The sequence below is a fragment of the Rhipicephalus sanguineus genome, chromosome 10 (assembly GCF_013339695.2).
Source record: "Rhipicephalus sanguineus isolate Rsan-2018 chromosome 10, BIME_Rsan_1.4, whole genome shotgun sequence".
Taxonomy (NCBI): domain Eukaryota; kingdom Metazoa; phylum Arthropoda; class Arachnida; order Ixodida; family Ixodidae; genus Rhipicephalus; species Rhipicephalus sanguineus.
In genome coordinates this window covers 82230449-82302537 of record NC_051185.1, presented here as the reverse complement: position 1 = coordinate 82302537, position 72089 = coordinate 82230449, and the positions used below count along the sequence as shown (strand labels likewise).

Below are 72089 nucleotides of genomic sequence, written 5' to 3'. Positions count from 1 at the left end.
GGATAGTGGTAGATTACCATTCATGATTTGATAATGCTTGCCGAGTGAGCCCCAACCCATCCTTATTCTTCTAGTTATTTCACTCTCATGGTTCGGCTCAGCGGTTACTACCTGTCCTAAGTGGACGTACTACTTTACAACTTCCAGTGTCTCGCCACCTATCGCAAAGCGCTGTTCTCTGCCAAGATTGTTCCACATTACGTTAGTTATATGTATATTACTTTCAGACCTACTCTTCAGACCTGTGGTTATAGTGTTCTATAACAACGTGACGAGCATTTCATAAGTGCTCCTGTGACACAGTAAGATATAGTCAATTGCTGCTCGAACACTCCGACAGCTGCTGCTTAACAACACGAAGATCATCGTACCGTAACGTGCACTTCATGGAGACGAAAGTGACGTCAGAGATGCAGTGTGAGTGAGAATGTAACGTTGGGCCATGAGGTACCCTTTGCGTGCCAGCGTATTCCGCGTGCCTAGTAATCCCACGATTCGCGCACAACTACTCGCTTTACACAACGACGTTTATCAACTTCGTAACGCTTCACAGAAAGCAAAAAAAATGTGACATAGGCTGGTACTCGTAGACTGCTTCGCATGCAATCGATTTCCATAAAGCGGGGGATTTGCCTAATATTTTAGCAGAGCTGTTAAATGTCGAGTTTCGCCGTGTGTTGGAGATAGAAAATAATCATCATCATAAACCGGCACGCACAATCTTCGTCCTCTTCTTGTTAGCCATCCTCTTCCTTTCTGCTTCGATACCAGAAAACGTGCACTGATTTGTCCGGCGAGGGATGCAATAACTTGATGGGCGAGAGAACGAGTAGAGAGAGGGAGGCAGAAACGGAGGAAAAGACAGAGAAAAGGATGAACTGGAAAGAGAGAAATTCTTTGCGAAAAACAATTTTGGCCAGGCGAGATTCGAACTTGGCGTTCCATCGATGCGAATGCGAGCGTCGTAACCACTCGGCTACAGAGCACCCTGGTAGAGCAGAGCATAACGTTGTATAGTATAGTACAGTATGGTGGTGGGAAAGGAAAGTGAGGTTGAGGAGGAGAGATGTGAAGGTTAGAAGGAAGAAATTAGGATGGGAGAGGGAGTACATATAGATAGATAGATAGATAGATAGATAGATAGATAGATAGATAGATAGATAGATAGATAGATAGATAGATAGATAGATAGATAGATAGATAGGGAAGAAACAGAAAAAATTATAGAAGGTTAGAGACCGACTATAGAGAGAGTGAAGGAGTGAAACAACTTTATTCGGTCCACAATAGATGCGAGTAAACTCCGCGTCACCTGGCTCGGCCCACTCGGGGACCGTCAGGTTAAATCTGACGGGCCTCGCGCGGGCCCTCTGGACGGCCAAGCTGCTATCAAGGCCTCTCAGATGGGCATGGTGGCTCCCCAGGTCCTACAGATCACTCAAAAAGTCAAAGACCTCAAACATCACTCATTTGTCTGGTTTCCTGCGCACCTTGGAACCATTGAGGGTGCCTCTCGCAATGCCAACGAGGAGGCGCACTCGGCTGCACGAGGTATGACTGACCGTGTGCCGGGTAACGCGCCATCTCCGGGGGGACCCGAGTCTCTCTGGCCGTACAAAGAGATATGCAAGCACCACTATCTCTCAAGAAGGCTGCTGTCTCTACCACACTCCTCACTATGCAGGGCTCGAGCTGTTACTCTCACACTGCTACAAACAAGCACTTACATGAGCCTGCACACTGCACCCAATGCACCCTGAAGGGTTCCCAAGCCCGGACTGCCCCCTGTGTGGTGGTTATGCGAACTTAGAGCATGTCCTATGGGGCTGCGCCTCTACCGGTCCCTCTTTCACCCAAGAGGAAAAGACGAGACTCATTAACGCGTAAAACCAGACTATGTAGAGAGTGATAAATAAGAATGGGTTGAAAGAAAGAAAAAGAAAGAAGACGAGAGACCGACTACACATAGAGGGACATAGAGAAACACAGGCATAAAAGGCAAGAAATAGAAAAAGAGAGATCGAAAGGGAAGAAAGAAAAAGTAAAGTCAGAAATACAGAGAAAGAAAATATGGAGAGAGAAAGAGATACAAAGCAACATAAACAAAAAAAAAAATGCCAGGCCTGCGCGGAAAGCGCAGCACAGTCACAGCGAAAGCTGGAAGAGCGGCATTTCTACAGCCCGTTGTAAACTCTCTTGGGGCTACTAATACAAGTACACTAGCAAGGTACCCACTACGCCATAAATCACAATATTTGTGAAATTGGGAAGCACCTACAACGCCATTATTCGTCATTGTGCGCAGAAGCGAGGTTCCAGCTACACATATGTAAGGCATTATGTGCACTTTGTTTACGTGACGACTGATGACGATGAAGAATTGTGGCTCAGACTTTTGTAATGGGCTGGAAGCTTTAAACGGCTCACCAGTTACGTAATTTTCATTGTGTGACGCCCGGTCGCTATTTAACTCTCCCACCATGCAATATAACATACATTGACGTGAGAAAGAGAGACAGAGAGAGGGGGGAAGAACTTTATTGAGACCCTGAGAAAATGGATGGTGGGCTCATGGGCTTCCTTGGCAACCAATGCAAGTGCACTTGTGAGGAACCCACTACGCTATAAATCAATTTCTGTGAAGTAGGGAAGCAGCGACTATGCTATTTTTCGTCATTCAACGGAGAGCCGTGGTACCCGCTAAAAACATGTAAGGCACTATGCGCACTTTGTTGGTGTTGTGCCTGATGACGATGAAGAATTATTGCAGAGCCCCTTGTAGTGGGTTGGAAGCATCCAAGAGCCCACTCGTTGCGCAATTCGCATTGTGTGACACCTGGTTACAGAATTCGCGTTGTGTGGTGCGTGGTTGTTATTTCACTCTTCTACCACACTAAATTACATACGTTATGTATGTAATTGGCTCCCACGCAGAGGGCCCAGGTTCGAACCCCGTTCCATCCTCGGCATTTTTTCTTATTTCGTTTTTTTTTATTTCGAGCGATAGCGGTTACGGACACCGGCGGCGGCGGCGGCGGCGGACAACTACGCCACCAAAAACGGCCGTTGAAATGATCTCATAACAGCTTTCGCTGTAAAAGAAGATAGAAAAAAGCGAACAAGCATAGCCATGTACCGTGTACCAAGTATAGTTTGCCGTGTGGCGTAGAAAAACTATCACCGTCGTGAACCGGCCCGCGCTCTCTTCTTTATCTGCATCTTCGTCCACTTCTTCCTCCTCTGCTTCTAGTCCATCAGCTCTGTTGTGGCCCAGCTTTGGATAACATTTTGCAACCTGCGCTAGTTTTTTTCCTATTTTTCACAGCGTAGCTGTTTTAAGCTGTCGGTGAACTGTGCTGGGCCGTATAAACTATCATCACCATGAAGCGGCACACGCTCTCTTCATTCTGTTTACAGTGAAGGCGTTTAAAATATCGGTAACTTGTGCTCCGTTGTGCAAAAGTCCACAGGTGGGTATGTGCCAGAAGAAGGGGGCAAACCCCGCTACCATGTATAGCAGGTATGACGAGGCCGACAGAAATAACGAGGAAGAGGAAAGTAGAAATAAATACAGATAAATAAAGAAACTAAAGACATGAAAATATAAAAGGACAGAGAAACAGAGTGAGAAGGATTGCTGATCGGGCTACTTGGCCATCCATGAGCGTAGCGTGTATTAGCGCGGTACATGAAGGGACGCGATACAGTCGCAGAGGTAGGTAGGCGCTAAATAGCGCCTACCTCTCTCTACGTCTGTGTCGTGTACCTTGCTTTTATGTACCGCACTAATACACGCTACGTTTATAGAGAGAGAAACAACGAAAGGGAGGCAATGAAACAGAGTGAGTTGAGTCGCCGCGGCCTCGAAAGGCCGCGGCGACTCAACTCTCTCTGTCTCTCTCTGACTCTCTCGACTCAACTCTCTCTATCTGGCGACTCAACGGCGACGGTTCGAAAGGAAAGCACGTTAACGCGGGTTGCGAAGGCAGGCAAAGAATGACGTTTATTATCTGCAGTAGGGCGTTAATATAAGGTCGTGGTGAGGGGAAAGGGAGAAGGTAACAGAGCAAAGAAACTTCACGCGTGCGCAGTGGACAGCTAGTCTGTGACACAACAGCCGATACAACAGAGAGAGTAGCAGATAGAAAGAAAGAGCAAACGATAAATAGAGAGCGATAAAAAAAGAGAAAGAATAGGAACATCGGGAAACAGAATGAAAGTTAGAAAGAAAGAAATAGAGAAGCAGCGATACAAAAAAGAAATACAATGAACAGAGAAAAAGAAACAAATGGAAGAAAATAAATAGAAAGAAAGACGACCGCCCACCTTCCGCTCTTCCTTCAGGGCTCGCACCATTAGCATAGAGAAAGAAAAAAAGTTAAGAGTGGACACTCCCATAGACCCCAGCGGCCCAATCGACCCTAGCGCACCTGGTGGATGGTGAGAGCAAGTGGCCTGCGCTTCCTGTTTCGGTTTCACTGGCGCGAATTTTGAATTACTGTGCGTAACCAACGTTTGGCTATGGCGAAAGTTACTTATTTCTTCGCCCAAATGGCAAAGCTATTGTTTGTCGTTTTCAATTAGCGATTCCCTATTTTGTATAGTTCAATGGTTCGTGCGAATTGATGTCGTGACGTAATTTTTATTTCATTTAAGTTATAATAGAAAAAGATGCAGGAAGTCACAATTCACTACGGCTTCATTTATCGCGCTTGTGTTTTTCTTTTGAAACAAGCGGTCAATCTATATATCAATCAAAGACACAGCGTATCCGCAATGTTTTTATTAGAAGGCACGGTAGAGGCTGAGCATATGAAAAGCACAAAATGAGAACAACACCGCACAGAAATGCAAGGTAGACAACAAATGCATCTCGGCTTACAAATAAATTGTAACAAATACAGAGAGAACACAGACAACGCACACATCGCTAGAGTTGGCAGAAGCTGGTGAAGTATGACACACTAGGCCGTAAGGATCTCTGGCAAAAACCCAGCGTACAAAGTTGAAGAAGGAAGAAGTGAAATACACATAACAATCAAATCGCGAGTCACGACTGCGTTTCACCGAAATATAGCACTGAAAAAAAAAGAGCGTACAGAAACCACAGGACACAATATACCAGAAAATCCAGGATTTATTCGTGGTCAGAGGCTTCGGGAAACGCGCTGTGAAGCATGCGAGGACCAGCGAACGCTCCTCAATGTTTCGCACCGAGCTCAGCGCAGAGACGCTCGCATCGGTGGCAGACGCAACACGCGTCGCCTTGGCTTGACGCATACGTTGCACAATGTTCACGTCTAGCTACCGCATAGAGCCGCAAACAGTTTTTTTAGCGAACCTCGCCATCCTTACAATCTTCAGAAAAAGGTTATAACTGCGCGAATAAGACACCAGGTCAGAAACACGCACACACACGAAGAGCAACGTGTGTGTGTGTGGGGGCTCCTATGTTACTTACATGGTGTCTTATTCGCGCAGTTGTAACCTCTTTCTGAATGAATGACCCAACTAGCCCAACAACATCTCATTCTACAAGCTTCTTTTGCAAACGTGCCTCACCTGTTGCCTCACACACGAAAACACCGACGCTGCCGACGTGGACGAAACCTTCCTGCTGTCATGCATGGGTTTGTCGCTTTGAGATGGTGTTTATGACAGTACGGCTGAATGAAAATAACCAAGTAAGGTGTGTTGAGTAAATTGCTTTTATGTATAAAGAACGTGCCAACTTTGGGCGTGTAATTATTATTTTGTAAAAACAATTCTCTTGGATTGATGACAACTTATTCTTTTTTCGCGCTTGCGTCCTCTGGCGTTTGGTGAGAGCACTAGTTCGTTACGTAGTCGTTACATACTTCCTGAGGCCAGATTTCGTGGAGTGTCCTCTCTTAACTTTTTCTTTCTCTATGCCATTAGTGCGAAGCATGCCATAATGTCTCTTTCTTCCTGTTTTTATTTCTCTGTTTTCTTCTATCTTATTTTCTCGTTTTTTCTTTCGATTTATTTCTCTATTTCCTTCTCTCTCGCTGCTTATATCCCTTTTTCTTGTCTTTCTTCGCTTTCTCTCTTCCGTTATAGGATATGCTTTACTCTCTCCCCTCCTTCATTTCCTCTGCCTCACCCTTACTACTTTTCTTCTCACCCTGATTTCCTTTTCCTAGCCCTTTGACAGTTTTCGTTGAAAGATTACAGACTGACCCTTTGCTTTAGCAGCTCCGCTCTTAAGTCCACGAGTCGAGCCGGAATCGAACCCAGTCATTCTGCATGGCAGGTTTGCATTCTACCATGTAGGCACTCCAGTGCTTTGAACTGTTCGGGAAATCGAGCCTATACAGGCGTGATGTCACTTCAGCCCAAATGCGCCTCGGTCACGATGACACGGCGCATGCGCACTTCCTCTTTTGGAAAAGTCGCGAAACGCCTTTTGATCTCGCAGCCTTTCGTTCTGGCGATACCGGTTGTACCGGCCCCTGCCAAAACCCTACGAAAACGACATAGGGCAGCACAGGAAAATTTAAAAGGTGGATTGTGGTTGCCGTGTCGGCTATCTGGGAGCACGAAACTTCAATAAACATTAAATTCGATCTATGATCAAGCGCACCTCAAATACGCCGCCGACCGCCTATGAGTACATCGTCCCACAGTAGCGTTTACTTCGTTGCGATAAAACTGACGTGGCTTTATCGTGAGTGCTGACGTTACGTAAGACCGCAGTGTTACTTTACATGCCAGTGTAGTCGACGTGCCTAGCAAGCACACCGATATGCGCACAACTACTAAATTACCCAAAGACGTCGATCCACGTTGTAACGCTTGACCCAAGGCTAAAAATCCGGTATAGACTTCGACTCGCCGACTGCTTTGTATGAAATAGATTCCCACAGTGCTTGTGATTTGTTGGCATTTTTACTGAGTGATAGCAATAACTGATTACGTCATTGTTTTTTTTCTGAAGCGGTTGTCGGGGATTTGCTTAAGCAATTTATTTCTTGAGCAATAGCCTCAACACCATCCTAGCACCATCATCTTCACACTTTCAGAGCGTATTTCAAAAACTGTATACCGCAATTGTGGTGGTTTGGGCGTGTTGGTACATGCATCTAAGAGCACATAGAGACGAGTGTGCCACGTGCTCTCTGTCCTCGTTTGTATGTGCGCTTAGAACTTATTGGTCATGCATGTCGCAATGCCACATGGTCCTGGAAGTGCTGTTTGGCTTCTGTCTCTTATATTCAGTTTCTTCGCCGACGTCAACACGAAAACCAATCCGTCGCGGTGACCCAGAGGGTATGGCGCTTGACTGTTGACTCGACAGTCGTGGAAGCGAATCCTGGCCGCGGCAGCCACTTTTTAGATGGAGGTGAAATGATAGACACCCGTGTACTTAGGCTGTGGTGCCCGTTAAAGAACCCCAGGTGATCGAAATTTCCGTAGCCCTGATCTATGGCGTCCTTCATAATCATATCGGTCTTTCGGGCCGTGAAAACCCATAAAATATAGAGGAAACGAACAGCAACCAGTCTCGTTTCGAACTGGCAAACCTGGGTGGCGTCCCTCTACAATCCTAAACGCCAGTCAGTTTAGGTGCTTCTGTTCATTCTACGCCCGAATAGTAACATGGTGCAAGCCGTACACACACGAGACACCTGTAACCACGAATTGACAGACACGTTTGCCTCGGAGCAGCTAGCATGTTATGTTTTATTTTTACTCTGTGCTTAGCCCATCTCGTACTCAACAAACAAATCTTCGGGAAGACTGACTGTGACTTCGTCTGCCGTGAATTTCATTCAGCCATGCTCACAAGTGTTCACACTTTAAAACAACAAAGACTCAACAATAAGCTTTGGCAGCCTTCTCGCTTAGAAAATATAGCACATTTATGAGTTCTCGAGCAGAGAACGCATCAGTTATTGATATTTATTGAAGGAAACTAATATATCGAAGATGCACAGGTCGTACACATCCAAAAGAAAATTGCACCGCTGGTAATCACAAACTGGTCATCATGCCTCTGCCCTGGCGTGACTAGCAAGAAAGTTTTTCACGCGAACTTCCTGGTGATGTACGTGGTTTGCTAAGATGCGCCATAAATAAATCACTGAATATAAATAAACGATTTTCAATGCTCTCTTGCAATTTATGTTATGCCAGACGTTGTGGGCATTGAGCTGTAAGAGCCACATTTTTTTTTGTTCTGAGCCAAGCACTACGAGAATGGGGTACATATTTACGTAAAATGCCTGGTGGATGCATGGCGCAGACTTCAATGCACTTCCGAAAGTGGGATGCCTATAGTGCAGCCCGACCAATAGTCGTGGCTCAGGTTCGAACCCTGATGTATGTGTCATTCAGAAGTGCGCGTTTCTGTGCGCTGTCGTGCGCATCGTAAGCGGAGTCCATTTGCGACGAACTGGACCAAAGCCACATAATAGAAGTGGCGGTTTCATAGCTGCGAATATTATGAAGCGATATGTGAGGGTGTAAACACCACCGGAATGTCCCCATTATTAGGCGACAGTAGCCCTACAGTAACAAATCCGGCTGTATCACGCGTTGTGGGAATCAATATTGTTACGGTGAGATGCGTTTAATGCGAGAGTCCAGGGATCGAGCAGATCACAGTTCGTGCCCTGCGTCGTTGTCCTCTTCTTCCATGCGTTCTCCCAGTATCGTAGCAATTCCCCCTTTGCAGACGATGCCCACCGGGCGAGTCAGGTTTCGTTGCGACGATGAAAGCGTTTGAGGCGGGCAACATGCAGGACGTTGGTCTTTCTTGAGCGGCGGCCAGTAGACAAGAGCCGCGATATCACGTACGTGACATCGCTGAGACGTTCCATGACAACAAAGGGGCCAGTGTAGTTGGCTAGGAACTTTTGGCATAGGCCGCGCTTGCGAAGCGGCGTCCAAAGCCACACCAAATCGCCTTTCTCGTACAATACGTGTCGGTGACGTCCGTCGTAACGGTTCTTAGAGCGTTTCTGGGAAGCGAGAGTACGAAGGCGGGCGATACGCCGGGCCTCTTCTGCACGGCAAAGCGTTTCGGCGAGAGTAGGTTGGTCGGTTTCAGAAAGCGGAAAAATAGTGTCAGGGGCTGTTCGGGGTTGGCGTACGTAGAGCAGATAAAATGGACTGTATCTGGTCGTCTCGTGCTGTGCAGTATTGTAGGCAAAGGTTATGAAGGGCAAGACGGCGTCCCACGTTTTGTGTCCGGAATCAACATACATGGAAATCATGTTGACGAGAGTTCTGTTGGTTCTTTCGGTTAAACCGTTCGTCTGCGGGTGATACGGAGTGGTGTGACGAAAATGAGACTTAGCGAGACGAAGCAGGTCTTCAACTACATCGGCAATAAATTGCCGCCCGCGATCACTCATGATAACACGTGGGGATCCATGGCGTAATATAATGTGCGACAGCACAAACTGCGAAACTTGAGTGGCCGTTGCTGTAGGAATTGCCGCAGTTTCGGCATAGCGTGTCAAGTGGTCGACGCCCACTATAATCCATCGGTTGCCGTTCGTTGATCGCGGAAAAGGGCCGAGCAGGTCAACACCAACGACCTCAAATGGAGAACCAGGGGGTGCTATGGGATGAAGTAGTCCTGCTGGCTCGGTTGTCGGACGCTTGTAGCGTTGACATTGCTCACAGCTCGCAACGTATGCAGTCACACTTTGACGCATTTTCGGCCAGAAGAAGCGTTCTTGTGTGCGCTGATATGTCCTGGAAAAACCCATATGTCCAGACGTAGGGTCGTCGTGCATAGCTCGGAGGACGCGTTGTCGCAGACTTGTTGGCACAACTAGAAGTAAACGGGCGCCTATGCCGGAATAATTCTTCTTGTAAAGAACGTCGTCCTTTACGACGAAACTGCGTTGACCGTTCGTTCCGGAGATAAAGAAAGGGTCGAGACTGTTGTCACTGCGTTGCTCTGCGCGAAAAGTGGTCAGGTCAGGAAATGGGGCATCGACAACTGCTAAATATTCATCGAAGTTGTCTGCGTCACACTCGGTTGTCGGAAGGGGAAGCCGCGAGAGGCAATCGGCGTCGGCATGACGACGACCGCTCTTGTAACGAACTTCAAAGTCATGTTCTTGGAGTCGTAACGCCCAACGAGCAAGACGGCCGGATGGGTCACGTAGTCCAGTGAGCCAACATAAAGAATGATGGTCTGTGATAATGGAAAATCGGCCTCCGTAGATATACGGGCGAAACTTGTGGATGGCGAATACGACCGCGAGGCATTCCTGCTCTGTGACAGTGTAGTTGCGCTCCGGTTTACTTAAACAACGACTGGCATAGGCAACGACGTGTTCAGTAGCTCCATGGCGTTGGACCAAGACGGCGCCGAGACCTACACCACTGGCGTCGGTATGTACTTCTGTGGCAGCAGATGGGTCACAGTGGCGAAGCACGGGCCCTGAGGTAAGAACAAACTTGAGTTGCAAAAACGATGACTCGCATTCTGCTGACCACCGAAAAGGCACATCCTTATTGAGTAGGCACGTCAAAGGGAAAGCGAGGTCGGCGAACTTAGGCACGAAGCGACGGAAGTACGAGCATAAGCCCAAAAAGCTTCGCAATTCTCGTACAGACTGAGGTGGTTTGAAGCTGCTAACTGCAGCGACCTTCTGAGGGTCGGGTCGAACTCCATGCTTGTCAACAAGGTGACCGAGAACCAGAGTCTCACGGTTGCCAAAGTGACACTTCTTAGAATTCAGGATGAGCTTAGCTTTCTCAAGGCAGGTTAGAACAATGTCTAGACGACGGTTGTGCTCATCGAATGTACGGCCAAAAATTATAATGTCGTCAAGGTAGCATAGACAAACTTCCCACTTTAGTCCACGCAAAATAGTGCCCATGAAGCGCTCAAACCTGGCTGGAGCGTTACAGAGGCCAAAAGGCATTACATTAAATTCAAAGAGACCATCTGGGGTTATGAATGCCGTTTTCTCTTTGTCACTCGGATGCATGGGAATTTGCCAATATCCAGACCTGAGATCCACGGATGAGAAGTACGACGCAGAATGCAAACAATCAATGACGTCATCAATCCTGGGAAGCGGGCACACATCCTTCTTAGTAACGGATTTGAGGCGTCTGTAGTCCACGCAGAATCGCCATGTACTGTCTTTCTTCCGGACAAGAATCACAGGGGCAGCCCAAGGGCTACATGATTCTTGGATGACCTTTTTTTTTTAACATCTCTTCTACCTGTTCAGCAATGATCTTGCGCTCTGCAGATGACACACGGTACGGTTTCTGCCGGATAGGGTGAGCGGATCCTGTGTCGATCACGTGGCGAGTCCGCGAATCGGGTACACTTGTTTGCTCTTCATTCTGTGCAAAGTCGAAAACAATGGCATGCTTGGCAAGGACTTTGACCAAGGCTTGGCGTTTTTCTGACGACAGCGACTTGTTTATCATGCTTAGAAAGTTGGTTTCTGTATAGTGAGTTGCCCGAACAAGGTCTACACTCTGGTCGCTTAAAGACGCAATCAAACTGTTCACATTTTGTTCGAAGAGGGCGAGCCGCATTCCACTGGGCAGCATGACAGGTTCAGTAGAATAATTTAACACCCACAAAGCCGATCGCCCATTGCTGATGGAAAGAACGCAACGCGGCACGAGCACATTTTTCTTGGCGCAATTAAGAGGAACCGGCTCCACAAGAACATCAAACGTGCCGGCGTCTGAGGCAGAGGTGTCAACGGGTACGTTCTTCATCGATTTGGGTGGCAAGAGGACGTCCTCAATGACGGTGATGGACCCTTGGCAGCGCTTGGAATCGTCAGTAAATGCCGACAGCAAAATTTCACCGGCGCCACAATCTACGGTGGCACCACAGTCTCGTAGAAAATCGCTCCCCAAGATAATGTCATGTGTGGAGCTAGCCAGGACAGCAAATTCTACCTTGAACACCTTGTCGCCCAAAGTAACACTCACAACACACACGCCGATAGGGCTTAGCGTCTCCCCACTCACTGCACGAAATGTTGCACTGCTGTTCCAGCGAAACATCACTTTATGTCCTAGCCGCAGTTTAAAGTTAAAACTCATGACCGAAACAGCTGCTCCAGTGCCTATTAAAGCCATCGTAGGTAGTCCATCAACGAGAACGGGGACCTTATTTTGCGTCATAGAAACGGGTGGAGGCATAGGTGGATGTAGTGACAAATGTTCGGCGACCTCACCTCCATCGGCCGCACCACCTAGTTTCCCGGCGGTGGAGAAGTCACGCGGCGACCAGGAGACGGGGAACGGCGCCGGCGCGCAGTAGGGGGCGTCAAGCTTCGTACAGAGGAGGGCGAGTCGCTGCGGAAGTTTTGGTGGAAATTGCGTCCGACGTGCGTGTCACTGCGGGCATTTTGCTGGAAGCCGTGGCCGACGTACGTGTCCCGCATTGAGCGCATACCACCGCGCCAGCAGTTTTGTCGAGGAGAAGGCGGTGGTCCCTCGTAGTGGCGCTGTGGTGCCACTACGAGGGACCACCGCAATATAATGCGAAGCAGTCAGCGAGTGCCTGCCATTGTTGTTTTTTGCTTTCCGCCAGCGTTACTAGAAATATCGAGGTGTCTGCAAATGGAGAAGTGTGCGTGTCGTGGCCTTGCCAGGCACGCCGACTACACTGGGGCTTAAAGCGTAACTTAGGGTCCGACGTAAGGTCAGCGCTCACATTGGAACATAGAGGCCAGTTCTATGAAAAATTAATGCAGGTGTAGTGGAGCAGACGCCGACCGAGTATGCGCCTGTGAAGGAGGACGAGAAACGACCCGCGTTCTGATTGCGCGAGAGCCTGTGCCGCCGTTTGCCAGCCTTGCACTGTGTCAGCGTACGATCCCTTTTCGTCGCGACTTCATTACACCAATAAACCTCATCACATTTGGTGGAGGTTGCTGAGATTCCCAACCAGACCTGGAGCTCCGCTCTCGTAAGTTGGCCGAGCGACCACCGGACAACATGACTGACGCAGTCACTGCCCAGCCAGCACCACCGGCTGTCCCGACCCCATGCCCCGGCTCTACCCGTCAACGAGACCCGCCCATCTTCAGCGGAAGTGGTGAGCACGACGTCGAAGACTGGCTCTCCTTATACGAACGCGTGATCGCTAGCAACAAGTGGGATGACGACTCTAAGCTCGGCTACGTTATCTTTTACTTGGCTGACGTCGCTAAACTTTGGTTCACCAACCGCGAATCCGCCATCACCGACTGGTCAGCCTTCAAGACTCTCGTCACCGAAGCATTCGGCCGACCAGAGGTGCGCAAGCTTCGCGCTGACCAGCGTCTCCGCCACCGAGCACAGCAGCCTGGCGAGACATTTCCCAGTTACATTGAGGATGTGCTGGACCTCTGCAGGCGGGTTAACCCATCTATGCCGAAAGACGAGAAGATCAGACACATCCTCAAGGGCATCGAAGATGGTGCATTCCAGATGTTGCTGGCGAAAAGCCCAACCACTGTGGCAGTGCTCGTAAGCCTGTGCCAGAGCTTTGACGAATAGCGCCGTCAGCGGTCCATCGCCCGGTAAAGTCTCCCACCACCAGATTCGATCTCGGCCTTCGCAGTAGCAAACGCCAACGTTTGCCAAGGCACCCTTACAGACCAGATCAAGGACTTTATCAGAGAGGAAGTGGCCCGACAGCTCTCCCTGCTGCCTCATAGCGACGCGCCCGCCGCACGCCTGCCCCCGACACTGCAGCAGGCCATACGCACCGAAATTTGTGGGGCCCTCCCTGCAGTTCCGGGGTCTTACCCGTGCACGTCTATGCCGTCCCCCCTCTCGAGTGCCGGCTACGCACCGCCTGCTCCATCTCCACCTCTCAGCTACGCAGCTGTGGTCGCGCGGCCCCCACCGCATCCAAGCTCCTTATCGGCACCACCCCATCGCGCCTCGCCTCCAGTTTACAGGCCCCCACCACACTTCTTCCGACAATCAGACGCGTGGCGCACTCATGACAACCACCCTATCTGCTTCGCGTGTGGCGTCGCTGGCCATATTGCGCGCGTCTGCCGCCGCCGTCCCACACCTGCGTACACATCCTTCGGAAATCCTACCTACGCGCCGCAACATGTCACCACATCAGCGTCTGAACAGAGGCACTCCAACTCGGATCGCCGCTCAGAAAGTGCTCGTTTCCCTTCTCCTCGTCGCCGGTCGCCATCGCCTATGCGTCGTCGACCACCTTCTGGTGAGGGAAACTAATCAGTGCAGTTCCGGAGGCAAGAACTGCAACTTGTGCGCAATTCTCAAGTCCTCCATTTTCGCCGCACAACGTTATTGATGTCGTTGTTGAGGGAGTCGCCGCACTAGCGCTTGTAGATACCAGGGCCGCCGTTTCTGTGATGAACGCGAACTTTTGTAGGAGACTCAAGAAAGTGACAACGTCTCTCTCTGGCATGGTGCTGTCCACGGCTAACGCATTCACCCCTCAGCTGTGTGTACGGCGCGCGTCGTCATCCGAGACATTATGTACATCGTCGATCTTTTTGTTCTGCCATCTTGCTCTCATGACCTCATCCTGGGTTGGGATTTCCTTTCACGTCATGAAGCTATCATCGATTGTTTCCGTGCGGAAGTGTCCCTTGTGCCAATATGTGATTTGTCATCGCCCGACCGTCCTCGTCCCTGCAAACTCATCATTGATACCGACACCACCTTGCCTCCGGAAGCTTCAGTCCCTATTACCCTTTCGTGTACTTCTGAACCTGACGCCACGGTAGTGTTTACGCCATCTCGTTTACGAAAACCTCTCCCCCTCTCATCGCCGTCAACTTGTTGCTCTCCTTGACAAGTTTATCTCTACTTTCGACTTTCAACAACCTTTGTTAGGCCGCACCACGACTATCAGTCATACTATCGACACCGGCTCCCACTCGCCCCTGCGACAGCGCCCTTACCGCGTTTCCGCCGAAGAGCGCCGCGTCATTACGGAGCAAGCGGATGACATGCTTCAACGTGGAGTCATACAGCCTTCTCAATGTCCTTGGTCATCACCTGTGGTATTGGTCAAGAAAAAAGATGGCACCATTCGATTTTGCGTCGACTATCGCCGCTTAAACAAGATTACAAAAAAGGACGTCTACCCGCTACCGCGAATAGACGATGCTCTTGACTGTTTGCAAGGCGCCGAGTACTTTACATCCTTGGATCTGCGTTCTGGGTATTGGCAGGTGCCAATGGCTGAGTGTGATCGCCCTAAAACAGCCTTTGTAACGCCCGATGGCCTATATGAGTTCAACGTCATGCCATTTGGGCTCTGCAACGCGCCTGCAACATTTGAGCGCATGATCGATACCATCCTTCGCGGCCACAAGTGGAAGACTTGCTTGTGTTACCTGGACGACATAGTAGTCTTCTCAGCAGATTTCCCGACACACCTTGCTCGTCTGCACGAAATTCTCACGTGCCTAACTTCTGCGGGCCTACAACTTAACACCAAGAAGTGCCACTTCGCAGCACGGAAGCTAACCATCTTGGGACATGTCATCTCCAAAGACGGCGTTCTTCCGGATCCCGATAAGCTTCGAGCTGTCGCCGAATTCCCAAAGCCCACATCGATGAAAGCCCTCAGAAGTTTTGTCGGCCTCTGCTCCTATTTTCGCCGCTTCGTGCGTAACTTCGCGTCCATCATCGCACCTTTGACGAGTCTGCTTGCCACCAGCAAAGGTATATCTGCATGGTCACCTGCATGTGATGACGCATTTCGCCAGTTGCGCCGCCTGTTGACCTCACCACCTATCCTTCGTCACTACGACCCCACTGCTCCCACAGAAATTCACACCGATGCAAGTGGCGTCGGTCTTGGCGCTGTTTTGGCACAACGCAAAGGCACCCAAGGTGAATACGTTGTCGCTTATGCAAGTCGTGCTCTAAAGAAGGCTGAATTAAACTATTCCGTGACAGAGAAGGAGTGCTTGGCGATCATCTGGGCATTGACGAAGTTTCGCCCGTATCTTTACGGCCGTCCTTTCGACGTGGTTACAGACCACCACGCCCTATGTTGGCTTTCCACCTTGAAAGACCCGTCGGGACGCCTGGGCCGTTGGGCACTTCGGTTGCAGGAATACGATATTCGTGTCGTATATCGTTCCGGCCGCAAGCATGCGGATGCTGATGCACTCTCCCGCTCGCCAATAACACCAGATGTGGCTTCTCTGTCACCCCACGTTACAACCTTGTCACCACTCAGCACCAATGACATGCTTTCGGAGCAGCGTAAAGACCCACACCTTGCCTTGTTGCTCGACTACCTTACCGATCCGTCTGCTGTCCCTTCGACGAGAGCGCTACGCCGTCAAGCAGTCCACTTTTCCGTGCGAGACAACATTCTGTACCGCCGCAACTACATGCCAGATGGTCGGAAGTGGCTCCTTGCTGTCCCTAGCCATATGCGCTCTGACATCTGCTTGTATTTCCACGCGGATCCCCAAACTGCTCACAACGGCGCCTTGAAAACCTACGAAAGGCTGCGCCAGCGATATTACTGGCGAGGAATGTATCGCTTTGTGCAGAAATACGTTCAGTCTTGCCCTACATGCCAACAAAGCAAGACACCTCCGCGACACCTTACTGGCACGTTGCAGCCGCTCCCGTGCCCGGCTCGCCCATTTGACCGCGTGGGTATCGACCTCTACGGCCCCCTCCCGTATAGTGGCTCTGGAAACCGGTGGATTATTGTCGGCGTCGATCATCTGACGCACTACGCTGAGACTGCAGCTCTCCCGACAGCGACCGCCCGCGAAGTTGCACTCTTCATTCTTCGCAGCTTCATTCTACGCCACGGTGCTCCGCGGGAACTACTCAGTGATAGGGGTCGCGTGTTCCTGTCGGAGGTCATCCAAGCCCTCCTCGCTGAATGCAACATCATTCACCGGAAATCCACCGCCTATTTAAAGGAGATAAGGAGATGGTTCATACCCATGTATGTTGTGTGTGCTCATCGCAAATCTTGCGCTGAAGCCATATACAGCATTACGGACGCTTCGCTTCCTGCTACGACCGCATTTCCTTGCATCAACCTTTCGTTTAGTTGCACTAGGTCTCATGCTAAAGAAGTGAGCTGCTAGCCTTCATTCGTATATTACTCTGTCATGTTGCTATGGCGTTTCATGCTTCGCCCTTCAGTGAAACTGGCTTTGTCTTTCGTTGTCACAGTATGCGGGAGCAGTAATAATAACTTCGTAATGATTTTTGAACGCTGCTATGTAACAAGAAACGCAAGGTGCATCTAAACCACTAGGTAAACATTTTTTATCAGTGTTGTTTGCAGAAAGTAGTTTGCTTAATTTTAGGGCAATGAATAATAAAGGCGGTCCAAATTATTTCCGATATATGCAATAATAAGTAAATCACGCTTTCGGCACGTACCTGTAAGCAATTCACGACCTTGACAAAAATTAGGAGACGAAATGCCGCATCAGACACAGAAACCGTTTGCTAACTTTAGCAATGAATGGTTGTAGCTAATTATATAGTATATGGCCGTAAAGGACTGATTGAATCAGGAGTCTACTTTATTAATGTAGATGGCATTCCTTGTGTCTTTATTCCAGTCTTCAAAAACATTCTGTAAGAGCTGCGGTAACTGACGTATATCAACAGGATCACGATGCCAATTTGTCCTTGGTTTACCATGTCCAATTGATTATCTTCACCGTTTTCTCTTTCACTGGTCGTTCTTTGCTTCTTTAGAGAATATGCGCCTATGTTAGCACGACGTGCATCTGACTTTGCCAGGTCTTTGATTTCCTCCGCTAGGTTTTCAAAGGTTGTTTCTATCAAGTGGAAGCAGCAACAGTCAAGGGCGCAACTGAAGCAGGAGTTTGCAAGGCCTCTGTTTTCCAGCTTGCAGTGGACGGACTTAAACAGAAGAAGCAGTTTAATTGCACGAGGCTTACCGCCGCGCACGCTGTTTCTTATTCGGCCTTTACAAACATCTTAAGACGGCGTCATAACCTGCAATGCGTCTGCGAAATTCAGCATAGAACGCGGCTGGTTCGACTTACTGAAAATACAATTCACAGAAGGCTGGTGTCCTATGGGGCTTGTCTTGTCGCTGCAACCGGGATATGCCCCAGTGAGCTCCCCAGGGAGCTTTCGAGTCATGTAATTGAGTTCACTTGATTCGAAAGGGATCGCTGTATGTTACGATTTGGCATTGTGCTGCAAAATTGGGAGGACAGAGCATGGTATTCTCTGTTCGACCAACCCACTTTTTTTGTTCAAACACAATGATGCGTTTTCTAGGGAAATTATGGAAGTGTTCTACATAAGAAAGAACCAAGACGAGCTCATATGCCGACCGTTCGTTCTCCTCAGTGATAGCGAGTAGTGTCCCTAGACTCAGTCAATTCGCGAAAGGATTGCCTTAACCTTGGCCTTCGTTATAAAAACGCGTTTCCGGAATGAAATCTTCACTTGATAGACATCGCTGTCTCCCGTCGTTTATGCGCCTTCGCTATTTCGTCCTCTTTGTCACGCTGCATAAAAATGAAACAGTATAAACTAGCGCAGTTCACTGTGTTCCTAAAAGGGTTACATGCATTTGCAGCAAGCTGCACCGAGGAAATTCTACTCAGGTGAAGCAAATGTCAGAGTCTTTCCGGCGTTGCGCATAGCTGCTACTGTCAACACCCATAGATTCTGTCGACGAAGTCACGGAATGTCCGATCGGGCAGCTCGTTTAACAGAAGCGGCAGACGAGACCCTTCCAAATGGTCCTTTACTCACTGCAAAGGGAACACTCTGTGAATGTTGTCAGGCGCCTATGTTCTCGTACAACCTGAAATGTGCCGATAGGTCATTCCCTTGATGGCAAAGACGCCGAGGTAAGCGTTAGATGCAGGAACTGACCCCCATGAGCAAGTAAAGTGAAGCTTGCGGCTAGTTGGTTCTTCATATCGAAAAAGGGAAGCAGCGCGATTTTTATGCCTGTATTAACACCTGTGGTGCGTACAAAACACTATCATCATCGTGAACGGGTATGCGCCAGAGAAATTGGGCAAATCGTACAACTCACCGCTGGTCCACAAACATAGAGAAGGCAAAAGACGGGCGGCAAACACCAATTAAAGTTTTTAGACAGACAGAGCCAGTTTTAGAGGAAAGCTTTAATAAACCGTCGGGATTAACCCAGCGATAAACACCGTGGCCACACATTTCAGCTTCGTTGAAGCATCTGTATGGAGTGCTTGAGTGGTGCGTAAAACGAGAGAAAACTAGGGAACTGGAAAGTCAAGGGCAGCTGCGAGAAGACGCCGAAGCGATGGAAGCCCTACGCGAACGACGACGTGCCCGTATATCTATGGGAATTTCCAATGCTCGGTTTCAGCGCGAGTTTCTCTCTCAGGAGTTTGGACATCCGTGTCGTGTGTGTGACTCTCTGTGGTTTAACTCGAACCTCTTTGCGCTGAGAAGCAACCTAGAAACAACCTGACATCACCTAGCTAAAGCCTAGCAGCAATGTAGAAGCAACTAAATCATACTTCGGAATCGTTCAGCTTCGCTGGGCCAAGCATTGTGCGACTTAGTGCTAGCTTCGCCATGTTTTTCCTTTGAGACGGAGACAATGACAAAGGTAACGGCATGGTACGTGTTATTTTCTTTACGATTGTCCTCGTCTGAAATAAGCGCGAGTTTTTCTTTTCCAAGAGCTGGGCTCTAAAAATGAATCCTGCGTACTTGTTCATTGACAACAGCTGGAGACCCATATAAACGTGTTGCCTGGCCTAGTGGCTTGTAATGTGAACTGAATGCGACAACTAAGAATAAGAAGACATCAAGCAATAGTACACTCGAAATAACAACATTACCTAGCATAAAAGCCCAGTATAAAAAAGTGTTTAATAAACGGTTAGTATCACAATGTCTGCATATTGAGTGGACATACGGAGTATCTGAGAATCAGTAACGGTAAATTTAAATTAACTTGTTTTTTTTTCTTTCTAGGGGACGTCTTCCGTTACGATATCCGAGTCAGAAATTCTTCTATTTCATCAGGCACCTCGTAAAAGCTGTAGAAGTTATTATTATACGGTCATAAAATATGAACCATCATACAGAATTTATAGTCCCGGATATCAGCGGGTACTTAAGTCAGGCAGATAAGTACATAATAGATTTGTATAAATATTAAAATCTCTTACTAACGTCAAACCTAACTACGCGACTAGTCTTCCTGATTTTAAGGGCAATTACCAATAAATCAGACAGAGCTATGTTCTTTCTTCACCGGTGTTGTGTTTTCTTTTAAGGAAGCAATACATGCCTACTCTGTCAATTTTCTCGCAGACCACCGCAAACTGGAACATTAATGGGTGCATGCAAGACTAGGCACCATGCATATTTTCTCTCCAGGCGCATTTATTCTACCATGCCAACTACATCATGCGCACTCCACCATACTCTACTCCACCATGCCCATTTATTGATCACTTATTTAACTTCACTTCCTTCGTCTGTTAAAGAAAGTCCAGAATAATAATCGCTCGAGTTTTCTATCCCTAAGCCATGATATTGTTATGAGGGACGCTGTAGTGGAGGGCTCCGGAAATTTTGCGCATCTGGTGTTGCTTAACATGCGCCTCAGTTAATAGGAAGGGAAGTTAGGACATGATAATTGCTAATACGATCTCGATGACTTCGCGCGCCGTCACTCCCAGAAATACGCTGATAATGAGGCCGTAAGCAAAACACAGCACTACTTTGCTGCCACTGCCTCTGGAGGCAAACCCGAATGTTCTAGCAACTCGTCATTGTCAACAATCAATTTTGTAAACATTCTCCTGTGAGTAGAAGGAAGATTCTAAACGGTAACAGGAGAATTATTTATTTTTGAATATTTCCATAATTAAGCAGCAAAATTACAGAACCGCGGGTAGAAGGTATATATGAAATTAAGAAACCCTCCATAAACACGGCGAGTAAGAGCTGCGTTCGTTCTGTATGATGTGCGTGAGAATATTGCGAGCACAATTTCTCAATAACCAAATGTTCTGGTCGCATGCCATTCTGAGTGTCACATCAATGTCGAAGATGCACTATCGAATAAGCAATGTTGTGCGATTCTAATCATATGTATTGCAGCAACAGGGTGTCCGTATTAAAAAAAAATCTATTGAGGAACAGGGCAGAAGGGCAGCCTCACCTACACAGAAAGGCTACAAAGACGAGCACTATTTGTCCTCCTCTCCCTTCGTCCTACCTGCCGCTTTAGCGTAGCCCACTGGAGAAAGTCCATTGGGCGAGTAATCGTTTCCTGCATTCAGCGTCACGGAGTTTTCAACGCTTGACGCTTTCAACGCTGTGACGTCGGTCTCTGAAGTTTTGCTTCAGAAGCTGAAAGGCAAGCGCCAGAAGTGTAGAAACGACACATAGAAGAAGGCAGTTGTAGTGCCGTATTGCCATAAAGTGGCTCACAATCTTAAGAATGCGGCCACTAGGTACCAAATCCCGGTTGTATTTTCTGCCCCCCGGAAACTGTCTATGCTGTGCAGGCGTGTTTTAAAGAAAACAAAAAGCCGCAATGTGAAAAGATACACCAGAAGTTTGTCGAGTGCAGCGTAGGGGTGGTCTACAAGATTCCAATCTCTTGTGGAAAAGTGTATGGAGGTCAGTCAGGCCGCTGTGTGAATGAGCGCCTCAAAGAACATGAGCGATCCCTGCCGACTGGGACAGGCTCACATTTAGCTCAACACTGCAAAAAATGCAATTGTCAAGCCTTGTTTAGACTAACTACTATCTTAAAAAAGAGTCGTGACACCACCGCCCGAGAATTATCAGAAGCTTCTTTCATTGAATAATTGGGGATGCAGCGCATTAGTGTGCCTTCCATTACCTTGTTTTCTTCTGAATTTTGCTTTTTGGATGCGCTTTCATGATTGCGCTCAGGTGTCCAAGGTGTGGTGGTTGCGCGCATAAGGTGCACGGCGCATGTCCTACCGGTATCTGGTTGCTATAAAGAGTGGAGTGACGCAATAAACCATGTCAGTTGAGAGTAGCTCTGTGTTCCGTCTTCTTTCTTGTGGTGTCGTTTTTTGAGCTAAAAAAGCAATATGGATTCTCACCAACTAGCCCGCCAACGCATTCTGTTGAACTATACATCTTGGATAACGAAGCTATTGTTACCTATCGGCTCAGCCGCTAAAATGCGGTCTTTGCACTGTTCTTCTCGTAAAGTGGCTAGGCAGAGAATAGTAATAATAATAGTAATAATAATAATAATATTAATAATAACAACAACAATAATAATAATAATAATAATAATAATAATAATAATAATAATAATAATAATAATAATAATAATAATATCTGGGGTTTAACGTCCCAAAACCACGATATGATTATGAGGGACACCGTAGTGGAGGGCTCCGCAAATTTCGACCAGCTGGGGTTCTTTAACGTGCACCTAAATCTAAGTACACCGGCCCCCATCATTCTCGCCTCCATTGAAAATGCAGCCGCCGCTGTCGGGATAGGTCGAGGAGAAGACTGTAGTCAGGATCGTCTGGGAACTCAATAAAATGGTCGGCGTATCACGCAGTTTTCGGTAGAGAGAAGCTCCAGAGGCAGTTGGCGTCTGCGTGATGACTGCAACTCATGTAACTGACTGCAATGTCAAATGCCACGAATGGTATCGCTCATCAAACATGGCGGCAAGTCAGCTCGCGGAGGCCAACCAAGCAACACAGCGAATGTTGATCGGCAACAATCTATGCAGTTAAAGTTGATCAAGCAGAAACATGGGCGGCACATATGGGCAGTAAAGCCACAGCGAGACACTTGCTCACTGACGCTTATTTTTCTTCGGCCATGATCAATATACAGTCTCAACGGAAAAATATTAGCACAAGTGACCGGTGGCCGGAGCCCCAAAATCACGACACGCGGCGCTTTTGCTCTCGAACAGTCGATAGCGAGATTGCCAAGCACACTCCATTTTCCAAGGCAGGAGTGGCCGGTGGACCGGCGGAAAGCAGCCCATCTTGCTGTTGGCCCATCCGAAAGCCCATATCCCAAGGAAACGCTAGTTCATTGCTTATCGGCGGATGTGGCTATGCACGTTTCTTTTAGTCCTTTCTTGCTTTTTTTCGGTGGAGTTGCGAGAAACCATATCTTTATCACAGTTGCCCCAAAAAAGCTGTTTGCTGGAGTGCTTTCCGCCGGCCACCCATGATTTGGTAAATGTAAAGTACTTGGCACTCTCGGTGTCGGCATGCTGGCGGGAAAAACAGCGCCGTGCGTCGCAACCTTGTCACTCCGGCAACCGGTCACTTGCGCCAATTTTTTTCTTGAGACTGTACATGTAGCACAGTTAATAATGACATGCTCTGCGTCACCAAAACATTCGGTGAGGACGGCGCCGAGGTTGACTCTACTTGCGTCGGTGTGCACTTGTATTGCTGCAGAGGGGACAAAATGGGTGAGGGACGAGTCCGGGAGAAAGCAGCGCCTTCATTTGACAAAACTTGAAAGCGCAATCCGCTCAACAGATGAAGGCATATCATTGGGTAGCTAGGAACAGCAAAACATCACAGGACCCTTACGCATTTAAATAAGACGACTCGAAGGCGAAAGCCACCCTTTTCTTCTAAGTCGATGTATTTATCCTACTCACCCACCGAAAGCTTTCCGTAACTAACCTGTTTTTGCAGTGCCTCCAGGATCAGAGACGTGAAAAGCTTTCTGCACATCTGGTTTTGCACTGCCTCTGTCATCGGCTCACCTTCGACAATGCGATGATGTCATGTGACGGCGTCATCATGTCACGTCATGTGGTGCGAGGTGATAGTGATGTCATCATGACGTAACAAATCTAGGTTCTCTGTGACGTCATCTTGTCATGACGATTTTCTTCACTCGTGTTCGCACCGACGCCCCGACGCGGGTCCCCGGTCAATTTTCGCGTTTAATGAGGCATCTAAGGTTTTCGCTTTCAAGTTTGTGAACGAAATGTCGAAGTACGAGCAAAACGCCAAGAAACTTATGAGTTCGCATTGTGACTGCGGCTACATAAATTTGCTGTCTGCAGTAAGCTCGGTCTCGCTGAATACCGTGCTTGTCAAGTAGACGTCCATGTACTAGCGCCTCTTGTAGGCCAAACTAAAACTTCTTTGAGCGGGCGTAAGGACACCTTGTTCAAGGCACGTGAAAGTAACTTCAAGTCCATCATTCAGTTATGTAAAAGTGTGCTCATGAATGACGACGTTGTCAGGTAAGAACAAATATGCCATTTGACAGGGCTTAGTGCCCTGGCCATAATTTTTTTAAATGTTGCATACGCTGCTTTGGCAGCCACTGAAATTTAAAGCACAAGGCTAACTGGCGGCTGTCACGCGCTTCAGACACTGCCGCGCTTTGCGTGCGTTACCGTCGTAAAGTTCGTAAATAGGATGCGCCTTCATAATAGCAGTTCGCGCTTTTGGACGGAGCGCGAAATTATAAGCACCTACGCAGGCTGTGCTGATAGAAGTCGCAATAAAGTCCCAAGGAGGAAAACTCTTTCGAACCCTAAGCGTCGGGACTGAAGCCGCCTCACGTGGTTCCGTTTGCGCACACCTTGTCGAACTAGCATGGCACGTCGGGTGGGGCTGGTTCCCCGTCAACACTGGCAAGATTAGTTACGTTCACCAGGTGGCCGCAGGTCGGTGTAATACGCCCATCTTTGAAGGCGTCAAATGTGCGGCAGCGAAGAACGACGTCACTTACAGACCCAAAATTGTCATTTAAAATAAAGAACTTCACACATCCTGGGTTATGTCTATGAATGATTACCAACCTTGTCCTCTGTTGTCCAAGGATTCAAGGCCTTGCAGAGGAACATTTCTTCAATGTGCATTGCTCGGTGACAAGCGCGATGCTCGGAGCGCGTGGCTGCTGGCGGCGAGTGTGACGATGAAGACTAGAGCGTTCGTGAGTCATGGTGACTGCATCCGGCAAGCAGTCGTTAGGTACATGGTTCTACGTGGCGCCGGCGGAGCGCTGCTTGCCATGGCTCTATAGTACGTCTTTGTCAGCGAAGTGCTCCGACGTTGTCAAGCTTTCCTCGTGGTTCATGAAAGACGCAGACGCGGTTCTTCAAAGAAAGAGGCCAACGCTGTTAAGCTGGGCGATGACACTCCACCCATGCAAACTAATTATCCATCGGTAGAAGCTGAGCCACGCATCCACGTCTTCATCTGCTTTTATTTAATTAATTGCTGGGTTTAACGCTGCAAAGCCACGATATCATGAGAGACTCCGTAGTGGAGGGGTCCTAAAATTTCGACAACCTGATGCCGCTATAACTTAGTACACAGGCCTCAAGCACTTTCGCCTCCATCAAAAATGCGGCCGCTGCGGCCGGGATTCGATCCCGCGACCTTCGGGTCAGCAGCCAAGCACTATGACCATTAGATCACTGCGGCGGGTTTCCTCTGATTTTGCGGAGAAGGTTCGTGGCCCGATGTAGGGCTGCCATGAGAAACGGGAAACAGGCAGCTGGGTGTCGTTGTCACCGTCAGAAGCCGTCGCTTGTGCCAAATAGGCAATTCGTAGTTTTCGGCGGCGTTCCAGGTGTTGCACCTCTTTGGTCGTTGCGTCCTCGTTCGACGGGTGCGCTGTTTAGTACACCCCAACTCCACCAAAACTTACGATAAGTTGTGTTTATTTAAAAGTTGATTGATGAACAACGGAGAAGAGTGGCCGCGCAGACCCTGAGCCGCTTCAAAGATTAGCGCTACTCGTCGGCCTCCTTTTTCGTCCTCCTTGACATTTCAGCGTATCATGCATGTTTACACATATATTATAGAGTTATAGATAATGTAAAGGAAAGTAGCATGTTGCTTTCAGCAATTATTCTACAACATTCTTGAAGTGATAACTGGTGAAAGAAATGTTCAAGTAAGACTGAGACGCATTGTGACTGACGAAACCACAACATGATAAGGATATTGAACACGCACTTATACGATTCAATGCGCCATGGAACATTGTTATTACACACAAATAATAACCGACCTCCTTTATTTCCAAAGGAGCCGCATTATCACCCAGGTTGTTGAGCCGTGAGATAAAGGTCGAATGCGGCTACGAGTAGCAATGCATGCATGCTGCTGCAGACTACTGTTAGTAATACTACTGCACGCCGAATGCGACGACTACATAAACCTGCCGTGCGCTGAGTACAATATATGGGCACGCTCCCCGCCACGGTCGTCTAGTGGTTATGGCGCTCGACTGCTGACCCGGACGTCGCGGGATCGTATCCCGGCTGCGGCGGCTGCATTTTCGATGGAGGTGAAAATCTTTGAGGCCCGTGTACTTAGATTTAGGTGCACGTTAAAGAACCCCAGGTAGTCGAAATTTCCGGAGCCCTCCAGTACGGCGTCTCTGAAGATCATATCGTGGTTTGGGACGTTAAACCCCAGATAATATTATAAATATATGGCCAAGCGGCTATTGTGTCCATTCTCGACAAACGCGATGAAGGTGCATCGCATGTGCTTGGGGAACATTTGGTTTGCCAACATGCGTTTCGAATGCTGTTTTCACTGAAAATGGCTGCGCAACAGAATGACCGACATGTGCGCATACGCATCTTCAATGACGTCGACATTTGGGTTTTGGCAAGTCCTCGCGTCACTTTGTTACCCAGAATCTTCTCGATATTAAAAAAAAAGACAATGCTTTGGCGATGTTCAGTGTAATAAACGCGTGCCAAGAAACTCATGTTATTGCTTCATGAAACGTTTCGACGCAAAAATAGTTTCCTGTGCTGCAAATAAAAAATGCAGAGCACTTCAACATAGATACTGTTATGAAAAGTAAACTTGACAACCACCTAGTTGTAGCGCAAGGCGGCAAGAAAATCCGCATGCATTTAGCAGAAACGAAATCTTTAAAACTGAAGAAAAATTGTTCCGGTCCGTGGATCCAACCCCAAACAAGTGCCTCCCGGGGCAGTAACTCTGTCTTTCTCGTTTCTGAGAAATTTGTATGTATTTATCGTACCTTTGTGCAACGAATAAGTGGTTGTCAAAGTTTCCTGCCATAAGTTCTCCGTAGAACCACATTTCCAAGAACATGACGTAGAAAAGTCGGTGACGAGCGAGGATTCTCTAGTTCAGCCATTCATATTCAATATATGGCACGAAATGCATCACAGCCAACGAAAAGAACAATGTCACCCAAACAATGCCATACACCGACGTCCAATTGTTTCGTGACAGAATAAGAGCTAGCGTGGCCGTGTTTACTCAACGCACTGCTGGGCAGGTTGAGCTTTAAATTCAGTGTGTGGCTGTATAGCTATCAGCGCACTGGAGCATCATGGAAAGAGAGTTTCTCTTAGCCATGTTAGTCCTTGTTGCCACCGACATTACGATTGCGATGTCTCCGGATACGAGAGGTCATAGGCCTTTGAATATCAAGGACGTAAGTTATTATTACTGCGTATTTAGAATACCATATGAATCAATGAAGCCGGAATGTGCATGTTTTATATCTTAAGCGCCTTCTGCAGTATTGATGTTTCCTCCTGTTTGACGAGCCTTAGTTGCGTTTGATTCGTTCACTTAAAGACTCGTGAAAATTATGACCTGATGGCCACGGCAGAGAAGTTTAAACCTTCAGTTGTTGGACTTCCATTTTACGTTATTTATAGTTACGCATATGACGAGCAAACAAGTTAAACGGACGTTTTAGGAAAATCGGCATTTATGGCGTCAAATTGTTTCTTATGAAATGTACCTGATAGCATTAGTGATACTGTCGCGCGAATGCAAAGAAAGAAATGCTGAAAGCAACTGGTTTGTTCTACTCTATATTAGCTCGGTCTTTTACTTTGTACCAATACTAATGGAAGAGCGATCCGGTACAGCTACTTCACGTGTTCCAACCTGTCACATCCTCATAAATCGAAGCTTTTCTTAGCGAACCAAATGCACGGTAACCGTTCATATCTATCTATCTATCTATCTATCTATCTATCTATCTATCTATCTATCTATCTATCTATCTATCTATCTATCTATCTATCTATCTATCTATCTATCTATCTATCTATCTATCTATCTATCTATCTATCTATCTATCCGTCTGTCTATCCGTCTGTCTATCCGTCTGTCTGTCTGTCTGTCTGTCTGTCTGTCTGTCTATCTATCTATCTATCTATCTATCTATCTATCTATCTATCTATCTATCTATCTATCTATCTATCTATCTATCTATCTATCTATCTATCTATCTATCTATCTATCTATCTATCTATCTATCTATCTATCTATCTATCTATCTATCTTGTCCGTAAAGTTCACAGAATGAGTCCATCAACAAATGCGTTTAACATTGACATCATACGTGCAGTACCCCTTCCAAATATTCTCCCTTGCAGCCCGTACACAGCTTTCAACGCTTCTTGAGCTATGGACACAGTTGGAAAAATCTTCTTTTGACAGGGCTGTCAGCTCCTGTGTCGTGGCATCTTGATTGACCTCGACGTTCCCCATCCAGCGACCTTCTATGGCTCTCTTAACCCGTGGAAACAGGAAGAAATAGCAGGAAGTGAGGTCAGGCGAGAAGAGCGGATGGGAATGTACGGTAATGCTGTGCTTGGGGAGAAATTTTGTCACGCTGAGAGCAGTGTGCGGCGTTGCGTTATCGTGGAGAAGGCTCCATTGTCCAGATGTCCATAAGTTAGGGCGACGCATGTTTCGGAGCGCGCGGATGTAAAACTCCTGGTTCACCGTCGGTCCTTGTGGTTCACACTGGTGGTGCATGACACCTCTGCCTTCGAAAAAAAAACTATCAGCATCGTCTTTCTTTTTGTCGACTGTCGCCGCACCTTTCTCGACGCCGGAGAGCTTGTGCACCGCCATTCGGTGCTCTGCCTCTCTGTTTCAGGATCGTATTGATAACACCATGTTTCCTCTTCAGGTATGAGGCTGTCGACGAATGCAGCGTCCTTCTCTGCCTCGGAGAGCAAATCAGCGCTCACTGATGCCCGCGTGTCCTTCTGGTCTTGTGTGAGAGAGTGCGGCACAAGTCGGGCGTTCAGCGTTCGTTTCCCGAAGCTGTCATGGAAAAATTCGTTGCATATTGTCCCCATAATGTCGAGAGCATCCGATATCATGCGCGCTGTAATCGTGCGGTCTTACTGCACAATCTCCCTAATCCGAGACACGTCGTTTTCATTCCGTGAAGTTGCACGGCTCCCCTGCCCTGTGGTGTCGTCTTCCGCCAATATATTGCAGTTTCAAGCAACATATTGCCATATTCGATATCTTATTTCCTGCACTTTTGTAGCGCTCGCTATATGTTGGATTGCCTGGACACGACGTGCTTGTGCGTTTGAAAACAAATGCCTATTTCACCAATATCCAAGACATTCTTCTACAAAGTGCATACACAGACGCTGCCTGTGAAGACCTGGTTAAGCAGCAATGGCATCTTGTATCTTCAGTTAATTGTCGCCTCTGTGAAGTTCAGGAAACTATAGAACATTACTTCATCACTTGTGAAGGCGCTATACACTTTTGGGACATTCCAGAAAGGGCTTTTAAAGAACAACTCGATTTAAAGTCTTGTAGCACACGTCATCTAGTGACACCGAAAATCCATTCTATGCCTGTTGATATGCTCTTACTTGTGGGTATGCACAATTTATGGAAAACTCGCATGTTAGACAGGCATGCGGAACCCATGGTATCATCGTGGATGCATTTCCTTCAAATGGCTCTTCAGCTAAAATACTTTTTTGAACAATTGCAGTTTCAACCGGACTGGTATTCACTCTGTGGTAATCGCGCGCATCGCCACCCGATAACGCAGGTGCTGCGCAAATGTACTGTTTTAAAACCTTTTTCAGACACAGAGTTATTTTATACTTCTTTCTGTGTAACGCTTGTTGTACGCTTGTAGAGGCCGCCTTGAGTATTTTGTTCGCTATGTGCGTTAATTACGCAAATTTGTAATAAATACCATGAAAGAGGAAAAAAGGTGGCGGGGCGATGTGGTAGAAAACGTACTTGCCACACGGATGACCTGGGTTCGATTGTCATTCGAACCGAAGATTTGCTATTTAATTTTTGCATCTTTCTCGATTGATCAGTCACGAACAAGATGATGATTTCAGGGTAGGGTAATCAAATCAGGGTTGCTTGCACTGCAGGCGCCATGCTAAGAGACCGCGGAGCTGATGGGCACCTATACCGGGCTGTTGCTGTTTTGTAAATTTTCTCTTTCTTCCTGCCTGTGTTTATTTATTGTCCTCTCGTCTCTCTCTTTTTTCTTGTGCATGGATTTTATGTCTCTGTCCATTTTTGTTTCTTTATTTTTCTCTCTGTCTGTTTCTTTCTTGGTCTACTTATCTTTGCCACTGTTTTCCGTTCCTTCTCCGACTCCCGGTATTTCTCGCTTCCGCCTTCTTTGTATGTCTTTCTCTCGCTTTTTATTCGCCTTACCTCTTTCTTTGATTCTCTCACTTTCAATGGTTCTTTTTCTTTGGGTATTTAGTTCTCTCTGTTTCTTTTTCTGTGCTATGATTTACTCTCTGTCCTCCTTTCCATCCACCTCACCCTCACTTTCCTTTCCCACCCACATGCTATAGTATACTATGCAAGGTTGTGCTATACTCTGCTAGCAGGCCTCGATAGCCTCGTGTAATGGTTAAGACGCTTGCTTTCAGATCGTGGGTACGCGGGTTCCAATGTCGCCTTGCAAAATTTTTCCCTAGGAATTGTCTCTTTATCTATCATTATATCTATTTTATTCTTTTTTCTTACTCTCTCTCTCTCTGCACTTGTTGTCACGCCCATCAGAGTTATCGAATGCCACGCCGGAGAATTAAGCGCACGTTTTCTAGGGAGCGAACGAGAAGATGAAGACGACAACGGTGATGTAGAAGAGTAAATTGTAACGGTACTTGCTTGGGCCATTTGGTACCTATTCATTGTTACGTTATTGCACACCGCTTTGAATACAAAGACTGCACCGCACGAACACAAGCGCAAACTTTGAGCTCAATTTATTGGACGGACAAATGATGCTAATATACAAGCGCGTATCGTAGTTACATATAAACAAACCTAAAACGTTTAAAAATATTGATGTAAAATAATTATAAATGGTACAGTACCGATAGCCACTCATGCCGAAGAAACACGCACCTATCGCATACTCCTGCATTACGAATTCAGATACGTTATTAGATGCGAAGTATCTCTTGCTCGGGGGTATGTAACGCGGCGTGGTCATCCGCACGTAGCGTTGTAGTCCGCCTCACACTGCGCATGCACGACTCTCCTCCTTCCTTCTCTCCAACAGCTGCGCGTTATTCTCTCCACTTCTCTACCAGCACCTACTGCACCTACTTGCGCTTCTCCTGCGTTCTCGCTTCTGCTCTCGCGGCGCATACGCCACTCTCCTCCTCTAGTCTCCTCTCCTTGAAATGGCGGAGCGCTGCGGGCGTCCAGCGCTTGCCTCGGTTGGCTCCTCTGAAATTGATTGGTGATTGAAGGAAGAATGACACGCCTAATTTCTCGACATGCCGAAATTCTCTCCTGCGCAGCGCCGCGATGAGGGCCAGCGCATGCGCGCCCCCTCCCCCTCTCTCGCCTCTCCTACGCTGCCTCTCTCTCGCACGCCTGTCGACGTTCCCCGCACGACCTGTGATTATTAACGGCCAGGCTAGAGGAAAGACACGACGCGCGTAGTGTTCCTCTTCGCGTTCCATGACGTGAGGTCGGTAGCATGCCCAGCGAACGCCAACGGAACGCGATCGTACATGTGCTGCGGCTTCGCATCGCCTCATGGTCCCCTTTAGCGGAAGATTGTGTATTTTTTTTACAGCGAAAGCTGTTATGAGATCATTTCACCGGCCGTTCTTGGCGCCGTAGTTGTCCGCCGCCGCCGCCGTTGTCCGTAACCAGTATCGCTCGAAATAAGAAAAAAAAAACGAAATAAGAAAAAAATTCCAGGGTGGAACGAGGTTCGAACCTGGGCTCTCTGCGTGGGAGCCCAGTATTCAACCTCTGAGCCATGCCGGTCCTATACAGGTCCTATACAGGCTTCGTGTCGGGAAGGAACCACATTACCATATGCAATATAGCAATATAGCGTGGTAGAAGAGTAAAATAAGCACCAAGCGTCGCACAACGCGAATACTGTAACCAGGCGTCACACAATGCGAATTGCCCAACGAGTAGGCTGTTGAATGCTTCCAACCCATTACCAAGTGCTCTGCCATAATTCTTCACCGTCATCAGGCACAGCATCAAAAAAGTGCGCATAATACCTTACATGCGTTTAGCAGGTACCAATGCTCTCCGTAGAATGACGAAAACTGGCACAGTGCCTGCTGCCCTACTTCTAGAAAATTACATTCATTTATAGCGTAGTGGGTTCCTCGCAATTGCACTTGTATTGGTTGCCAAGGAAGCCCATAAGCGCATGGTCCATTTCCTCGGGGTCTCAGTAATGTTCTTCGCACCCCCCCCCCCCCGCCGTCTCTCTCCGACGTCAACGTATGTTATTTATACAGCATGACGGGAGAGGGAAATAGCGACCGGGCGTCACCAAATGCAAATTACATAACTGGTGGGCCGTTTAAAGCTTACAACCCATTACAAAGGGCTGAGCCATAATTCTTCATCGTCATCAGTCGTCGCGTCAACGAAGTGCACATAATGCCTTACAGACGTGTAGCTGGTGCCTCGCTTCACCGCAGAATGACGAATAATGGTTTAGTAGGTGCTTCCCAACTTCACAAAAATTGTGATTTATGGCGTAGTGGGTACCTTTCTAATGTACTTGTATTGTAGCCCCAAGAGAGCTTACAACGGGCTCTAGAAACGCCGCTCTTCCAGCTTTCGCTGTGACTGTGCTGCGGTTTCAGCGCAGGCCTGGCGTTTTTTCCTTCTGCGTTAGTCCCAAAGATGCCAGACTGACGTAGTCATCCCCCAGGCGAATAATCTCGGGCGCCTCAATCATTGCGCGCGTCATCTGGTTATTGTACCTAGGCTGTCGCTGCATCCCCAATTTCGACAATGCAGCTCCTTGCACCGATTTATGCGCATTGTTTTTGTGCTCCCACAGTCTTTCATTAAGGCACCTTCCCGGCTGGTCTACGTATTTCTTTTCACATGGAAGCGGAATCGCGTACACCACTTTTTTGACAAAATTCGTGAACTTGTTTCTGTGGTTAGTTGTGCAAGCAATTGTTCGCGTCACCTTTTTCTTTCTTACGCTGCAAAGTTCCATGAAAGCAAGGTTGTCGGTAGGCACAATATTCAGACGACGCGCGAAATCATTGAGACGTCCGACATTATTCGCCTGGGGGTTGACTGCGTCCGTATGGCATCTTTGGGACTAACGCAGAAGGAAATAACGTGTCTGAATTCGTAATGCCGGGATATTCGATAGGTGCGTGTTTTGTTAGCATGAGTGGTTATCGGTATTGTACCATTTCTAATTATTTGTACATCATTTTTTGTGAATCTATTGGGTTTATTTATATGTAACTATCATACGCGACTGTATAAAAGCATGTGTTCATCCGTAAATTGAGTTGAAAGTTTGCGTTTGTGTTCGTGAGGTTCCATATTCGTCTTCAAAGCGGTGCGCAATAACGTAAGATTGATGTAGAAATAGAAGTAGACGAGGAGAACGCGTTCCTGTTAGTTCGTTACGCGGCCGCACGTGACGCCACAACAGCGCCGCTCGCGCGCGTGTACTGGGAATGCCGTCGTCGCTCAGCGAAATTTTTCCAGTCTACGGATTACGCCATGCGCCCGGCCTGAACACCGCCGCCGTTAAAGCTGCTTCGGCGATAATTCGGCCATACAACTTGCTTTGGCACCTCGATGCTCTAGTTTACGAGGTTATCCCAGGCGTTAGCGAGCTTCGGGACACTACTTTTAGTTTATTTATAATAGACGTTTCTTTGTATATACACATTTTGTTCATTTATTGTTCTATCATAGGCATCGAGGTGATGCTTTTTCAGAGGGTGGCAATGCCACTCGAGCTTCTTTTTTTATGAAACGAACCTGTTGCACGTGTAACCACCGCCTTGCACACGCCGCGCTGGAACGTCTCCGAACGGTTCAGATTATTGCGGACTGTTGTGATAAGATTCAACGCACAAACGCAAACACAACAGCTTATTATGGAACTAACGCGGCCACCAGCGATAATGCTCTAAACTTCCACGCCGATGTATAAATGCTGACGCACCTTAGCTGTGATCAGATTTCCCGACTGCCACCGAGTGTTCTTGGCACTATCAGTGTACAAACGTGGATTGCTTGTACCTTGGCGTTTCATTTTCCGGGCACAAGTTCACCCAATAAAGAGTTGTATATTTTCCAGTCTTCCTGCAGCCTTCTGCGTGGTCACTACCACGTGACAATATGAACCACACAGTACGCCTTTGGACCTTGTCTACCTATGTGATCTTTTTTGTTGTTGTTGTTGTTGTTAGAGGTAGAGCATTGCACGGGCTCGGGCCTACCCGAAAACCCAGGCCCGGCCCGGCCCGGCCCACGGGCCGGGCCGGGCCCGGGTTTCACGTAGTTTCACGGCGGGCCCGGGTTTCAAGTAGTTCTCACGGCGGGCACGGGCCGGGCTCGGGCCTGAAGCTCCGGGTTTGAGGTCGCGGGCTCGGGTCGGGCCGGGCTTGGACTTTGCTGGGTTCTTAAATGAACACTATAGTGAAGCACTGAATCGGTTTAGACTGATAAAGTGACGTCTAAGAACTCTAATCTCATACATTTCACCATGGTAATTTTATTATCAGACGAGGAAATCAAGGTCAAAATTCTATTTTTTTAAATTTCGGGCCGAAATATCCGAGCCTGACACCACGGATTTCAAACTGTATTTGTCGTATTTGGGGACATTGGCTCTATAAAATTTGCTGAAACTCGGTATGTTAAGTCTATGGCCCCCTCAGAGGTCAACGTACTTCATTTTTAGTGATTAGGAACTACGTAGACCCCATTAGACGCCGTCAGAATATAAGATGTCACGAAGTCTGCTACGCGAACTTAAAGCGGGCGTCGCCACCCGCATTTACCTTTTTGCGCGTTTTCTCACTTACCAAGACTCTAGTCCGGCGAACGTGGTGATCTGGAATTGCTAAAGAATAATTTACTGATAATAGAGAAATTGTTTTTCTTTCTAGTGCCCCTTCATGTTTGTTCCACATACGTTGTGCATACGTACATATATGTTTCGCATTTTCTCTCGAAAAAAACGCTTTTTTATGTGGGGCAAGCTGTTTAGAGAAATTTTATTAGAGACAAGTACTGAACTTCTTTTGCTCCTTGCCTATGGGGCTACTTGATTTATCTTAAACGGGCGAGCTAAAAGAAGATATACCAGGCGCTTATATAATTAACATGTCGTTATTCTGTGCTTTATTTGCATTCGTTATGATTTTATATCCCAAATGTTATTCTGTAATCACAGTAATAAATGTGATATAATAAATATACACCTGTAACTTATCGCAAAAGCGATTATAGAGCTCCATAGCGAGGAAACGTTTTTGAAGTTTCCAGCCCTCCACTAAAACGAAAGGACTGCACACAATCTCGTTGCATAGAATTCCTATACAGAGACATTCTTTTTCCGCGGCTTCGTCACGGCCCCGAGTGGTCATGTGACGCGATATGGACGTGCACAGCCTGCTTGGTGTGCCCAATTTGTTAATATTTTAATTTTCGCCTTTTTCTCTATATCAGGTGCCTCAAACCCACCTCAGCTAATGGGCCGCATTCACGAAAATTTACTCTGGCAAGGGCCAGGACAGTAACGCAGCTTAAAAGCGCGGGGGAGGGGGGGGGGGGCGTTAGAGGAGCTAGGTCGAACCAGGAAGGAAGGAAACAGAAAAAGGAGAAGGCAGGGAGGTTAACCAGAAACACTTCCGGTTGGCTACTCTACACTGGGGGGTCAGGGAAGGGGAATAGAAAGACGAGAAATAGAAGGGAGGAAAGAGAAAAAAAATAAGAGAGAGAGAGAAGAGATGCAGTGCATTCACTACAGCGTGCGGGATTGCACCACAAGTCAGAGGCGTTCGCATAAGCCCGTCGTTCTCAAAAAACACAAGAGTGCTTTCACTGCCTTGTGGGCCGCCGAGAGATGTGGACGGTGCTGTAGTAGCACCTGCACGGAAATTGGCCGATCATCCAGTCGCCGCAGTGCGTTGGGCAGTACTTGTCTCTCCGAGGAAAAACGAGGGCAGTGGCACAGCAGGTGTTCGATGTCTTCTTCGGTGCCGCAAACATCACACGCCGCGCTGTCCGTCATTCCGATTAACGTTGTATATGCCTTCGTAGAAGCAACTCCCAACCAAAGGCGATAGAGAAGCGAAGCTTCGCGTCGATGAAGGCCCGATGGAGGTTGGAGTTGCAGTGAAGGGTTCACTTGATGTAGTCTGGTATGTCTGATGCTTGGTGCGTTCCACTCCGTAAGTGTGAGACTGCGGGCCAGTTGTCGAATCTGCCTTGCAGCGTCTGTCCTTGAAAGCATAATTGGGACAATGTTTGCTTCCTGGTGTGATGCGCGAGCAGCGTGATCGGCGGAATCATTTCCACTGATTCCACAGTGGCCAGGTAACCACTGGAAGTCAATATCGTGGCCTTTTCGAATTACGTGGTGGTGAAGTTTTACGGTTTCATACGTCAACTGTTTGTGGCATCCTCGTCGGAGAACTGACCGCAGGCACTGTAACGCCGGTTTTGAATAAGAAAACACAGCCCATTTGCTTGGTCTTTCAGTGTCAATAAATTCTAGTGTGCTGCGCAGAGCCGCGAGTTCTGCCGCCGTAGACGTCGTCGCATGTGAAGTTTTAAGACGCAGAGTTATCCCTTGTGATGGTATAACCACCGCACCACCAGAACTGGACGACGTAGTCAAGCCATCCGTATAGATGTGGACGTGGTTACCGTAGTTTTCGTAGAGTAGGAGTAGGCTCAATTGTTTCAGTGCATGTGTCGGTAGGTCTGACTTCTTCCGCACTCCCGGAACCGTTAGGTGAACTCGTGGGCGGCTCAAGCACCACGGAAGGAACACTGGCTTTGACGCAGGTGCGTACCCCGCAGTAAATGACGAGCGATGCTTGCCGACAGTGGCACTATATGTCGTCCGGGCCCTTTCAGCAGTTAGGCTCTCCAGATGGTGGGAAGGGGTCCTGGCATAATGCCTGAGGTACGTACGCATTGTCTCGGTGATAATGTGTGTCGTGATTGAGTAGTCTTGCGCGATGGCAATGGTTTCAGCCGTTGACGCGCTGCGGGGTAACCCAAGGCATATCTTAAGAGCTTGGGCTTGAATGCTCTGAATCGCGCGCAGGTTAGTCTTGCCGGTGTTCGATATTGCAGGCAAACTGTACCGTAGGAATCCAATAAAGAGAACCCTGTACAGTTGTAACATAGATGGTATCGGCACTCCCCATTTTTTTCCTGCAAGGAATCTGAACATGTGACATATAGCAGTGAGCCGCTTCTTCAAGTAGTTTACGTGTGGAGTCCAAGACAGATTTCTGTCAATCATGACTCCCAAGAACCTGTGGCTTCTGCTGAATGATATCAGGTCTCCGTTAATTTATATACCATACGCAGACATTGGCTTCCTCGTGAATGCTACCACTGCACATTTCCCGCAAGACACTTCCAGGCCTTGTTTACGAAGGTAGCAGGACGTCATTGTGGCTGCGTTCTGAAGGCGTGCGCGAAGCTGAAGCCGTGTCACACCTGAAGTCCAAATGCAGATGTCGTCAGCGTAGATAGAAAGCTTTACGGTGCTTGGTAGGCTTTCGACCAGTCCAATGAGGGTTAGATTGAAAAGCGTAGGGCTTAGAACTCCTCCTTGAGGGACTCCTCGGCTACTGTAATACTCAGTTGTCGGGCCATTCTCCGTGGTGACGTAGAACGACCTTCTCTGCAAGTAGCTGCACACCCACATATATACCTTGCCACCAAGACCTACTGTTTCTAATGCACTCAGGATGGCTTCATGGGAGACATTATCATAAGCCCCCTTGACGTCTAGAAACAGAGCAGCACACAGTCTCTTACAGGTCTTCTGGTGTTCGACATATGCCACGAGATCAACAACGTTGTCTGTTGCCGATCGGCCACGCCTGAATCCGGCCATGGCATCTGGCATCTGGTCGAACCAAATGTCAGCTAACGTTGCCATTTAAAAGAAGAGCTTTCCCATATGTCACATATAGGTCGTTTGAAGGGTATTTGGAGGCAGAAATCCAACAACATATCAATACCTATCTTCAACATGACTAAAATCAGGACGCCGATTTTGAAATATAGAGTTTTGTTTCACGGTTAGGTATCAACACATGGTGGCCGCAAGGGTTGCCTCACAATAAAAAAGCTTCAGACTTCTCATGGCTGTGTAGCTTAAGTACATACTTATAACGAAAATGAAAAATTCGGATGAAGACAGTCATGTGCGGGCCGTGGGCCTTTAGGGAGAGGCCCACGGGCTGCGTGTTTGGGTCCCCTGCGCTATACAGGTATAGTGTGAGAAGCATATGACACTGCCACAACACCGTTGGAATGTGCAGGAACGGCATAGGTTCAAACAGCATAAGGCGTGAGGCGAAATATATTCGCTTGACGAAATATCAGGCTTGAAAAAAGACAATTACGAATTCCGTGCCGGGTGATGTCATTTCACCTCGAACTATAGGCATCCAATGAGTAAGCGTCGAGAAGCTTACTCGCGCCTTTATTACCAGACTGTAACGAACACCAAAAATAGATCGAAATAGCTTCGTCCACCTCTTGCCAGTCCTACCCGCGTAGTGCAGTGGTCACCTTCTACCAGTACAACATCGTTAGGAAGGCATAGAGTATTATGATACGGAAGAAAAGAAGAGCGCAGTGCAAGCCGTGCATAACATACACTGCTTAAAACTGCAAGCAGAGGCGCTCAAAGAGGAGTTTTATAAGTGATACTGAAGAGTGTGACGACGTTCGGGGACGATAGAAATGAAGGGATAAGCTGCACAGCTACATTCATTCTGCATGAAGTTGAGAGTATGACGGCAACCCGTCTGGCCGGGATGAAACATACTAGTTAAAGGGATCCGGACACCGACCAAATGATTTAAAAACAAATGTATTGACGTTTCGGCTCCCCCACGGGAACCATGTTCACAATAAAAGATCGGCACAGCAGTTAGCCTTTTTAAGCGCGGCGCATCACGTGACCAAGACACCTGGCGTACATCGGAGGAAGATTACCCTCGTTGCGATTAAGGGTGTGCGGCGTAGTTTGGATGAACAGGGACTCCGCTTGGTCCTTGCAATCCATGATTCTTGCTTGGAGCAAGTGCCGTTCCGCCTTGGAAACAACGCTCAGTCCAAATCTCGTCGACACAGGCCTTTGAAGACGCAACGAGGGTGGGATCAGTCCCTGGGACTTGCAGGCAAGGTTAAACTTCAGATGCCCGTTGAATGCCAGAATGCGTGTCGTCAGGGAAACGTACCGGCGAATTTCAGTAATCACTTGCTTTCAGTAATCACGAGATTTGGACTGAGCGTTGTTTCCAAGGCGGAACGGCACTTGCTCCAAGCAAGAATCATGGATTGCAAGGACCAAGCGGAGTCCCTGTTCATCCAAACTACGCCGCACACCCTTAATCACAACGAGGGTAATCTTCCTCCGATGTACGCCAGGTGTCTTGATCACGTGATGCGCCGCGCTTAAAAAGGCTAACTGCTGTGCCGATCTTTTATTGTGAACATGGTTCCCATGGGGGAGCCGAAACGTCAATACATTTGTTTTTAAATCATTTGGTCGGTGTCCGGATCCCTTTAACTAGTATGTTTCATCCCGGCCAGACGGGTTTCCGTCATACTCTCAACTTCATCCATTTGCGACAGACGTACGGCCAGCAAGTGATTACTGAAATTCGCCGGTACGTTTCCCTGACGACACGCATTCTGGCATTCAACGGGCATCTGAAGTTTAACCTTGCCTGCAAGTCCCAGGGACTGATCCCACCCTCGTTGCGTCTTCAAAGGCCTGTGTCGACGAGATTTGGACTGAGCGTTGTTTCCAAGGCGGAACGGCACTTGCTCCAAGCAAGAATCATGGATTGCAAGGACCAAGCGGAGTCCCTGTTCATCCAAACTACGCCGCACACCCTTAATCGCAACGAGGGTAATCTTCCTCCGATGTACGCCAGGTGTCTTGGTCACGTGATGCGCCGCGCTTAAAAAGGCTAACTGCTGTGCCGATCTTTTATTGTGAACATGGTTCCCGTGGGGGAGCCGAAATGTCAATACATTTGTTTTTAAATCATTTGGTCGGTGTCCGGATCCCTTTAACTAGTATGTTTCATCCCGGCCAGACGGGTTTCCGTCATACTCTCAACTTCATCCATTTGCGACAGACGTACGGCCAGCAAGTGATTACTGAAATTCGCCGGTACGTTTCCCTGCCGACACGCATTCTGGCATTCAACGGGCATCTGAAGTTTAACCTTGCCTGCAAGTCCCAGGGACTGATCCCGCCCTCGTTGCGTCTTCAAAGGCCTGTGTCGACGAGATTTGGACTGAGCGTTGTTTCCAAGGCGGAACGGCACTTGCTCCAAGCAAGAATCATGGATTGCAAGGACCAAGCGGAGTCCCTGTTCATCCAAACTACGCCGCACACCCTTAATCGCAACGAGGGTAATATTCCTCCGATGTACGCCAGGTGTCTTGGTCACGTGATGCGCCGCGCTTAAAAAGGCTAACTGCTGTGCCGATCTTTTATTGTGAACATGGTTCCCGTGGGGGAGCCGAAACGTCAATACATTTGTTTTTAAATCATTTGGTCGGTGTCCGGATCCCTTTAACTAGTATGTTTCATCCCGGCCAGACGGGTTTCCATCATACTCTCAACTTCATCCATTTGCGACAGACGTACGGCCAGCAAGTGATTACTGAAATTCGCCGGTACGTTTCCCTGACGACACGCATTCTGGCATTCAACAGGAATCTGAAGTTTAACCTTGCCTGCAAGTCCCAGGGACTGATCCCACCCTCGTTGCGTCTTCAAAGGCCTGTGTCGACGAGATTTGGACTGAGCGTTGTTTCCAAGGCGGAACGGCACTTGCTCCAAGCAAGAATCATGGATTGCAAGGACCAAGCGGAGTCCCTGTTCATCCAAACTACGCCGCACACCCTTAATCGCAACGAGGGTAATCTTCGTCCGATGTACGCCAGGTGTCTTGGTCACGTGATGCGCCGCGCTTAAAAAGGCTAACTGCTGTGCCGATCTTTTATTGTGAACATGGTTCCCGTGGGGGAGCCGAAACGTCAATACATTTGTTTTTAAATCATTTGGTCGGTGTCCGGATCCCTTTAACTAGTATTCATTCTGCAGATGTCCACAAAGACATCCTAAATTTGCTCCAGTGGTGGAAGTTAAGAACGACTGCCGACGCCTTCACATTTGGCAAGGCAGATGTGCACCCCTGCGGCTAGCGCATGCAGTGCAAGAAACTTTAGCGCGACAAGATATGTGATACAACGGTGGATGGCGTGCTTAAAGCCGGAATCTCTAGATAGTTTGATTTTTTGAACAATAACACGTGAAGAAATAAACTATAAAATATGCCAGAAAAGACTTGTGGACTCTATATAGCCCTGGTTATATATGAAATATATATGATATATGAAAAAAATGCTACCACAAATATTTTTTCGTCCTTTCGGCTGCCTATACGAATTTCTAAAAGTACACGTGGTGCACATGGTTTGTTCTTTTTATCTAGATTAGTGTACATACAGCAAGGTAATAAACTAGGCTTTCTTCCTCCATCTTGCTGTGGCAAGGTGCTGCCATGCTGAAGACAGGTGTTACATATCCGAAAGGGTGCTCGATTGGCTTTGTCGTTAGAGCATGTTTTATGTTTCAGTAAAGAGCACAATAAGGTGTTGTTTTCTCTGTCTCCTCTCTTTTTTATTGCAATTCTTATCGAAACTGAACTCATCTGCAAATCACTTTCCGTGCTACAATATCTGCTACAAAACGCTCTTGATGATCCGTATTGCATTAGCTAGAAAAAAAAAGTTATAGTATACCATTGCCGAACAAACGTTCATTGTGCCCAGTATTTCCACTCATCTCTTTCCACCGTGAGCCCCTTTTTACACGAAATTACCGTAGGTTAAAGTAGAATTGTTAGCGAAATATTCGCCAACAAAGAGTAGATATTTGCTACTTAAAACACCTTGCTGTAGATTCTACGTTCTGGCAACACCACCTATATTATTGGCTCTCGGGCCTCTGTCGGGCCTGATCTGCCGTCGGGCCGGGCCGGGCCGGGTAGGCGAAATTTTTTCTCGGGTTCGGGCCGGGCTTGGGTCGCGTATTGAATCACCGGGCCGGGCTCGGGCGGGTAAACTTGAACGAGGTCCGGGCCCGGGCCGGGCCCGGGCCGAAAATCACGGCCCGTGCAGTGCTCTAGTTGGAGGTCCCAAAGTGGGGCGGACTACTCAACTTTTGGTCTAACAATCAATTCATGTGCATAATCGTATGCGCGATCATGTGTGGTTTATAAACTTCTTTCCAGCTGCGGCCGCGTCTACGTCGCCTAAGACGACTGGAATTCGCCTAGAAAGCCTTCTTGTCGTCTTGGGCGACTGCATAAAGGACCTTGAGAGTTTTTTTAATATATTTTTTTCATTTCAGTTCGTGAACACGTCTCAGAAAATATGGACGTACAAAACAACCAACAGGACCCATGTCCAATGCGAAGTCGATCAACGCGAAGCGATAAGTCGTTCGTCCATTGTTTTTAAAAGATCTTTCGTAATCGGCAGAACTCGGTAAGTTTCCGTTTCGCAGCTGCGCTTCCTCTACTGAACGCGCATTATTCTCGTTCGCAGGTGTGACATGCAGATACGGGGGCTGTTTGATACATACCACAAACGGCGGATGACTCTCTTTCAAAAGAGGTTGGCATAAATAATGCACTCGTTCAAAGTAAACAGGGAACTCGAATATTCCAGCAGGACGTTATCGACAATGTGGTGTTATGAAACAACAACCATTTATTTGCGAACCAAAAGCACTTTGACCGTTTCTATCGAGCAGCCTACGCCTAGCCGCACTCGCGGTAGCCTCCTTGATTTACTAAGTACAAAAACTGACATAGGAAAGTATCTGTATATGCCGTACATATCGGGCAGGCCACGGAATGAATAAAATGACATGGCTGTCACGTACTCCATAAAACATTTTCCCAATTTCGCGTTGCGCACGCGCCCATACCACGGACCGTGTATACAGTACCTGCGTACGCGGCCCACTGGTCCACTAAACATGAAGAACACAACAGTTAGCCCAGCTGCAAATGACTGTGAAGCGACGGCGGCGAGCTGAAGACCCTGAGTACAGTCACTAGAGAATACTAGTTAACGGGAAAGACAACGGTGGCTGCGAGAAGACCCCGAAGCGATGCAGGCCCTACACGAACGACGACGTGTCCGTACATCTATGGGAGGTGCGAACGCTTGGGTTCAGTGCGAGTTTCTGATTGTGGAGTTTCGGCACCCGTGAAGTGTCTGTGGCGGCCTTTGGTTTAACTCGAACCTCTCTGCGCTGAGGAGCAACCTAGAAACAAGTTAGCATAACCTTGGTAAAGCCTAGCAACAACCTAGCATCGCCTAGATAAAGCCTAGCAACAACCTAGAAGCAACGATATTAGACTTCAGAAATGTCCAGCTTCGCTGCTCTAAGCATTGCGCGACTTAGTACGTGTTTCGTCATTCTTTTTTAAATATATGGAGCACCGGCGCTACCTCTGTATGTAAGCCAAACCCTTCTCAATAACGCTTTTGTAAAAGATAAAACCGATCAATCAATTGTAGAACGGTTGGCCGATCAGCCTCGTATTATGAAACGACGTAATGCAAACTTCGATTTTCTGATCGTGCAACTCCTCCACTTGAAAGCCACTGAACCCGCCCAATTTGGCCGGGTTATATTTAACGTTGGTAGGTGATGTTCGAATGATACATACTATTATCTCATTCTTGGACTATGCAAACCTGTAACATCATCGGTACAAATATTAACGATCTTTGTTTTCTTTACTAGGAATTTTCCAAAGCGTTGAAACATTGCTCCACATAGCTTCGGACCATTCTTGTGCGGTTTTCAAGATCGAGTCACTAACAGATTGTAAGTCTTTATACTTCATTCCGACACTGCAAACATTTTGGCACTATTCGCTAATTACTATTTCGTAAAACAAACACAAGATCCTGTACACAGTGACATACGTCGGTAAATTCGCGCATGAGTCGGCTCACTCAGACTGGCTCAGAGTCAGATCGCGCCGCGAGTCTGATTCTATTCAGGAGAACTTGCGTTTGGCCTAGTTGGAGCTCACTGTTTGAAATTTTGTCCGCACAAAAAACACGAGGACCGAGGGAGATAAGAGGACACGGGCGGTAAACTTTCAATTCATTTTATTCACTGAAAGACGTAGTAATATATAGCGATTTATGACATGCGCAGACCCAGCTACGTCAACTCATCAGTCTAGTGGTGCAGCCGCTTAACGAAGAAAGACATTTCTGATTGAAATAATCTGATAGAAGTGTCACTGACACAATCGTCACTTTTGATTCTAGTAAAATAAGCTTCTAATATCTCTCGAGCTGTTTGGTCTTGACATCTGTCTCTTGGCCTCTGTCCTCGTCTTTTTTTGTGCGGTCAAAATGCCAAATGTTATTCTATTATTGACGAATGCTCTATCATCGAAGCATGCGCTAATACCTGCAAAGTCTATACAGATGCTGTCATCCTGCAAGACGGCAGAAGGACATCATTCCTAAGTGCCACGCATAAGTTCATCAGTGGTCAGCAGCATTATCTATCCACTGAAGCCAGTCCTCTTGTAATGCAACTTCAAGCCATTCATGACGCAGTGCAGGATGTCACCTCTAAGCTGCCTACAATTCATGAACTTGACGTGTTCACTGACTCTTTAACGGCTATCCAAGAACTCAAGAAAGTTCACGAGGCGATGGAAATCTGCGAGGCGTACACAAGATGAACCGTAATACAGCCACTTGCATCAGGGTACACTGGATTCAAGGCCATGCTGCGAACCCTCACAATATTGCTTCTGACCAACCAACAAACACACTGCCCTCCTAATAGAGTCCTCCCATCTATTCCCCTTCCACCTCAACCCCAAAATACACTACGTGCCCGTAAAAATGTTCTCCGGCAGGATACACGCGTTCTTATCCCACCGTGTCTGCTCTCTCCCCCTTCACCTAACTAGGGTGGAGGAAGTCGTGCTTGGGAGACTTCGGGTAGGGGTGGCCCTTACCCCGGCTGTTATCTCAACTTGGAACTGGTCGCATCTACCAGTGGTTGCTACATGCCCGTACTGTTCTGTTTTGGTGGTGCAAGCAGATGCACATCACCTTATATGGACATGCCAAGGGTTACAGTGGGAACGCTCCCGTCATCTCCTGCAATCTGGCCTTCGCTACAGTGACGCAAAGAGTTATAACCGACAGACACATAACAACACATTTCACAAGACACTTCTTCACTTCATAGAAAACACCGGCCAAACGGCTCACATTTAATACAAATATACAAACAAATATTATGCCTTAAGGGCAAGACTATGCGCAAAGAAAAAAAAGGTTCTGTGTGAGGCCGGGTGAGTAATATTTTAGTGAGGGCGAGGCCGAGTAAGTCCAGTTCAGGAAATTCAAGGAAAACTTTAGTGAGTCTGAATCCGAATGAGCCCAGTTGAGTAAAATATTGGTGAGCTTGAGTCTGAGGGAGCTCTAAGCACAAATCCATTTTTTAGTGAGTCTGAGTGAGCTCCACCTTTTATTATAGACCCATGATCCTATCTACGCATATTCAGCATTACTATCAGTCTTATATTGGCTTACGGTTGTACTCAAGTCTATTCAGACATATCTCAACGCACTAGCGTCCATGCGCCGCCTCAATATTTATTAGTGGCAGGCGTCAGTGACAGGGGGGTGCGATGACCTCTCCACGCGAAATCATTCGCGGGAAGTTCTTGATAAAAATATCTCCGGTGAGTCATGTGTATCATAAAAGTGTCCTTGCTGAATTGAATCCACTGATAACTCATGCTTGAAGGTATAAGATCAAAAGACATGCCATAGTGCACCGGTTATGTGAGATATTGACCTTAAAGAGCATTGCCACCATGAACGAGAAAGCTACTTATAGGCTAACGCACTCATGATTCGACTCACTTGGACTCGCTCAGAGTCAGGTCAAGCCATAAGCCTGAGTGAGTCTGGCCGAGTAATATTATGGCGATTTTGAGTCTGAGTGAGTCCGGCTGAAGAAAATATTGGCGACTCTGAGTCCAAGTAAGCCCTCTGAGCAAAATATCTTTCTTGAGTGAGTCTGAGTGAGCTCAATCTTTTTTTTGACGACGTATGCACGGTAGTCATCGCTGAAAAGAAGCGTTGATGCAGAACTACCACATTCTAAAAAACAGGGCGTGCAAACGCCGACACAAGAAGGAAGTCACGACACCACAAACGCCGACGAAAAACTGAAGAGACGCACTACGGTGGAAAAGAGAGAAGTCACGAAAACGTATTTGCGCATGCCCATGCAATAGGCGAACCTATCAATCCTGCACACGTTGGAGTCTACGTGAAGATAACTGTTAATAAATTTGATTTCGTGTTTATGCAAGTTAATCGACGGCTGGCTCACGCATGCGCTACCACTGTTCTCGATATGCCATGCCTCAATCATACGTCGCGTTTCTTCATTTCTATGCCGGTACAAAACTGCGCATTCATAGAATTTTGGCGTGCACTTGCACAATTGACAATGTAAAGATAGAAGTCAGGCACAGTACGTCAGTGCCTGAGCGCCCCGAGATCGGGCAATAGGGGGTTGCACCATCGCCGCGTTATTTTGCACTGGCGGGCGTATACAAATTTACACAGCAGCGCTTCGTTGCGAGTGGCTTAAGGGAATTGTCGGCGAATAAATGGCGCTGACTGCAGCCTACTGGTAATATGTACGTTCTCCATTGCCGAATTCACACGATATTTACTAGTTCTTAAGCTTAGGACGACGTCTAGTGTGGCTTGCTATGTGCTTGAACCACAAAGCGACATCCACACTGAAATGACTCTGGCGAATGAAGGGTACATCGAGCACACACTGCACTATCAACAAGACCACTCACTGATCTTATTAATGTGCATATACAACCGAGCAAAGACAAATGCTCCTGTGGATTGCGTTAGCCATAGGTACAATCAGTTAAGGTTACGCTAACACAATGGAACGAAACGCCTTGAAGAGGCGCATGACGGACTCCCACATGCAAACAAGACGTTGTTAGCAGACGACGCAGGCAGCATCCACTATAGGCGTGGTTGAGCCAGTAGCCACCACGCGGCGACTCCGCTCGATCTCGCGGCCAATATCAGTTCCTCGCTGAGTTCGACCTAAAGGCTCGAACTCAGCGAGGTGCATACAGCGCCATGCGTTCCCACTTCCTCGCACGGAGAACATTCTTTTTAAAGTATCACACTAGCAGCAACGTGTCTCGCGAAAAGTGCTCTGTAGGTACTTATATTCTTCTATTGTTTGAGTGGTGTCATGCGAAATTCTCCGACTCCCTACTGCAAGTGACATAACTCCAGTGCAATATCCGTAAACTTTTTTTCAGTTTTTTTTTCTCTTACAAAAAGTTACTGCATCGTTACTTTTTTCCGTGTGGCAGCACGTAGCAGCCGCAATTTTTTTCGAACTCCTACTGATTTCTCATCAGTGCGAGTTATATAATATTAGGCTACATATTATTTAAATTTCGCTATATATTATCTAAAATTTAGCATAATGTCCGTAAAGTTGCTATTGTCATCATTACTATCAGTTCATCTGCACGTTGTGTAAATATGTACAAAGGCTTTGAGCATTATTGACTGCATAGTTTTCTGAATTTGCGAATTTTTTTCTTTCTAGGGGACAACGTCCGTTACGATATGCGAGTGAAAAATTCTTTTGTACGTCGAAGGCCTCGCACTACCTGTCAAAATCATTATTATCGCGTCATACGAGGCCAACCCTATTCCACTATTTACGATGCCGACTGCCAACAGGCACTTAGACAAGGAAATAGGCGCATAGTACTTTTTTCTGAAGGTTAGATTTGCTTGCTAACTTTAAGCCTAACCTCAATGATGCTCTTAGTGAGTTTGCGGGTAAATACCAATAAATCAGATGCAGTTATGTTCTTAGTTGGATGGTTATTCCTTTTAGGAAAGCAAGATATGCGCACTGTTGTGGATCTTCTCGCAGAACCAGGTAACTTAGAAACCTAAGTTACTCGGCGCATGGTCCGCTGTGCACAATGGCCCCTTCCTGGCATAAGATATCATGGTTACCGTGAACATGAAGACCATGACGATGATAGCGAGACTGGATGGCTTTTCGCATCGAGTATCTCAGGCGAATGCGTAAGGAACCGTTTATGTTTTTGTGTCTACTGGAGCAGCAGCAAAGGGATTTCGCCTAATGGTGTAGCGATTCGTGGCACTCAAAGTACGCCAATGAACAGATATTTTATCAACACTTTAAGTTGTTTCCTTCCCTCTCTTCTTTAGTCTGTCAATCCCGTTCCCCATCCGTACACAGAGTAGCATGCCAGCGGTATACTGACGCCGGCAAAAATCTCTGTTTTTCCAATAAAGAGTCTCTCTCTCTCTCTCTAACACTTTAAGTGCTCAAAATTGTCACGCGAGCTTTGCGCTGTTTATAAGGTGGCCGAAATACCCAGTGTTAACATCCCACCAGTATTAACAGGAGAAGTAAAGAAAGCCCTAAAGGGAATGCAAAGAGGCAAAGCCGCTGGTGAGGATCAGGTAACATCAGACCTGTTGAAAGACGGTGGAGAGATTATGTTAGAGAAACTGGCCACCCTGTATACGAAGTGTCTCTCGACAGGAAGGATACCAGAATCTTGGAAGAATGCCAACATCATCTTGATCCATAAGAAAGGGGACGTCAAGGACCTGAAAAATTACAGGCCCATCAGCTTACTGTCCGTTGTCTACAAGCTATTCACAAAAGTAATTGCTAACAGAATTAATAGGACATTAGAGTTTAATCAACCAAGGGACCAGGCAGGATTTCGTACAGGCTTCTCAACAATAGACCATATTCATACTATCAATCAGGTGATAGAGAAATGCGCGGAATACAACCAACCCCTATACATTGCCTTCATAGATTACGAGAAGGCATTTGATTCGGTGGAGACATTAGCAGTCATGCAAGCACTGCGGAATCAGGGCATCGACGAAGCCTATATAAACATAATGGAAGACATCTACAGCGCATCCACAGCCACTATAGTCCTTAATAAAGAAAGCGACAGAATCCCAATAAAGAAGGGCGTACGACAGGGAGACACGATCTCTCCAATGCTATTCACCGCGTGTTTACAGGAGGTTTTCAGGGCCCTAGATGGGGAAGAATTAGGGATAAGAGTTAATGGAGAGTATCTCAGTAACCTGCGATTCGCTGATGACATTGCATTGATTAGTAACGCGGGAGACGAATTACAGCTCATGATTACTGAACTGGATACGGAAAGTAGAAGAGTAGGTCTGAAAATTAATATGCATAAAACTAAAGTAATGTGGCACAATCTTGGCAGAGAACAGCGCTTTGCGATAGGTGGCGAGACGCTGGAAGTTGTAAAGGAGTACGTCTACTTAGGACAGGTAGTAACCGCGGAGCCGAACCATGAGAGTGAAATAACTAGAAGAATAAGGATCGGTTTAGGCTCACTCGGCAAGCATTATCAAATCATGAATGGTAATCTACCACTATCCCTCAGGAGGAAGGTATATAACAGCTGCATCTTACCGGTACTTACCTACGGAGCAGAAACTTGGAGACTTACAAAGAGGGTTCAACTTAAATTGAGGACGACGCAGCGAGCGATGGAAAGGAAAATGATAGGTGTAACCTTGAGAGACAGGAAGAAAGCAGAGTGGGTCAGGGAACAAACGGGGGTTAAGGATATCATAGTTGAAATTAAGAAGAAGAAATGGATATGGGCCGGCCACGTAGCACGTCGGCAGGATAACCGGTGGTCATTAAGGGTAACTGACTGGATTCCAAGAGATGGCAAACGCGTGAGGGGGAGACAAAAAATTAGGTGGGTAGATGAGATTAAGAAGTTTGCAGGTATAACGTGGCAGCAGAAAGCACAGGACTGAGTTGATTGGCGGAACATGGGAGAGGCCTTTGCCCTGCAGTGGGCGTAGACAGGCTGATGATGATGATGATGATGAAATACCCAGGAAACTATCGCCAATATTCGAACAAGATTGAACAAGGCAGCTAAAACTTCCTTTTTGGAAGGTGGGGTTGAACCTTACATTAGGCACTTTCATGCGTACTTAATGTTGCTTGTATGTACGCGTGCGTGTTTACTCTTGCAAACTTGAAAATTTTTCGTAGGGGGAGGGGTGTTAACGCCCTCCTCCACCTTTGTAGCTACGCCAATAAAACACGCAGTCCTGAGTGCTCGTATAGAAGTTAGAGGGAAGGCGAGCTACCACCCTATGTACCTGCGTTGCGATAAACAGTGCAGTATAACCACCGCGGTCGACGTAGGGTTTAGCAAACCGACTGCATCTACATTTGCATTTGTGCTGGAGCCGGCTGTTTTCAACATTGGTGCGGCGATCAGCTCTTTACCTTGTCATGTTGTGCCCTCTTACTCCATACGTAGCAGTCGTACCTCCCAAATAGAGAGAACGTTTCTGTTGGTGGTTCCTTGAGGCATTGAAAGAGCCGTTTCCTAGGTCACACTCTCGCTCGCATCAGCTGAGATCACTTCGTCATCACACACCGAACTCGACTTAAAGTGAACTTTTCCTTAAATTGCACATGCATCCTCTCCACATCGTATGCAGCGTCGGAACGCGTGTAATATTTCTTGCCTGTTGTTATTATCCCTCTCATCATTGCTTTCTAAACTCCACTCGTTGTTTTCAATAAAAACTGTTGAAACGTATACTAGCGAGTCCAGTCGTTCCTTGCAAGGCTGCTCTTGCGCAAGTACCAAGTTGTCCTGCCTAAATGGAGCAGGAAAAAGGAAACCGTTGTATACAGCGGCGACAGCTATTATGGTAAGCGCGAACTTTAGTTGCGAGCATTCATTCACCTTCATTGTAGATAGCGCAAAGCTTTACTCCCACTTGAGTAACGTTTTGCGATAGCTACAATGACGAATCATTACCAACTAACCCAATCAAATGATCTATTGATTCACACCAGGTGTTAGCGGCCGCCAGTCGGTCTCCAGCGCTAAGTTTTCGTTCTCGTTTTGTCGTGCACCAGATTTGATCCTTTTAGGGGCCTTTAGGCGGTGCTGCTATCGGCGCCTTCGACAGTGCGCACTTGCTATTCTGTTCGTTGAACCTATTTGAATACCAATGTTTCCTCAATGTCGATTGCCTCTGTATCTGCCAAGCGACCGCCGCCAATTACATCACCTCGCAATAATCCCGGTTTGGAAAACGGTGGCACATCAGGCGATATTACTGCAGGGCTACGACTGTTTCGTCGCCTCACTGTTCCAAATGGCCCTCTTACACTCACGAAAAGCTAGTGTCAGGAGCCCGATAAGGCGAGCAATGGATACGTGCCAATAGTACGATACGTACGAGTACGATACGTACGAGCGAGGAATTGTTATCGTACGAATAAATACGCAATCTCATAAATTATCTCCCGCATTTATATCATTGTATCGTGTGCACATATGGTGCACACATGGCTGGATTTATTGGCGAAGTCACGCAATTTAGCTGTACGAAAAGACGAACACATGCCGAATCAAAGGAAAATCCGTGAGCTTGCGCAGTCTTGATATGGAGGAAGCCATGTGGCCAGCGGACGCGCCATGACATATGTCATGGGGCACTTATTTTCCTAAATGCACAGGCACAAAAATGGGGAAGCGGGCACCATCATCTGCGTAGTCATTTTTTAACGCGAAAGTGTTTTATGCCGGGGTCCACCACGGCTTCACTGACGCATTTCCGTCACGGATATGACGTTGTAAAGTTTAGACTAACATATGGCAAAAAACAAATCTACAAGAAATAGTTCCGTCACCGGGAGTCGAACTTATGACCCCTCGATCCCCAGCGCGCAGCGTCTCCGCCACAGACGGCACGTTCTTCGTTACACTAACGGCTTGGTATTTATATGCACCATCTGCCGGTGGCGGTACTCGGAGAACAGGGTAGATCAGCGTGTTTCCGTTATCACTAGCGGGATGCAGCGAAGGGCTCGAAGAGCGCTCTTTAAATGTAGTCGCCCCACGCGTTGAGATGAGCGTGCACCGCGGCAGGGCGTGGTCGCTCGTGCGCGTGCGCTTATCTTGTACGTCTCGCACTCTCACCACAAGTTTGCGCTGAAGTTATAGAGAGAAAGAAGGTCACTTCACTCACTGCAGTGGCCGCTTTTGCGAAAGAAGCGCGCTGCTCAGAAAGAAATAAGTTACAACTGTGACAGTTCGCGCTCATCCTGGGTATACTAGTGCGTTCGTTTCGTTCGTCCTCCTTTGTATATGACCAGCGCGCTTTAACTGTCGAGCTGTGACAGTTCGCGCTCATCCTGTGTATGTTGGTTCCGTGCGCCCTTTCATCTTGAGCAGCGCGTTGCAAGTTTCCAGCTGCTTGCCGTTCTTCGCGTGACATTATAACTTGTTGCTATCCCTATTGCAAAAACCAGCGCCACTGGGTACCGGCGCCCAGTTCCATGCCGTATTATGGGCCCAGCTTCGCGCTGGGTACTGGGCCGCTGGATCGGCGTTTTACTGGGAGGCGCTGGGTACTCAAGCGCAAAACGGCGGTGCCTGCGTGCCCTACATAAATATAATAGTAAAGAAAGTCATATAGAAAGAATTAGTGCAATAAAAAAAGTAAAAAAAAGAAAGCTGTATGAAAAAAAAAGCTCCACCGCGAGGACCTGAACTCGCCACCTGTCAGTCTCTAAGCGAGTACTGTACCACTGCGCCACGCTGAATTTTATTTCTTTCATGGTATTTATCACACTTAGTATTACAGCGCACAATAATAGCATAAATAAAGCAAGCAAAAGTACAATCACATAGCGACAATATGCGCTCAAGCGTTACTAAGTGCACACTCGATGGCTAACACAACGTGCAGTAGAACGGTGAGAGTTCTTAACATCGTGTTATACTGGAAAGGTGGTGAGGCCGAGCACCTCACCAAGAGGGGGTACCAGTCCGGTCTAAAGTCCAGGTCGTCATAAATGTCCTTTAGCTGAATAGTCATGCGAATGAAGTGCATGCTTGAAGAAATGGTGGGTTCTGCGTTACGGTCCTGCATACGGGTCTTCCATAAGCTATGCATACCAATGAGGAAAAACATATCATATGGAAAAACATATGGCACTTCATCAAGCGATGTTGGTATAAGATAACGTATGGTGTGAGCATTGACGACAAAACTTTTCTTCAGTGCTCTCTGAAGGACATCCCAGAACAGAATAGCGTCTTTGCAGCTAATAAAGCAATGCTCTATTGCTTCCGGCACATCACATAGACGGCAGTTAACAGAAGAGACAAAAATACCTTTTCTTTTCAACCATGTGCTTATCGGAAGTGTTTCAGAGTGGAGTTTATAGAAAAATGTTTTTGAATTAGGAGGAATATACATTTCGCGCACCCGTTTCAACACATCGTGGCCTGAAAGATCGGAGTACAATGAACGGTACAACGGAGGCGCGAAGAGCATAGTTAGTAAATCCTTATATAGTACCCACGCTGAAATATAGCCACGCTGAAAGATGTCGCCATCGCTGTAAAAGGGCTGGTCGATACAGTAAGACAGTGTTTTGTTTCATATTTTGATGTCGCGTGTTCAAGCAAGACGCGATCTTCCTTTCCAAATCACGCTTGATTCTTTATTAGACACAAACGAAGGGTTGCCGGAAACGAATGCAATGGCCAAAATGGGAAGAGCGCTAAGTTTCTTTAAGAATTCCAGTTTTAACTCCAAAAAATATCAAATAGATCGAGGAGCAGGGTACAGTTGACGGCTGTTACTGCCGATTTTTAATAGCCGTTTCTCGCCCTTGCTAATGATCAACGTGTACAGAAGCTTTATGATGACTCGTTCGATAAACACGCGCCTACAAGAATTCAAACTGAGTAGTTCTTTCGCGCGCGTGACATTACTGCGGAGCGGGCGTGCCTGTATTCTGACTTGCAGTTCTATCGATACCTACAACTATAAAACCGCTCAGGAAAAACAAATACAATTGGTTGAAAAAATATGCTGGTGTGTTAGTTCACGAACGCGTACCAGTTGACAGGTATGTGTTTTGACGTATGAGTCAGAGAAGTACCGGCGTGTGCAGCCGCCGGCTGCTTTCGGTGAGCCTGCGTTCGTTGCTGAAAGCGCGTCGGCTCGATGGTCATCGCTTCTTGTGCGGACACCGTACACAAGAAAAAAATGGTTAATTTAGGTTAATGGATGTCCAGACTATACTTTACAGTAAATCTTACACTTTGGAATTGCGTGTACTTAAACCAAGAAGCATCAGTGGCATGTAGACGTACTCAGCCGGTACGCTATGCCCCCCCCCCCCCGAAATTTTTCAATTTTTCCTGCATATATATATATATATATATATAGTTGAAGGAGTGGTTGCCTTTGGTTGCCGTATAAGTATAAGTATGAGAGGTGGCACTTCAAGAAAACTTCATTTATTACGTCGACGTTTCGGTCAGAGCCTGACCTTTCTCAAGACGAAATGTTCGTGCACATTTCCGTGTTTATATTGACATCAAATGAGAGGGGAAGGAGGTGACAGAGAGAGAGAAGGAGCGGGAGGGAGAAAAAGTTTGCTTAGGGCCCATCAGGAGCGAGGAGTACCACGCCACCGCCGACAGCGGAGTGCTTCGCGACAGAGCTTATACTTATGCGGCGGCTATTACTCATCGTTAAAATTCGTCGCTCTATTCTGTCCCGTAGGGCTGGACGAAGAGCCGGCTCGAGTTAAAAACAGCCGGTGTGCGATTCAAACAGGCTGACCGGAGAAAAAAAAAAAAAAAAAGAGCAAAAAAAAAGGGGGGGGGGGTTAAGTGGGTGTCGGTGAGCACTGTTGACGCCGCCGCGTATTGTACTTTTGGGCCATGCCGAAGGGGTGTTGTATACCATCTGACTTGTTGCCGAGCCTGCTCGTTTGTCTGATAAACGACGCCCGCTTCCAAAGCGAGAACGAACACGTTGAGTGACATTAGCGACTTCCGGTCAAGGATCTACAGAACGGGAAAAAAAAAAAAAAAAATAGAGGTAGGAGCAAGAAGGAAGAGGGAGGGCGGGCTTCCACTTAGATTGATCGATTGCTGCTCTTTCCAAGCGCTGTACAATACAAAGCAGGGGAAGGTAAAAGACGGCACACATGAAAGGGTGAAAAACACTGCAGGTACGATCACCGAAGGCATTGGCTTACACATGCATCTTTGCTGCGTATTTTGTTGGGTTGATGTTAGTTTCATTTAAAGTACTATTTGCGCTTTAAGGCACGTAAAACAGGAAGAGCACCCGGATGTTCATTTATTCCATGTTCAACGGTGTTGAATTTGTGTATTAAGTATGCTTCACGCTGTTCACGTTCTCTCTGAGAGCGGAAAGTTCCTTGGAGTAGTGTTACTTTAATGGAATCGAAACTGTGACCTTCTGACTTAATATGTTTGGAAAGGGGAAGGTTCGGTAGTGTGTTCACATGCGAGCGGTGGTTGTTGAATCTGATTCGAAAAGGTGTATCAGTTTGTCCAACGTATTGTTTAGCGCAGATTCCACATTCTAACAGGTAGACAACGTTTGGGGAGTCGCAGTTAAGGTCACCATGTATGGTGTGTGTAAAATTACCATGCGTACTTTCAGCTATCGTCGTTGTTTGCATGTGCTTGCACACCTGACATCTACTTTTCCCGCAGGGATGGCAGCCAACTTGTCCTGTTCTTTTTGTTTTAGAGTGTACTACATAGTCCCTCACATTTTTCGGGCGTCTGTATACCACCCGCGGCGGGACAGTGAAGAGCTTTTTGAGGCGGTCGCTTTGTTCAATGATATTGAAATGCTTTTTGAGAATTTTGTTAACATTCGGCGCGTTACTAGTGAATGTGAGAATTAGGTTGCTTCGTTCCCCTTTACTTTCTTTGTTCTGATTGTGTAGGATTTGGTGGCGGTTCAGATTCGCTGCTTTTTGTATTGCGTCGTCGATGATTGGAGGTGGATAATGCTGCTTTATAAGGACGTTACGTAGACGGTCCGTGTTCTCTTTGAAGTCCTTTGTCTCAGAGCATATTCTCCTAAATCGGTGTGCCTGGGAGTATGGGATGCTGGTTTTGCAATGCCGCGGATGACAGCTCTTGAAGTGGAGGTATTGTTGCGCGTCTGTAGGCTTCCTGTAAACACTAGTTATCAGTTTACCCCCTTCCACCCTTACGTTAACATCAAGAAAGTTAATTTCAGTTCTAGAATAAGTATGCGTGAAAGAAATGTTTTTATGAACGTTGTTAAATGCATCAATAAATTTAATTAGTTGTTCTTCAGTGCCCGTCCAAATAAGAAAGATGTCATCGAGGTACCGCTTATAGAAGGCGGGGCTCGTGGGATATGTTGACAGAAAACTGGATTCGATCTCGTGCATAAATATATTGGCATAGTTCGGCGCCATTCTTGTTCCCATCGCCGTTCCATTTATTTGAAGAAAATATTGGTTGTCAAATTCGAAGCTGTTTAATTCGAGGACGATCTTGGCTAGAGTTTCAAGGACAATCGGGCGTGGAGAAGAGGCCGGTGCATTTTCCCTGTAGGATTTCACAAGAGCCTGAATGCCATCATCATGTGGTATGTTTGTGTATAGTGACGTGACGTCTAGTGTGACGAGAAAAGCACCTTCCATTATTGTAAGATTTTCAATTTCTCTCAAGAAGTGGTTTGTGTCAAGCAGGTACGATGGATGCCGAGGCGGAAAGTCCCTAATCAAGAAATCAATGTAGCTAGATATTGGTTCAGTAAGTGTCCCCGTTCCTGATATTATAGGTCTTCCAGGGTTGCCTTTTTTGTGTATTTTTGGTAGCATGTAGAAACGTCCAGGTGTGGCGCGAGCGGGAATGAGTGATTGGCAGAGCTTGATGTCTATTGCACCCTGTTTTACGAGGTCCTGGAGGGTCGCAGTAATGAATTCTTTGTGCTGTTTTGTTGGGTCATAATCAAGGGGTTTATAGAATTTCCTGTCCTGCAATTGCCGTAAGCCTTCTTTGATGTAGTCCTCCTTGTTGAGAACGACTATTCCACCGCCCTTATCAGCTGGTTTTATAACAATATCCTCACGATTGCCTAGCGCTAAAAGTGATTCCTGCTCCTTTCTAGACGAGTTAGAGGTGCCGGGTTTACTAGCCTTATAAGCTTCTATAATATCCCTTTGTACCGCTTCAATGTATATATCTAAGTGTTTGTCTCTCTGGGCGTCCGGAGTCCACTGTCTCCCTGTGGCGTGATGGAATTCTGGTTTTCTATTCTGTGATTGGTTGGAGAAGAATTCTGCTAAGCGTAAATTTCGTGCAAAATTATCAAGGTCCCTTAATAGTGCAAATTCTGCGTATCTTCCATTATTTGGACAGAACGTAAGTCCGCGAGACAATACTGAGCGCTCATCCGTGGTGAGTTCGGTGTCGGATAAGTTGATGATGTTTTCGCCCGCATTCTTATAATCTTTTTGATGTCTGGGTGGGTTTGGTTTTTTATTGTGGCAGCCTAATGCTGGTACAGGTGGCGTGTCTGTGTCAGTTGATGCCCTGTGTGATGTAATGCCATCGCGAGTTAGTTTTTTAGATTTCATAGCGGCTATTTTATCAGTTAGATTTCTTTCGAAAATAACTAGTTCAGTGGCCTGTGATGCGGAAAGGGTACCCATATCCCTAGCCCGACGTTCCTCGACCCTCAGCGACAGCAGCGTCTTCTCACAATGTTCAACTAATAATTTGGTTAGATCCAGTGAGGCCGAATTCAGAATGTTTTTCCATGTTATGATTTCAGTCGGGGATAGATTATGCATAGCTGGAGTCAGCGATACGCGCAAGCCTCTCGGTGGAACACCAGCTTCTATATATGTTTTGAGCGTCTTGACATGAAGGTCATGCCGTACGCGCTTATCTACCAATTTTCTAATTTTGAGAAAGCTTAATGAATTTTCATGTGAAGAAGTCGCTGTACAGTCTGAGGGCGAGGGTATCGGGTGGATTGCACGGCCATTATATCAATCCGCGGGAACGCGACGAGCAGAGCCACAATGCCTCCGGAGATCATACCTGTTAGTAATTGGAGTTGTGCAGGCGTTAATCTTCGGTCCCTGCATCGATGAGGTGCAGACGTTGGTCCTGGGTCCCTGCACCGATGGGGTGGTTTCGAGGTGTTCCGCAGTCTGTGGGCGGCCGGTAGCATTCAGCTCGGTAGTGTCGTCTGGCGTGCACCGGTATTTGGATGTTGGTTCCTCGGTCAATGGTTGAGGTTCCGGAGAGGCCTCACTGCTTCCCTCGTTGCGGTGATGGGAAGCAGGCGCTGCTGGGAGTCGAGTTGTTGTTCTCGGGTGGCGTTGTTCTCGGGTGGCATTGCTATGTGTCGCCGATAGGAGGCCGGGAGTTGCCTTGATGGAATCCGACTTTGCCTCGGGGGAGTGTGTCGCAGGTGGTTTTGCGGGAGGTGTTGCTGCAGTCCCTGCTCGAATTTTAGGCCTTGCGCCAGTCGATCGGTAGCCTTCGGTGTCGTTGCCCTGGGGTCGCTGGCAAGCCGCCTGCGCGTAGCTCGCCGTGACTGGCTGATCGGTACATTCCGCGGGTACTGCGCAGTCCCGCCAATCTGCCACAACGGGTCCCTGCACTTGTAGGAGGAGGTTGTGTATTTTCCATGCCAGCAAAGACACTCCACCAAAGCTCGGGTGTATTCCGTCGGCTGCTAGCACCATCCACGGTGGGAAGTGGTAGAGTTGATGGTCCAGGAAGAACACACCTTCCTCTCGACGGCAAAAATCGGCTATGTGGCAGTTAAAGTGATGACTTTCTTTGTTAAACCGATTCACAGCACGCCAGTTAGGCCGGTGTAGTCGCTGGTTAGGCCCACGTGGCAGTAGCAAGGTTATAAATATCGTGCGGATATCTGGCCTAGTAGTCCTTATGTGTCTCACAAGTCGCACGTACCTCTCGAAGGCAGTAGAGGAGTTTGAGCGGGCCACATCGTTAGTGCCAACTCTAGCCAAGATCGTCCTCGAATTAAACAGCTTCGAATTTGACAACCAATATTTTCTTCAAATAAATGGAACGGCGATGGGAACAAGAATGGCGCCGAACTATGCCAATATATTTATGCACGAGATTAAATCCAGTTTTCTGTCAACATATCCCACGAGCCCCGCCTTCTATAAGCGGTACCTCGATGACATCTTTCTTATTTGGACGGGCACTGAAGAACAACTAATTAAATTTATTGATGCATTTAACAACGTTCATAAAAACATTTCTTTCACGCATACTTATTCTAGAACTGAAATTAACTTTCTTGATGTTAACGTAAGGGTGGAAGGGGGTAAACTGGTAACTAGTGTTTACAGGAAGCCTACAGACGCGCAACAATACCTCCACTTCAAGAGCTGTCATCCGCGGCATTGCAAAACCAGCATCCCATACTCCCAGGCACACCGATTTAGGAGAATATGCTCTGAGACAAAGGACTTCAAAGAGAACACGGACCGTCTACGTAACGTCCTTATAAAGCAGCATTATCCACCTCCAATCATCGACGACGCAATACAAAAAGCAGCGAATCTGAACCGCCACCAAATCCTACACAATCAGAAAAAAGAAAGTAAAGGGGAACGAAGCAACCTAATTCTCACATTCACTAGTAACGCGCCGAATGTTAACAAAATTCTCAAAAAGCATTTCAATATCATTGAACAAAGCGACCGCCTCAAAAAGCTCTTCACTGTCCCGCCGCGGGTGGTATACAGACGCCCGAAAAATGTGAGGGACTATGTAGTACACTCTAAAACAAAAAGAACAGGACAAGTTGGCTGCCATCCCTGCGGGAAAAGTAGATGTCAGGTGTGCAAGCACATGCAAACAACGACGATAGCTGAAAGTACGCATGGTAATTTTACACACACCATACATGGTGACCTTAACTGCGACTCCCCAAACGTTGTCTACCTGTTAGAATGTGGAATCTGCGCTAAACAATACGTTGGACAAACTGATACACCTTTTCGAATCAGATTCAACAACCACCGCTCGCATGTGAACACACTACCGAACCTTCCCCTTTCCAAACATATTAAGTCAGAAGGTCACAGTTTCGATTCCATTAAAGTAACACTACTCCAAGGAACTTTCCGCTCTCAGAGAGAACGTGAACAGCGTGAAGCATACTTAATACACAAATTCAACACCGTTGAACATGGAATAAATGAACATCCGGGTGCTCTTCCTGTTTTACGTGCCTTAAAGCGCAAATAGTACTTTAAATGAAACTAACATCAACCCAACAAAATACGCAGCAAAGATGCATGTGTAAGCCAATGCCTTCGGTGATCGTACCTGCAGTGTTTTTCACCCTTTCATGTGTGCCGTCTTTTGCCTTCCCCTGCTTTGTATTGTACAGCGCTTGGAAAGAGCAGCAATCGATCAATCTAAGTGGAAGCCCGCCCTCCCTCTTCCTTCTTGCTCCTACCTCTATTTTTTTTTTTTTTTTTTCCCGTTCTGTAGATCCTTGACCGGAAGTCGCTAATGTCACTCAACGTGTTCTTTCTCGCTTTGGAAGCGGGCGTCGTTTATCAGACAAACGAGCAGGCTCGGCAACAAGTCAGATGGTATACAACACCCCTTCGGCATGGCCCAAAAGTACAATACGCGGCGGCGTCAACAGTGCTCACCGACACCCACTTAACCCCCCCCCCCCCTTTTTTTTGCTTCTTTTTTTTTTTTTTCTCCGGTCAGCCTGTTTGAATCGCACACCGGCTGTTTTTAACTCGAGCCGGCTCTTCGTCCAGCCCTACGGGACAGAATAGAGCGACGAATTTTAACGATGAGTAATAGCCGCCGCATAAGTATAAGCTCTGTCGCGAAGCACTCCGCTGTCGGCGGTGGCGTGGTACTCCTCGCTCCTGATGGGCCCTAAGCAAACTTTTTCTCCCTCCCGCTCCTTCTCTCTCTCTGTCACCTCCTTCCCCTCTCATTTGATGTCAATATAAACACGGAAATATGCACGAACATTTCGTCTTGAGAAAGGTCAGGCTCTGACCGAAACGTCGACGTAATAAATGAAGTTTTCTTGAAGTGCCACCTCTCATACTTATACGGCAACCAAAGGCAACCACTCCTTCAACTACTACTACAATGGCTGCTGCTCGCACTTCAGGAAGACCTGTTATTTGGAAGTACCCCTTGCATCGTCCGAAATCGGCTGTGATCGGTGATTCTCAAACCAGGTATTTGTCCAATCACTTCAATCCTGGGAATCCAGACTCTCCTGTGTTTGTGTGTCAACAGGGTGCCAGTATTGACTCTATAGCGGACCTTATGGACTTTGTGCCTCGGGGGGTGACCAACTTGGTGCTGCATGTTGGCACTAACGATGTGGCCCGCTCAAACTCCTCTACTGCCTTCGAGAGGTACGTGCGACTTGTGAGACACATAAGGACTACTAGGCCAGATATCCGCACGATATTTATAACCTTGCTACTGCCACGTGGGCCTAACCAGCGACTACACCGGCCTAACTGGCGTGCTGTGAATCGGTTTAACAAAGAAAGTCATCACTTTAACTGCCACATAGCCGATTTTTGCCGTCGAGAGGAAGGTGTGTTCTTCCTGGACCATCAACTCTACCACTTCCCACCGTGGATGGTGCTAGCAGCCGACGGAATACACCCGAGCTTTGGTGGCGTGTCTTTGCTGGCATGGAAAATACACAACCTCCTCCTACAAGTGCAGGGACCCGTTGTGGCAGATTGGCGGGACTGCGCAGTACCCGCGGAATGTACCGATCAGCCAGTCACGGCGAGCTACGCGCAGGCGGCTTGCCAGCGACCCCAGGGCAACGACACCGAAGGCTACCGATCGACTGGCGCAAGGCCTAAAATTCGAGCAGGGACTGCAGCAACACCTCCCGCAAAACCACCTGCGACACACTCCCCCGAGGCAAAGTCGGATTCCATCAAGGCAACTCCCGGCCTCCTATCGGCGACACATAGCAATGCCACCCGAGAACAACGCCACCCGAGAACAACAACTCGACTCCCAGCAGCGCCTGCTTCCCATCACCGCAACGAGGGAAGCAGTGAGGCCTCTCCGGAACCTCAACCATTGACCGAGGAACCAACATCCAAATACCGGTGCACGCCAGACGACACTACCGAGCTGAATGCTACCGGCCGCCCACAGACTGCGGAACACCTCGAAACCACCCCATCGGTGCAGGGACCCAGGACCAACGTCTGCACCTCATCGATGCAGGGACCGAAGATTAACGCCTGCACAACTCCAATTACTAACAGGTATGATCTCCGGAGGCATTGTGGCTCTGCTCGTCGCGTTCCCGCGGATTGATATAATGGCCGTGCAATCCACCCGATACCCTCGCCCTCAGACTGTACAGCGACTTCTTCACATGAAAATTCATTAAGCTTTCTCAAAATTAGAAAATTGGTAGATAAGCGCGTACGGCATGACCTTCATGTCAAGACGCTCAAAACATATATAGAAGCTGGTGTTCCACCGAGAGGCTTGCGCGTATCGCTGACTCCAGCTATGCATAATCTATCCCCGACTGAAATCATAACATGGAAAAACATTCTGAATTCGGCCTCACTGGATCTAACCAAATTATTAGTTGAACATTGTGAGAAGACGCTGCTGTCGCTGAGGGTCGAGGAACGTCGGGCTAGGGATATGGGTACCCTTTCCGCATCACAGGCCACTGAACTAGTTATTTTCGAAAGAAATCTAACTGATAAAATAGCCGCTATGAAATCTAAAAACTAACTCGCGATGGCATTACATCACACAGGGCATCAACTGACACAGACACGCCACCTGTACCAGCATTAGGCTGCCACAATAAAAAACCAAACCCACCCAGACATCAAAAAGATTATAAGAATGCGGGCGAAAACATCATCAACTTATCCGACACCGAACTCACCACGGATGAGCGCTCAGTATTGTCTCGCGGACTTACGTTCTGTCCAAATAATGGAAGATACGCAGAATTTGCACTATTAAGGGACCTTGATAATTTTGCACGAAATTTACGCTTAGCAGAATTCTTCTCCAACCAATCACAGAATAGAAAACCAGAATTCCATCACGCCACAGGGAGACAGTGGACTCCGGACGCCCAGAGAGACAAACACTTAGATATATACATTGAAGCGGTACAAAGGGATATTATAGAAGCTTATAAGGCTAGTAAACCCGGCACCTCTAACTTGTCTAGAAAGGAGCAGGAATCACTTTTAGCGCTAGGCAATCGTGAGGATATTGTTATAAAACCAGATGATAAGGGCGGTGGAATAGTCGTTCTCAACAAGGAGGACTACATCAAAGAAGGCTTACGGCAATTGCAGGACAGGAAATTCTATAAACCCCTTGATTATGACCCAACAAAACAGCACAAAGAATTCATTACTGAGACCCTCCAGGACCTCGTAAAACAGGGTGCAATAGACATCAAGCTCTGCCAATCACTCATTCCCGCTCGCGCCACACCTGGACGTTTCTACATGCTACCAAAAATACACAAAAAAGGCAACCCTGGAAGACCTATAATATCAGGAACGGGGACACTTACTGAACCAATATCTAGCTACATTGATTTCTTGATTAGGGACTTTCCGCCTCGGCATCCATCGTACCTGCTTGACACAAACCACTTCTTGAGAGAAATTGAAAATCTTACAATAATGGAAGGTGCTTTTCTCGTCACACTAGACGTCACGTCACTATACACAAACATACCACATGATGATGGCATTCAGGCTCTTGTGAAATCCTACAGGGAAAATGCACCGGCCTCTTCTCCACGCCCGATTGTCCTTGAAACTCTAGCCAAGATCGTCCTCGAATTAAACAGCTTCGAATTTGACAACCAATATTTTCTTCAAATAAATGGAACGGCGATGGGAACAAGAATGGCGCCGAACTATGCCAATATATTTATGCACGAGATTGAATCCAGTTTTCTGTCAACATATCCCACGAGCCCCGCCTTCTATAAGCGGTACCTCGATGACATCTTTCTTATTTGGACGGGCACTGAAGAACAACTAATTAAATTTATTGATGCATTTAACAACGTTCATAAAAACATTTCTTTCACGCATACTTATTCTAGAACTGAAATTAACTTTCTTGATGTTAACGTAAGGGTGGAAGGGGGTAAACTGGTAACTAGTGTTTACAGGAAGCCTACAGACGCGCAACAATACCTCCACTTCAAGAGCTGTCATCCGCGGCATTGCAAAACCAGCATCCCATACTCCCAGGCACACCGATTTAGGAGAATATGCTCTGAGACAAAGGACTTCAAAGAGAACACGGACCGTCTACGTAACGTCCTTATAAAGCAGCATTATCCACCTCCAATCATCGACGACGCAATACAAAAAGCAGCGAATCTGAACCGCCACCAAATCCTACACAATCAGAAAAAAGAAAGTAAAGGGGAACGAAGCAACCTAATTCTCACATTCACTAGTAACGCGCCGAATGTTAACAAAATTCTCAAAAAGCATTTCAATATCATTGAACAAAGCGACCGCCTCAAAAAGCTCTTCACTGTCCCGCCGCGGGTGGTATACAGACGCCCGAAAAATGTGAGGGACTATGTAGTACACTCTAAAACAAAAAGAACAGGACAAGTTGGCTGCCATCCCTGCGGGAAAAGTAGATGTCAGGTGTGCAAGCACATGCAAACAACGACGATAGCTGAAAGTACGCATGGTAATTTTACACACACCATACATGGTGACCTTAACTGCGACTCCCCAAACGTTGTCTACCTGTTAGAATGTGGAATCTGCGCTAAACAATACGTTGGACAAACTGATACACCTTTTCGAATCAGATTCAACAACCACCGCTCGCATGTGAACACACTACCGAACCTTCCCCTTTCCAAACATATTAAGTCAGAAGGTCACAGTTTCGATTCCATTAAAGTAACACTACTCCAAGGAACTTTCCGCTCTCAGAGAGAACGTGAACAGCGTGAAGCATACTTAATACACAAATTCAACACCGTTGAACATGGAATAAATGAACATCCGGGTGCTCTTCCTGTTTTACGTGCCTTAAAGCGCAAATAGTACTTTAAATGAAACTAACATCAACCCAACAAAATACGCAGCAAAGATGCATGTGTAAGCCAATGCCTTCGGTGATCGTACCTGCAGTGTTTTTCACCCTTTCATGTGTGCCGTCTTTTACCTTCCCCTGCTTTGTATTGTACAGCGCTTGGAAAGAGCAGCAATCGATCAATCTAAGTGGAAGCCCGCCCTCCCTCTTCCTTCTTGCTCCTACCTCTATTTTTTTTTTTTTTTTTTTTTTTCCCGTTCTGTAGATCCTTGACCGGAAGTCGCTAATGTCACTCAACGTGTTCTTTCTCGCTTTGGAAGCGGGCGTCGTTTATCAGACAAACGAGCAGGCTCGGCAACAAGTCAGATGGTATACAACACTCCTTCGGCATGGCCCAAAAGTACAATACGCGGCGGCGTCAACAGTGCTCACCGACACCCACTTAACCCCCCCCCCCTTTTTTTTGCTTCTTTTTTTTTTTTCTCCGGTCAGCCTGTTTGAATCGCACACCGGCTGTTTTTAACTCGAGCCGGCTCTTCGTCCAGCCCTACGGGACAGAATAGAGCGACGAATTTTAACGATGAGTAATAGCCGCCGCATAAGTATAAGCTCTGTCGCGAAGCACTCCGCTGTCGGCGGTGGCGTGGTACTCCTCGCTCCTGATGGGCCCTAAGCAAACTTTTTCTCCCTCCCGCTCCTTCTCTCTCTCTGTCACCTCCTTCCCCTCTCATTTGATGTCAATATAAACACGGAAATATGCACGAACATTTCGTCTTGAGAAAGGTCAGGCTCTGACCGAAACGTCGACGTAATAAATGAAGTTTTCTTGAAGTGCCACCTCTCATACTTATATATATATATATATATATATATATATATATACGGCACTACACTGGAGTAGTACCGTTTACAAAAAGCCTACAGACAGGCAGCAGTAGCTTCACTTCGATAGTTGCCACCCACGTCACTGCAAGACGAGCATCCCGTACTCGCAGGCCCACCGATTCAGGAGAATTTGCTCCCGCCCCGAAGTCTTTGAGGCCAACGCAAATAACTTGCGCAACGCACTTGCGAAGCAACGCTATCCTCCTTCTATAGTCAACGACGCCATACGTAAAGGGGCAAACCTAGATCGCCAACATCTACTTTATCAGCAGAAAGAATTAAAACAAGAGGGACGGAAAAACTTGGTTCTAACATTTGGAAGCAATCTCCCTAACGTAAACAAAATTCTAAAGAGACGCTATAACATCTTGCAACAGAGTAAACGACTATCAAGAATTTTCCCTTCCCCTCCGCGAGTCGTTTATAGACGCCCCAAAAACATTAAGGATTATCTTGTACGTTCGATAACCGATAAGGCACCTGTAACTGGATGCCAGCCATGCGGCAAGGCTCGTTGCAAGGTGTGCAAACACATACAGACAACCAACTTTGTTGAAAGCACACATTCCAATTTCAAATACTCTCTTCACTCAAACCTTAACTGTGACAGCTCTAATGAAGTATACCTTCTCGAGTGCGGAGTATGCAGTATTCAATACATACAGACACGGCCTTCCGCACACGCTTTAATAACCATCGTTCCCATGTTAATTCGCTTCCGCATCTTCCTCTGTCTCAGCATATAAATTGCGAAAACCACCCATTTGATTCCATCAAGGTTACACTCCTGCAAAGTGGTTTCTCCAGTACAAGGGAGCGTGAACAGCGCGAATCCTATATGATTTATAAATTTAATACATTGAAGGCTGGCCTAAACATCAATCCGGGCATACTGTCTTCAATTCGTGCTCTGGAAGATTCAAGTTAATAATAATCTTAACTGAAGACCTCTCGCTTTTTTATTTTATTTATTATTATTATTTTTTTCTTTGTTATTATAGTTTTTTTATTATTTTTTCGGACATCGCCTCATGAGCACGCTGTCGGACATACAGCATGCTCACACGCATTCAAGTCTTACGGTATTCTCCATTTTCTTCATAAGCATTAACTGGAGCCACAAACCGGAAATCGTGACCACCTGTTTTTTAGTGAATGTGCCTTTGTACACTCTTCCCGGACTTTTACTAAGCTTTTTGAGTTGACTGCCTTTAAGCGCTTATCCCTTCTTGTGAAGCTTCATCCCCTCACAGGCTTCAGGAGCAAATGTGGAGGGGGGAACCGAAGACGTGAGGTGTGACAATGGGCTGGAGGAATGCACCCATGTTGTGTTGGGGCTTCAAAGCATTGGAACTCGACTAGTGACTACAGGAAAGTACCTCACCTGGACGATCTTTGGATATCAGCGGAGTTTTTGTTTACTTTCTTTTCTTTTTTTTCTTTCTTTTATTCAGGAAACACGTGTGTTTCGTAGGCCAAAGTATGTGCACGTGGGGTGTTGACGACTTTTTTTTTCAAGAAACACGTGTTATTCTTATGTCAGTCAAAGTATGTGCACAAGCGTATTCGCGACTCTTTTTCGGCAGGTTTCTTACTTCTCTCTCTCCTCATTTTTTTCTGTATGTACCTTTTCTTAATCTTTTTCTCTCTCTCTCGGCTCGGAGAACGATGATATAAAAGCGCATCGAAGCCTGGTAAATTTCATCCTGATGAAGATCGGTCTCCGATCGAAACGTCGACAAATAAACAGTTTTTTAGAAGCGTATACCTTTTTCCTAATTATTTTACGGCAACCGAAGACAGACTCTCCATAATCTACATATATATATATTGTAGCGAAGCTTATTGGAACTCTGAAGTGAGTCGTAATACGGGCGGTTCGACTGGATGGTGGCAGGCGACACGTCTCTAGGCGGCTGCACGCGATTGCAATAGCGCGCCACGTGGCCGGCGTAACCGCATGCGAAGCATATGGGGCGGTTGTCAGGTGTGCGCCATCGGTTCCCTGGGGCACGGCCCGTCCATGGTCTCCGGCCCCTTCTAGTGAGCTGCACTCTGTCCGAAGAGGGCAACCCACTAGAAGGGGCCGGAGAGGACGACCCACTTCAGAGTTCCAATAAGCTTCGCTACAATATATATATATATATATATATATATATATATATATATATATATATATATATATATATATATATATATATATATAGGGTGTCCCAGCTATCACGCAGCATGATTTAAAAACTAGGAACGGCGTTACGCGAAGCAAACTTACTGCACATTGTTCCTAGTACACTGGAGTAGCTACTGCTATTTTTTTCGTTAATTAGGTTTGATTAATTAGTCATAATTATAATTGTAACTCGACAAGTACTCACCTAATTGTCAGAATGTCAATTAGGCGTATGTAGGCATGTTCAAATGGCATCTAACTGCGCTACTTTCAACAACGTGCTAATTGCGCGCTCATTTTTTCCGGTTGATCAAGAAAGTCCGCGAAATATGAAAAGTTACACGTGACTAAACTGTTGCGCGCGTCGGGAACCAGCGCCCTCAAACAGGCCCCGTATGAGGTAGACAGTATCAAGAGAAAAATGCAGAAAAAAAATGCATCCACCTGTCTGCCACTCCCGGGCCTAGGAAACGCACCGCTTGGTTTTACAGAGTCAGGCCGTAATCCGAACACCTGCCGCGTTATCAGTGAGAACAGTCGGCCGTGAGATATGGATAATGATTGTGGCGTACTATCGAACGGAAAGAATCCCAGCGAAATTGCGCGCATATCGTTGGCGCCCGACTTGTACCCTTGCCAAAATGCGGAACGCTGTCTCTCGCAACGGACAACAGGCAAAGCGGTTGTTTGCAGTAAGCTTATTTGAGGGCGTTGGTTTCCTTTGCGGGTGGGAGTGTAGTCACGTGTTATTTTTCATATTTCGCGGTCTTTCTTTACCATCCGGAAAAAAATGAGCACTTAATTAGTACGTTGTTAAAAATTGCGCAGTTACAGGTCCTTTGAACATGCCTACATACGCCTCATTGACATTTTGACAATGAGGTGGGTACTTGTCGTGTTACAAATATAGTTATGACTAATTATTAAACCTCATTAACGAAAAAAATAGCAGTGGCTACTCCAGTGTGCAGCAGGTTCGCTTCGCGTAACGCCGTTCCTCTTTTTTTAAATCGTGCTGCGTGACACCCTATATATATATATATATATATATATATATATATATATATATATATATATATATATATATATATATATATATATATATATATATAGGGTGTCACGCCCCCACCCCACCCCCGCCGAAAAAAAAATCACGCCATATCCACGAAGTGAATGATGATGAGTGGGCGAAGCTCCGGGGGTAATCTGGTAAACCGCCAATTCCCATGAATTTTGTAAGATTATTGTCGGCGTTGCCGTTTTGCCTTTCGAGGGCGAGAGCGCCTTCACGATTGTTTTCATCCATGGCAGAAAGAGAATGTGTGGTCTGTAACACGCTTATACTTCATGGTCATCAGCGTCATCGTTATCACGTGTAGTGGGTACATTCCACTATACTGGAACGCGCTTATTCTTCATGGTCCTCAGTCGTCATCGTCATGGAACGCGCTTATACTTCATGGTCATCAGCGTCATGGTTATCACGTGTAGTGGGTACATTCCACTATACTGGAACGCGCTTATTCTTCATAGTCATCAGTGGTCATCGTCATGGAACGCGCTTATACTTCGCGGTCATCAGCGTCATCGTTATCACGTGTAGTGGGTACATTCCACTATACTGGAACGCGCTTATTCTTCATAGTCATCAGTGGTCATCGTCATGGAACGCGCTTATACTTCATGGTCATCAGCGTCATCGTTATCACGTGTAGTGGGTACATTCCACTATACTGGAACGCGCTTATTCTTCATAGTCATCAGTGGTCATCGTCATGGAACGCGCTTATACTTCATGGTCATCAGCGTCATCGTTATCACGTGTAGTGGGTATTCCACTATACTGGAACGCGCTTATTCTTCATAGTCATCAGTGGTCATCGTCATGGAACGCGCTTATACTTCATGGTCATCAGCGTCATCGTTATCACGTGTAGTGGGTACATTCCACTATACTGGAACGCGCTTATTCTTCATGGTCATCAGTCGTCATCGTCATGGAACGCGCTTATACTTCATGGTCATCAGCGTCATCGTTATCACGTGTAGTGGGTACATTCCACTATACTGGAACGCGCTTATTCTTCATAGTCATCAGTGGTCATCGTCATCTTTATCACATGGAGTGGATACATCCCACTATGCGTGGCTACCTACTACTACATACTACAAAGGAGGGGCAGGCCCACACCCTGAGGAGCTTCGCCCCTAAAAACATTTCTGGCTACGCGCCTGGTTGCGATTCCAGCTTCGCTGTGACTGTGCTGCGTGTTACGCGCATACCTGGCGATTTTTTTCTGGCCTCCGTTGGGAGAGGTCGCGAAGCCAGAGCTCATTTACTTCTTGCCATCTGCACGGCGATGTAACGATTCGCCCTGACCAACGCCTCCAGACTTATAAACATTACAATATGAAGTCATTACCGCAACACATCGCAAATGCAAAACTGATATATATATATATATATATATATATATATATATATATATATATATATATATATATATATATGCGTGGCATGAACAAAATGTGTATTCACTGCTGCTACGTGCTCCGCAAAAATTAACGACGTCATTGGCCCTGCACGAATAAAACATCGCGTGGTAGAAAGCAAAATGATCAGTGTTGGCTGCTTTTCGTTATTAACATATTTTTCTCCACATTCGACAGAGAAACAATAAAAGTGGCCATGATTTCACATATATCCCATCACATATATTATGAAAATAGTGCCCATCTCCTCGTCTTTCTCTGCCAAGCTAGAATTTGTGACACATGTTTGGGACCCGATAGGATAGCATCTATCGGTATCATCGACTCAGACATTTGATATTCAACGATACCGCAGCATTCCGCCGCGCACAATACTGAAAGCAGCGCGTGGCACTGGCAGAAACAGTGCAGGCTCCTGTATGTGCCAGCGCACGCCAGTGAAAATTCCAGCGTCTCCAGCGCTTGCCAGTCAGCGCAGTGTCACAGCGGAAAAGCCAGTTCCCCTACCAGTACGACCCAGCTCTTTCCCAGTGCTTTCACCGGAGTCCCAGTGAATTCGAGCGTATACCAGTGTTCCCAGTGCGGTCCAGCGCCAAGAAACGTACTGGTATCACGCTGGGGGTACTGGAACGGCGCTCATCGAAAAAGGTGGTCGGTCGGGTGGCGGATATCAGCCAACATAGTGCATGGTGATCAGTCATTGGAGTCGGTGGAGATATTGAAGGAACTTATGTACAGCAAAAAAACACAGCGCGGCACACTTGCTTAGGGATGATGTAATTCTTTTCGGCGTTATTCAATGAACGGCTGCTGGAGACAGTTGAATGCTCGGCGTCACCGGAAACACTCGATGAGACGGCGCCGAGCCCATGGACTTTCTCAGTGTGTTGAGGCAAAGGGGTCAACATGAGCTAGTATGTCTCCAAAAGAGAGCAGTAACTTCAGTTGACAAAACGAGGAATCGCAACCTCCTGTCCAGAGGCAAGGCTTACCCTTGCACAGATACGAATTAATAAGGCATGCAGTATCAGGTCAGATTGTCGCAAAACCTCGGAGGAACACGAAAAGTCCAAATAA

The 72089-nt window shown here is 47.0% G+C and overlaps 1 long non-coding RNA gene across 1 annotated transcript; it reads left to right on the top strand.

The window, feature by feature from the left end:
* Nucleotides 1-27247: 27247 nt before the first annotated feature.
* LOC119406993 (uncharacterized) lies at nucleotides 27248-43141 on the top strand. Its single transcript, XR_005186599.2, has 3 exons — nucleotides 27248-27417; nucleotides 42694-42830; nucleotides 42891-43141. It is a non-coding gene; the product is annotated as an uncharacterized LOC119406993 (long non-coding RNA).
* The last annotated feature ends 28948 nt before the right edge of the window (nucleotides 43142-72089 follow it).